Source organism: Cyprinodon tularosa, unplaced genomic scaffold (assembly GCF_016077235.1).
Source record: "Cyprinodon tularosa strain WSP-4 unplaced genomic scaffold, ASM1607723v1 ctg743, whole genome shotgun sequence".
Taxonomy (NCBI): domain Eukaryota; kingdom Metazoa; phylum Chordata; class Actinopteri; order Cyprinodontiformes; family Cyprinodontidae; genus Cyprinodon; species Cyprinodon tularosa.
The window spans coordinates 54,860-115,742 of record NW_024039500.1 but is presented as its reverse complement, the minus strand read 5'-3'; the positions used below and the strand labels follow the sequence as shown (position 1 = coordinate 115,742).

The window sequence follows — 60,883 nt, the reverse complement described above, 5'->3', positions numbered from 1 at the left end:
TCAAGCCAGTGTCTCCACTCTTCCAGAGCCAATTTAATGGCTAGAAGTTTCTCGATCACCCACATCATAATTTCTTTCCACTGGAGTGAGCCTGCGAGAGAAAAAGACACATGGGTGTAGCTTGTTATCAGTACCGGAAACTTGGGAGAGAACAGCTCCAACTCCAGAACCTGAGGCATCCACCTCCACCACAAACTGTTTGAAGAGATCTGGCTGAGTGAGAACTGGAGCATTAGCAAAGAGTCTCTTAAGGTGGGAGAAGGCTACTTCAGCCTCAGGGGACCATACAAAGGGAACCTTGGAGGAAGTCAGAGCAGTCAGAGGAAGAGCTGTTTGACTGTAGTTGCGGATAAACCTTCTGTAGAAGTTGGCGAATCTCTCAGAACATCGTTGACCAAAGCCTGGAAACAGGCGGGAGCATTAGTTAATCCGAAAGGCATTACCAGGTACTCAAAGTGTCCAATGGGAGTTTTGAAGGCGGTTTTCCATTCGTCTCCCTCCCTGACGCGGAGAAGGTGGTAAGCGTAAAGATCCAGCTTAGTGAAAGCCGTAGCTTCTTGGACGGGTTCAAAAACTGAAGACAACAAAGGCAAAGGATACTTGTTTTTTACAGTTATTTGGTTCAAACCTCTGTAATCTATACAGGGTCGCAGGGATCCGTCCTTCTTTCCCACGAAGAGACCTGCTTCGAGGGGAGAAGATGAGGGACGGATTATGCCAGTAGCAAGGGAATCTTTTATGTACTTCTCCATGGCCTCCCTCTCAGGCTTGGAGATGTTCAAAAGGTGGCTGCTGGGCAGAGGAGCTCCAGGAAGTAGATAATAGCACAGTCGTATGGTCTGTGGGGAGGCAGAGAACAGGCTTTGGATTTACTGAATACCTGGGAGAGGTCGTGGTAGTCAGCAGGTATGGAAGAAACATCAATGGTGTCTGACTCAAGGGGTTCCTGAACCAGGAAACCTGGGGGAACAGCAGATCTGAGACAGTGCGAGTGACAATCAACAGACCATGACTCCACATGTCTGTTGGTCTAGTTAATTGAGGGATTGTGAGCCTGGAGCCATTCAAATCCCAAGGTTAAGGCAGAGTTAGCTGTAGGGAACACAAAGAGGGAGATGTTCTCAATGTGGTTACCAGAAACTGTTACCTGCAGAGGTGTTGCCTGATGGGTTATTTGGGGCAGATCTCTGCCTTCCAAGGCAAAAACACGAAGAGGACTCTGTAGAGGAATAAGCTCTATTCCCATCTGTTGAGCGAAAGTTGAGTCAATTGGATTCATCACAGCCAGAATCAATAAAGACCGATAAAGAGACGGATCTATTATTTAGCTGTAATGATGCAGGAAGGAGAAGACGAGGTGAGGAGGGAGAAATCTTCTGGTCCGCCAATAGTCCTCTCTCTACTGGTGGACCCTGGCTTTTCCCAACAGAGGGCAAGAGGCTACGAAATGGCCCGCCTCACCAAAATATAAGCAGAGTTTGGATAGCATTCTGTGTTGCTTCTGCTCAGGGCTTAAACGAAGGCCACCTATCTGCATGGGTTCAGGTGCAGTAGAACTAGCAGGCAGTCTGACAAGAAAATTGTTTACTGGAGACTGGGTAGGAGCCATCTTGCTACTCCTCTCCTTAGCACAGGCTCGAATCGATTATCCAAATGAATAGAGAGATTAATTAAATCCTCGAGAGACTCGGGCTCGTCTAAGAGGGCTAATTCATCCTTGATAGATTCACAAAATGCCTGAGAAAAAAAACCTTTTATGGCTGCTTCATTCCAGCCTGTAGCGGCTGCCATAATTTGGAAATCTAAAGCAAATTCAGAAACTGTTTTCTGTCCTTGTTTAAGCTTCAAAAATTCTCGAGAGATGAGGGTTTTGTCAGTCCCATGGTTGAAAGTTAGCTTAAACTCTTTGAGAAACTGATCAAAAGTGCATTTATGATTGGATGAGGAGGAAAATCTTACCTCAGCCCAATCCAAGGCTCGGTCTGTGAGATGAGAAATAATATATGATATTTTAGATAAATCCTGGAGGAACTTACTTGGACCGTGATTGAATTGGATGGTACATTGCATTAGAAATCCACGAAACTTCTTGGGATCCCCATCGAACCTGGGGGGATTAGCCAGTTGACACTCTGTATGAGGAGGAGGACAAATTAACAACCTGGTTAGCTTGCTGCGGGGCTAGCTCTCTGGCAGGGCCCAAAGCCTGGAGGGAAAAAGGTACAGCCTCAGTTAGCACTGTAACTCGGCGGTTTAAATCAGACTGTTGATTACTCAGATCGAGGAAAAAACTGTGGTGTTTGTCTGAATGGCTTCTGCAGGGTCAGCGGTTTGGCCAGCGTGTTCTGTCATGATTTTTCTAAGGCTCGGACCCACATGCAGTGAAGTCAAACTGAGAGACACAGTAATAAAGTTCAACGGGTTTTATTGAAATAATTTTGAGTTCAGTGCAGAGTTCCTCCAAACTCTGCTCAGCCGGAAACTGGAAGAAGAGGGGAAGACAGACTGTTAGATTGAAGCTCAGTGGGAAAATCGAGTTGTTAATCTTGAAGGAGAGGATTAGTTGCCACTCACGTTTCCAGAGAAGAAGAGACACTTAGACTCCAGTCTGTGTGTTGGTCTTCCAGAGCTTGTTTGATTCGGTGGAGGGCGGAACAGGGTTTACCCAGAACTCGGATGGAGTGGAATGATGCAGCCGCTGGTTGCAACTCAGTTTTCCTGTGGTACTTGAACGGGTCGTGGTGAAGATGATTTCCTTACTCAGAGAGTTATTTCAGCGTTCTCAATCATGACTGGATCCAAACCTCCTGTTTGGAATCCGTCGCTCAGTATAAGACTCAGTTGATCCCACTTGGGAGAAGGCGTTCCGGAAAGGTCCAGTTTGCAGGAAGGCTTCCTGCCGAAAGGCAAAAACAAAAACAAAGTTTAGTCTCAAGGAAAAACAAGCGCTCAGTAAAAACTCAATGTGATCTCAGCTTGGCTAGAGAACTATTGCTCTGAATGCAAAAACTCTGATTGACTCAGAATAACAAGGCTTGGCTAGAGTACCCCAAACTGGCAAACACTCTGGCATCGAAGTAGTGGCAACAAGCAGCTTAAGAGCAGTCTGGTGATGAAGCAACAGCTTGCAGGTGTGTGAGGAGGAGAACCGGAGCCAGGCGCCTCCTGGTGGTGGAAGGGAGAAACACAAAAGACAAGACAAACAGACGAACACAAAAACTGGGATCCTGCCAATTACGTCATGACGCCCAAGCCTTATAGGACTAGATAAAAAAAAAATATAAAAAATTAAACATGGTAGAAAAAATGAAAAAGATAAACAGTTTTTGTGGATAACTTTAGTGCAGATAAAAAAACAAACAAATTTGGTGTTTATAAAAAAATTTAATCATAGCATCATTTTTGACTAAAGCAAAGTTGGACTTTTTTCATCAGCTTTCAGAGAAGTCACAAAAACAGTTGATCAGTGCTTTATCAGTTAAACATAAATTCATAAACACAGCCTGAAACTTCTCTACATATTTCATTTCACACATTAAGTCAAAGCACAGCTTTAAAAGCTGACACATGTTGATGAAAGAGCATCAGCTTCTCGTTCGTTGGCTTGGCACACTGCTTTGGTCTTAATTTATGATAAAACCTTAGGTTGGCAGAAGCACATGTGTTAAAAACCATAAAGGACACCAAATTGTAAACATATAAAGATGTGAAAAGCTGCAAAAGCTGGTGTCAGAAGAAATTTTGACTATGAATTGTGATCCCGGCCACGAATAAGCTCAGTAAGTTCCTATTTGTTGAATCCAAAGTAGCTATAGATGATGATAGTATGTGATGAATCTCAGGTGTTTCTTTATTCAGCTTCAATGTAAAGCAATAAATGTATCTACTGTCCTCTGTGTTCAGTTTAAACAGATTCGCCTTAATTTTATTTAACACTTGAATGAGAAACTGTCCATATGTATTTAAATGGATGAAATGATAAAAAGAGTAAAATAGATTATATGTTAACATTACAAGCTGATGCCTGTTTGCTTGTTTCAATGAAAAACTGTTATTTCTGTCCTTACCAAACCTACTTATAGTTAATTCATTGCTACTGTTTATTGTCAAAGCTTTAGTCCAATAAATCATTACTTGATTTATTACTTTTTTTTTTTGTTCTGTTTTTTTTTTTGTGGTAAACAGGAAGCTTTAAATCTCATAGCTTTGTCATCAGGGATGTGAGACAATGTAAACCATCATGGGGCAAAAAAAACCCTTCTTGTTGAAGTTACTTATCTATCCAAATTATTATGAAAACATCCGTTTTACTAAAGTGTTCTTTGAAAAACGTTTTGCTGTCTTTATAAGGATTATTAGTAGATTCAGTTTAGTTGGTAATATTGTATAAATATATCACAGAGTAAATGTCAGAGACTTAGAAGCCACTCTGCCATCTACAGTATTGTAAAGTGTTAAAACACAACTGCTAGGAGTTGAACCTGCAACCATTTTTCCTGAAAAGTCGAAGTGTAGCAAATGATGGTTAAATGTTGGTTTGGAGATGCAGCATTTTTAGTAGCATGAAATTCTTTAAACAGGCATTTGACAAACCAGCATAATTTTCTGTTTATGTAGACCAGGGGTAACCAATTAAAAATCAGTGGGGTCCCAATAAATAAAATGAACAATAATTAAAGGTCCGGAGACATTTTTAATTATAATCTGTTACTTTAAACAGAATTTAACCCTGAAATAAAACGCAGGTGTTGTTGCATCCATGTTATACATTGCATTTTTAAATAAATATAATTAGTAAAATGTTTTTCCATTTTAAAATCTAATTTGTTTTGTAAGTAGAGAACAAAAATCTTTAAGTTTGGTATATAGACAATTTCCTGACTCACTTTTTTATTAAACACCTGAACAGACTGTTTTGTTTTTCTTTTTTATGGCTTAGTGAGAGCAGTGGGCTTTATGCTGCCCTTCAAGGCTTTAAACCTGGATTTGAAAGCCATTCTCAAGCACCTATCTAGGTGCTCTTTTTGAGCTGGATCGATATTTATTTTTTAAAATGTTCATGGTGTCACTGCTCAATAGGTAGCACTGCTGCCTTGCAGCAACAATGCTTTGGGTTTGATTCCTGGCCCAGGGTCTTTCTGCATGAAGTTTGCATGTTCTCCCTGAGCATGTGTTGATTCTCTCAGGGTACTCCAGCTTCCTCCCACAGTCCAAAAAACATCACTGTTAGGTTAATTGGGTCCTCTAAATTCTCCTTAGGTGTGAGTGTGTGCATGAATGGTTGTATGTCTATTTTTGTCTCTGTGTCGCTGTGGGAGCCATTTGTCCTTTCCTGTGTTTACCAGGGGGCGTATTTCATATTTTGAGTTCTGATTGTCTGATGTGGGATGGGGTTATTTAAGATCAACCATGATTCTGTTCTGGTGTTGTTAACGAGAAAAGGCAACAATGTTCTACTGTGTTCGAATGTATGTATTTATGGAAAGGCAATTAGTAAAACTATGGACATTGTTTTGATAATAAATTACTTTATCATAAGTCAAAGTAAAGATCGACATGATAATTTAAATTGAGCGCACGTAAAACCAACGCCAAAATAGCAACCAGTAGCCTAAAATATAGGATTTTTGTCTCGATAGTTGGCCTGCGATGGACTGGCGACCTGTCCAGGGTGTACCCCCGTGTCGCCCGTAGACAGCTGGAAAAACACACCAGCACCCCTCCCGACCCCGCTTGGGATAAGTCCACACTTTCTCTGCTCTCTTTTTCTCATTGTCTTCTCCCTCTTTCCCATCGCCCGGCTTGCCACAGGTTTGCCAGCTGTGTCTAAAAGTAGCTAGCAGCAGCAACCCAGACTGACAGCTCATTGGCTAATTTGGATCACGTGCAGCCTGGTGTCGGACACTCCAGAGGCCTTTACCATATAAACAGGAGAAGCGGCACAAGTGAAGTTAGACACTGCCGTCGGACAACATGCAGTAATTTATAAATCAGGTTGGGTCCAGATTAGCCAGCAGTTAGGTCCGGATCCGGACCTAATCTGTGAACTCTAGTGTAGACTGTAGCCCAATAGGATGACCATGATGGCGCAATTGACCATGTAAAACAACATGTTTGGATGTATCCGAAGAGTCAGAAGTTCTGGTTAGGGCTGAAACTATTTAATCATGATTAAATTGTTTTAGTAAACAGATTGTAAACAGACAAACTCAAGCTTCTTTAGAGTTAAGAGGTTTATTAAACAAAGTTTTGAAAAATCTTTGATGCATTGAGTTTGCCCTCTGTGTCTGATTGCACAGATAAAATGATTTGTTTAAGCTTTAGATGTTTCTGTGTTATTGAGGATGATGACGTCTGTCCCATTCTTCTTGTACTTGGCTGATCCACTCATTGTAGTTGGACACCTTGGTGTAGATGCCCAACTTATCTACCATGCCACAGCCCTCGCCCCATGACACCAGGCCAATCAGGAACCAGGTGTCCCGGTACAGAGTGACCATCGGCCCACCACTGTCTCCCTCGCAAGCATCAATTCTCTCACCCAGAATTCCGGCGCAAAGGACATTGTTGGTGAGGTCATGGGGAAACATCTGCTGCCTGCAGAAGCTGTGATTAACCAGTGGGACTTTTATGAAGTTCAGTGCTGAGCTAAGCTTCCCGGTGTCATCTTTGCCCCAGCCTGTAACCACAGTGGTGGTGCCATTAAGGTGCAGCACCTTCTCCGCCAAGGAGCGTCCTGGTAAGCAGATCGGGACAATGTATTTAGAAAGAGGAGCAGGGGACTGCAGACGCAGCAGGGCGATGTCGTTGTCCTCCGTCATGCTGTTGTATTTAGGGTGTTTGAAGGTCTTGGTGACTCTAAGAAGCACCTCTGTGCCTTCATTCCTGAATCTTTCATAGTCACCTGGGAAAAATAAAATTTGATGATCAATAAAGGGACCAGTTACAAACATTCTTGTCACATTGTAACATTTCTTTTTTAATGGCTATTAAAACATAAATCCTTAGAAAAAACAATACTATGCCTACTTAAACCTGGTAGCTACAGATTCCTGGACATGCGTAAAAATCCTCTCCCACCGTGTTTACTACGCCTTGCTGCATTAGAATAAACACAACTCAAGTGATGCTGCAATGACCAGTGGCAATTAGACCAGTGGCATCAATGAATTTGGTTTACAGTTATCTGCCCACCGAATGCACTTAATGCATCAACACCTTTGTTTTTAGATGTTTGAGATTGGCCTGTTTTTCAGTGTAGTCCTGTTTCTCTGACTATTACTGGCTGGATGTGCTCTCTTCATACCCCGACATGGTAGCTGGCACGGAGCTCGTATGCCTGGCTGTGTGTTTCCTCGATGGGGCCACCTTTACAGTTGCCTGTTGTATCTTTGCTTCTGTCTCCTTGAACCCAAGTCGACCTCGGCAGATGGCCGCTCACTCTGAGCTTGGTTCTGCTGGAGGTTTCTTCCTGTTAAAAGGAAGTTTTTCTTCTCCACTGTCGCTACAAGCATGCTTAGTGTGAGGGGATGCCTTCGAGTGAATGAGTCAATGCAATCAACTGGTTTTCCTTAGATAGAAAACTTTTAATCAATTTGACTGTATAATCTGGTGAACTGTAAAGTGCCTTGAGATTGCATGTTGGATATTGGCGCTATATAAATAAACTAAATTGAACTGAATTGAATAGCAAATCTTTGAAATGCTACATGACATAGCAGAACCATTTGCATGAGTGCATAAAGATGCATGTTTACTTTAAGAACTTTTTCTTACTTTGAAAAATATCCTTCCCAAGATAGCAAAATGTGTTACTGCAGCTTAAAGGGATAGTTCGGTATTTTTGACATGAATCTGTATGGCATCCCCATCACCAGCGGCATGCAATCACACTGACTTACCCCTGGCAGCGTCCTGTGAGCAGAGTTATCGTCCAGTTTTGGTCAAGCCGAAAGTAGTCCTGCAGGTTTTTAGGAACAGCGAAATAAAACTTTTCTCTTCCCAAAACATTATGTGTTCAAAAGAGTGATATTTTCGCATCCCAAAAACATTGTAGTGGAAAAAGTCACACGTCGTTATCAATTGGTCCTATTTTCTCTCTGTTCGTATCAGTGCGCGCCGTCATTCAGACAGCGAGCCCAACAACAGCCATGTCTCCCTCCGCCGCGGAGGGAGACATGGGATGGGATGCGAAAATATCACTCTTTTGAACACATAATGTTTTGGGAAGAGAAAAGTTTTATTTCGCTGTTCCTAAAAACCTGCAGGACTACTTTCGGCTTGACCAAAACTGGACGATAACTCTGCTCACAGGACGCTGCCAGGGGTAAGTCAGTGTGATTGCATGCCGCTGGTGATGGGGATGCCATACAGATTCATGTCAAAAATACCGAACTATCCCTTTAATATTTTCAGGGTATGTTGCATGACTCTCCAAAGCTGATGTAAGGATGAGCATGAAAGATGCAGCGATAAAATAGAAAACCTAATGGACTGTTCATCATGATGGATTTTTAAAAGCTGTTTTGTTTCCTGCTTGTTTCTCTGTCATTATTTCATTTCTGGTCTGTAAATGGATGAGACTGATGAGTTTTTAGTTTCCTATATGCTTGCAGCTGAAGAACTCACCAAGCCGTACGCTGAACTTGAAGGTGTTTTGAAGGCAGTGGGCAGCCGTCAGCACCCAATTTTCATCAATTAGGACTCCTCCACAGTGAAAAATCCCTTTCTCGTTCAATAGAAGCACCTAAATGATTGAATATTAAGAAAGCCTGCCTGAAAACAAACTGCTAAGATTTTACTCACATATTCAGTTCACATTTCTGAGATTTAGTGTTTCTTTTGAACAAAATTTTAACCTTAATGATTCATTTCAGTTGGGCATATTTTTTTTTTCAATGGTGATTAACTTTAGGTGATGCACTACATGCCTCCAGTATCTCTTTATAACCACAATATATCCTATTGGTTGTTTTTCCTTAGCTTGTCTACATTTTTTTCCTAATAATTTACTAAACTGTATCATAGGTTTATCTGATTCAGGTTCATCATGCAGCTCTGTCTCTATTGGCGTCTTCAAGTGCAAGAAAACTTTACTCAGCCAAACGCTTGTACTCTAACTCTGTCCTAGTGATGGTTAAATCGTTCTATATTTAAAACTTTAGCTTTAGACATTTAACAAATGAGAAGGGAGAAGCTCAGTCACAAGATTCTTTGGAATCTTGTTGGAAAAGATAAGGAAACTTTACCAAACCATAAAAACCTGAGGCAGAGCTGTCAAATCGTTTAATTTTCATAAAGAGTTAAATAGTTAAATGTATTTGTCTGATAGGTTAGCTACCTGCCAAGGGCTCTCCCCTTTTTTGCCCACTTCCCCTCCGAGCGTCCATGGCAGCAGACCCTCCACAGGCTCACTGTACTCCGACCTGTGGATCAGAATCTGACCACAAGATGAAGTACCTGCAGGATTAAACGTTTTAACAGATATTTAGGTTGGTTACTTCCAGCGGTGTCAAGTAAGGAAGTACAAATACTCTGTACTCTACTTAAGTACACTTTTTAGGTATCTATACTTTACTCCATTACTTATTTTTCTTCCTACTTCTGACTTCTACTCATTACATTTTCATTTAAGTATCTGTACTTTCTATTCCTTACATTTTTAAAACAAACGCTACTCGTTACTATTTGGTTTAATGTTTATAAATATTTATTTCACCTCTTTCTGTTGGGATCCTGAGGCTTGCCCACCAGAGGGCGCCGAGGAGCCTCTTCTGTTATATGTTTTCTGTTAGGGACTGGGGTTACTGTTGGGATCTGGAGATCTACCATCTGTCTCCAGCAGAGAGCGCTGTGGGTCTCCTGGGCTGGAGCCTCTAGCACACCTGAAGCTCATCAACCCATCAGGAGACCTTTCTACATAAGCAGTAGTCAGACCTTCCTTCGACGGTCTGACTGCAGTGTTGACCAAGTTTGGTTAGCAAACCTGAGCTTCTGTTAATTTTAGAGAATCTTAGTTGGCTCTAGAGAGAAACTAGATTCTAACCTGCCTCTGTCTTCTTTGCTCACAGAAAACCCGACTGAAGTCTGAAGCTCTGGATGAGCTTTGCCTGGAAGCCTGCCTGCGTGCCCAAGGGAGCCAAACCTGAAGATATCAGTCTGGATTCCTCCAACAGCTCTGAAGGAAGAGCTAGGAAACCAAGTCAAGGTCAGAAACTCGCAAGTCAGAAGCTAGACGCTGCTGCTGCTGAGCTCCCTGCTGAATTTACAGTCTCTGGACCCAACCGGTCCCCCCCCCCCCCCACTCAAAGGATCTGTCAGAACCTCTTCAAGATATCAGTGATGGTCAGAAACTCACAAGTCTGAAGCTAGACTCTGCTGCTGCTGAGCTCCCTGCTGAATCTACAGTCTCTGGACCCAACCGGTTCCCCACCTCTCAAAGGACCTGTCAAAACCTCTTCAAGGTATATTCTGAATTAACACATTCGACAAGCAATCTAAACTGCCTGGCTAATCAAACTATCCTTCTCTGCAGAAATCAGTGATTCCAGTCCCGGACCTGTACCAGAACCAGTTCATTATTACTCTGTGTGTTCCTCAATAAACTCTGTTAAACTTTTACTCAGCTTCCTCTGGTGTTCTGCAATTGGGTTAAGTCTCTTAAGCCAATCATGACACTTGTGAGCCATCCAATGCAGATCATTGGCACCATCCACATCTAGTGAAAATTAGTGGAATTGGATGGGTCATTTAATGCAAACACTCATTGGTTAGCTATTCGTCAAATTTGTGCTGACGCCAAAGGAAATCATCAGAAGCAAGCAGGTGTTCTTCAACCTGCATTTATTATCTATGCCATGCTACAATGTCGGATTCAGAAAAAAATGTCTGAATGTCTGAAAGTTCGGACACAGGCGAGAACGTATCTTGAGATGGAGACCAACAAGACCTCCCTCATCCTTTACCAGAGTGTTTTTAAACTGCAGTATCTATACTTCTACTTAAATAACAAATGTGTGTACTTTTGACACCACTGGTTACTTCCTCTTTAAAAAAAGGAAACACCAGTTGATTAAACCTGTATTCTAAAAGCTCTAACGATTAGATTTGTTCAACAAGATCTCCATTAAAGTCCCTCATTCCAGTTGTAGTTAAAGTTGGAATTTTCAAAATTTCTAGTTGACAAAAATCTACTTTAATTCCCCTAAAATTACAATTCTGACTAAAAAAAATATTTTTCACCAACCCTGACCTTTTTTATTTCCACTTCTGTCCGCCTGGAACACCCTAAATTATCCAAACTCATGTTATTGTTTACCATCTATGCACTAACAGGGTAACCTGATAAAAGCCAGATGCGTGTCTAGCTCTGCCTAGCTCCACTCACATACGTCTGGGACACCGCGTTAGGAATTGCCTTTACTGAAGGCTGGGCCTTATCAAAACTCCTTGCATATGATTGGATAAGCCAGTTGTCCGTCATCTTTATCGCCATGCTATTTCAACCACTCACACCGAAGCTAACCCGTGACGCTTCACCTTCAAAGCCGTTCTCTGATGTTCTTTTAATGAAACAATATCAGATAGATTGGAAAACACAGAAATAGCAGCATCAATGCTTACGCTTGCTTCCTCGATGTGAGCCGCCATTGTTGTTGGAATCTCACGGTCGCTTCTCCACTACGTCACATCCAGGAAACACCCGCCCTGCGTCCTGATTGGCCAGACCATAAATTTGGTTGGGGAAATCGCTTTCAATGAGCGGTGTCCCAGATGTATGTGAGTGGAGCTAGGCGGAGCTAGACATGCATCTGGCTGTTGTCAGGTTACTAACAGGGTGCTCCAGTATATAAACTATATATATATATATCATCTCATATCTTTGAGTATTAGGCAGATCCCACTGGTTCCCCAGTTTGTCATTAAAAAAAGGTTATGATGGGTGTGACATTATAGTGACTTAATATTCTTAACTTCAAAGTCAAAATCACAACAATAACAGCTAAGTTTAGCCTAGCACTGCTTAAGCCATGCTGAGGATATTTCTTTTTGCCAATGTCAGTGTTTCTCTACCTACTGCTACAGATGATTTATAGCAGCATTTTTAAATTAGACACCAGGGACTTTGAAGGACATGACAGTTTTCTAAATTCTTGGATAGACAGACAAGCATTGGTTTAAAAATTTTTGGGGAAAAGCGTTCTCTAAATGTTGCATTAAGGAATCATCAGAGCCATCTTATTTTTGTCAGTTAATTTGATGTAGAAATCTGGTTGTTTTTTTTTGCATTCTTACTTTTCGGGCTACACTTTCTGGAGTCGTTCTCCAGATTGTATCCTTTCAAACAGCTGCAGCTCCTCCCCTGGCCGTCCTCGTTTTCCATGCATTCATGGTCACAGTCACCATTATCCACGGTGCAGTTTGTGGCTGTTATATCTGAATGCCAAAAAAATATGGATCTTACAGAAGTTTTCAGTGAGAGTGTAAATAAATTAAAACAATAAATAACAGATAGTGGGGAAAAAAAAGAATATAGTGTTTAAAAATATGAAATTAACACTTTTAATTAGTGCTTTTCATTTTTAGCTTACATAGAGTAATTTTTAGGGCCTAGTTTCTGGTAAATTTGACAGATTCTGTTATTCAGTCGGCAGATGGTGCTACACACCAACCTGGTGTAAACACAGTGGTGGCTAAATAAAATATTACTTTAGAAAAACAGCTTCTTTTTCAGGTAACATGACAGAAACGAAGACCAGAGGGCCTGAAGGTTTTCTTTAAAAAATGTGGAACTTACTTTAGGTGATATGTTATTAAGCAACGTTCACTTTTAGATAGCTTTTCCCGAAACATTTGGCCAACTGTAAATAATAATTGGTGAAATTTCAGCAGATCAGAAGCGTTTTTACTTCAGGCAGCTGAACATGATAAATCACATGCCACTCTGTTTTATTTATGGAATCTGCAAATGTGCAGTTTATTTTATAGGGACTTTATACTAAATTGAAACAAAATTTCTGTAGATTTTGTGCATTTATGTTCACTGTTAGACAAAATGAATTTTGTTCCTTATAAAGGGACTAAAAAATATCCTTTATTCATCAGGGAGAAAATTCCCTTATACCAGTGACACGCAAACACGAAGTAGAAAGATTTAGACAAAGCTAAGAAGAGAAAACATTACAACATAAAAAGACAAAAATACTGTACACAGTTATATAAGATTAAATATACAGCTCAGGAAATATTTTGTCTGTTTTTGTTTTCCAAGGCTTGTTTCTCCAAGAAAATCTAAAGAAAAAGAGTTTTTGGAGGTTTTCCTCCAGTACCAAAGTTCCTTTTGTCTCCTTAAACCCCAGTCGGCCTCTGCAGATGGCCACTCACACTGAGCCTGGTTTTGCTGGAGGTTCCTTCCTCTTAAAAGGGATTTTTCCCTCTCCAATGTCGCTACAAGCATGCTTAATCTAGTGTGAGGGAATGCCTTCGAGTCAATGAGTTGATGCAATCAAGTGGTTTTTCTTAGAAAACTTTAAATCAATTTGACTGTATGATCTGGTTAACTGTGAAGATGATGTACTGTGAATTGGTGCTATATAAATTAACTGAATTGAATTGACTTTTACGTATGTTCTCTTTATGCAGTACTTTTGTTACAGGTGAGGATAGGCCTTAAATTACACTGTCAACACCTCTCATCCAGCCTGATTCTAACTATGAAGTCTAAAACCAGATCTGAACTCCTGAAGTCTTACATCTTGTGCAACAGGTAGAAAGTCAGACTCACTGTATTCGCAGTATTTGCCCTCGTATCCTGGGTAACAGATGCACTTGTAGGTCTGATAAAGATCCATACAAGCACCATGATCACACTTGTGGGACTGACACTGGTTCCCATCTGAAACACAAATCACAGCAGCACAAATCAGGGCTATTATTTACAGCAGCTTTATTACAAAATTTGGTTCAGTAATTAAAATTGTTATTATTTTAAAACAGTTACATTTTTTGGTTTCTAAGGTCAATCAATAATTTGCAGTAAGAGTTTTCTAATCAGAATTGCTCATTGTTATGTAGGTGGGATGAGCTGCAGGGATGCTGCATTAGTGAAAGACTAGGGCAGAAAAAACAGGTTTGGTTTCACTTTGATGCAAAAGCCAAATGTTGGGAACTTTATCAGATCAGCTCAGACTCCAGTCTTTATAGAATAAATCAATGAGCCACAGGATTCTCCAGATACTCAGTTAGCAACCTGTCCTGGAGTTTAAATATACATGAGCAGTCAAAGGATTACTTGTGTGTTGTTTTGTCCACCATTATAAAGTCTGACTTACATATTTTCTTACATATCTTTAAACCTAATTGAAAATGTTAAGACTGATGTTGAAACAACTTACCAGTGTAGACAGTCCAGAACTCCAGCTGGAAAAAAATCAAAACATCACAAATAAAATCCAAATTTGTAAATATTAAACATGTTTGGGCTTGAAGGGCAGGAAAAAGTTCTTGAATTTGTCTGCAACAGTTTGTTTTTTAGTATTATTTTCTAAACAAAAAATTCAAAAATAATCATACTAAATGATAATTTAGTATAATAAATTATTTATTATTACTTTTTTGATTCTTTTGTTATTTGAGTTACTAGTGTGAATTTATAATATTATTTAATGTTACTGTAGGGTATGTAAACTTTAAAGCTCAACTATGTATATGAATGTAATTTTTTAATCATATTTTGTTGCAAATGGTATTGAATCATCAACTTACTGTAGCCTCCCGGGTCTGGAAAATCTCTCTGGCTTCTTCAAAGTCACACTTCTCCTCCACACATTCGCGCTCCATGGAGGGGGGTTTGATCTCCTCCAGGAAGCTATTGGCCCGGCGGGACCGGAGCAGCATATGAGCCTTTGGGGCGTCTGAGAACACTGGACAGACAGCGAGGATCAGACTGTAGATATAAGTCACTTGCTTTATCTCATTGCCTTTTTGTTCTGAGCTTAATTAAACCTGGAAATGTTTTATCTTGATCCTTCAGCTGGATTTGTCTTCTTTTGCCAAATCTGAGGGAAGCTAATTAGACTGGATCCTAAATCCAGTGTTAAACTTCACATTGTCACATCTAAACTTTTATAGGAATGTTATTTATAATATGTCTTCATTAAAAAAATTGAAAGCTTTGTGAAACTGATAGCAGGGCTGCCAACCTTTCACCAAACCTTGGGGGGAGATTTTGAAATAGTTTGGACAGGAAACCCTGTCAGGGTTAGATGAGGATAGCTATAGGTAGGAGGTTTTCGGAGGATTTAACTGAAACAAAGTGGCAAAATGAGGAATTTTGATAGCACAGGAAATGGTACTGAGTAACAATAAGTGGTCTATAGTAAGGTGGGACATTTTTCTCACAACATACATAGTTTTCTATATTCTGGGGTTTTTTAGAGAATTGATACTTGCATCTTAAATATACTTTAAATATACTTGCAACTTAAATAAACTAAGAATTTCACAACTTTGATCTGTAATTATTCTCTGCGGTTCAAGTAAATTAAACAATCGGGAACTAATAAATTATTACTAGATTACTGGCACTGATAGGAACCAGTGCAATCGAAACCTATGCAAACTACACTGTGTATGAATATTTGGGTACTTGGGTCGCTGATCTTTTGAAAAATAAAATACAATGGTTCTTTTTCTTTTTGTGGATCTCCTATAGGTTTGAGAGAAAAACCTGGAAGCTTTAAGAATTAAAATATTTGTGTTGGTGTAATTACTGAGCAATAATTATTTAACTTGTGCAAAAAATTGACTAAAACTGGGACTAAAAAAAGCACCCGGTAAAGAGAAAACAAACCATTGGATGTGATCCTTTTTAGTGTGAGAAATTGGGAATATGGAGTGAGAGTGTTTGAAGACACTGAAATGGATGAGTCTCACTTCCAATGGGTGAGAGTTGACAGCCCTGTAATAGTGTGTCTAAACTCAGTGTGTCCTCTAATCCACCAGTTTAGGACTTCCTGCGGCAGAGGTTTTCTTACTGATCCTTTCAAATCACTGTGGCATAATTTTCATTCATTCTTCTCTTTTAGCTGTTAATTCAAATCTAATCTGCCATAATCTGACTGTATAAAAATGTGGTATACAGAGAAATCAATGGTTGACTGCTGAGGCCCCATGCATCCCAGATAATCATGCTTCCACCACTGAGCACAATGGTTGGTGGTTGGAGTTATATCCAAACAATTCAATTGCCCTGTTTGCTTTAGAGAAGATGTGTTTTTCTTCAACCCATCCAAACAAATAATGCTTCTTTGATCTTTTTCTTTACAATCCTTTATTATCTTTATATTTAAACAGAGCTTCACACTCTGACTGTCGCAGTCTTGGTTCTGCTATGTTTTCTTTTGAGTATTTTGCTGTGGTCCATGTTTTCTGTTTTTATTGGTTTAATTCCAATCTTTTTTTTTTTTTTTGATATATTTGATTTCTTAGGTTTTTATTTTTTGCCCTCTGTTACCTTACCCTCCAGTGTTGGTCTCCTGTTCCCTAGCTCCTTTCTAGAATCCTCTGTTCAGACCTGTTCCCATTCAGCTCGTTAGTCCCCTTTTTGTTCAGTCTCGCATAAATACTCTCCTTGTGCAGTTCCTCAGTACTGGTTTCTTGTCTTAGCTCCTCTCTCCTCGCCTTTCCCTGATCTCTGCATGGTTCTGGTTAAGTTTTACATTTTAAGTTGGATTTTGGATTCCTGCCTCTGTTACCTGTGTTGATTCATTAAAAACTTCAAGAACTCATCTCTGCCTCTCAGCCTCTGCATTTTGGTCCTCGTTTGAGGACCAAAATGCCTTACCAAATCCTGACACTTACATTGGGGAAAATCTGATGGGATTCTAATTTGGTATGGTATGGCTAATTTGGACTGGTAGCTGTGTGAGATGTTTTCCATTTGGGAATAATCTTTCCATCTGTAGAACATTGGGGCTCAGACGGTTTAGGAGTGACCCAATATCACACCCAGATGAATGGATGGAAACAGTTGTTTCTCTAAGATTATTGTTGATGTCCTTCCTACTTAACATTGCTTGGTTCTGTCCACTGAATTTCTAGAACTCCTGCTTTGATCAGGGTTTACGTGGGTTATTAAAAATCATTAAGTCATTAAATTCTTATTTTTTTGTTAGTATTCCTGTTTGTGTGGGTTGTTTTATGTGTTTTCCTCTCTCCACCACCAGGTGGTGCACTGTCCTCGTTGGGCCTCCCTGCACACCTGCGGCTCGTTGGGTCATTACCAGAGGAGCAGTGGGCTGTCTAGCCAAACTGAGATTAGCAGAGTCTAACCTTAGCATTGTTTCTCTGAGTCTTAACTTGTTTTTTGTCTTTGTTCTTCAGCAGGAAGACTTCCTGTGTTACTGGATAAGCCTGGACCTTCTACCCCTGGGAGGATTTACTGAGTCTCACTGAGCAAGGGGAAAACCTCCACATGATCCTTTCAATTCCACTCCTGGAAAACCAAGTGCAGTCCGCTCCTTTACTCCTCTGGGTCCAACGTATGTCTGCCTGTCCGCTCTCCAACGAGTTCCCTCTTCTCTGGATTAAACCCCCACAAACTGGATCCAAGGATAAACCAAGAGCCCCCCAAAGGTGAGTGCCTCTCCAGCAATAATCAAGTCTCAGTCTCTTTTCCCACTGTCCCTGAACTGATCACTGTGATCTCCACGTCAGAGTTTCCAGTTCCGGTTCACCAGTCCGCTGAGTTCCAGCATTGTTTCCCCACAGAGTTCAATCTCCATCAGTGTTTGCTAACCTACAATAAACCTGTAAAACTTTTACCTTTGGTCTCTGAATTCTGAATGCAGGGCTCTTTAACATTTTCCAGGCCAAGGACCCCTATACTGATGCCGAGATGGAGAGGAGACTCCCTAATAATATATTGTATTAAACTGCATTATATCAAACTGGTCCCATAGTCACTCTATTACATATGGAGTCATGTAACGAAAGTAATTTCTCCCTGGGATTATTATTATTAAATTCCTGGTACCTCAACCAGGAATCAGAATGGGTGATTCTGATTCTGATTCCTTTTACTAGTAACTAGTTACTTTTACTGTGGATTAACTCAGTAACTCAGTTACTTTTTGTGAGAAGTAACTATAACTTATTACTTTTTAAAAGTAACGTTCCCAACACTGTATGTTCCCGTTTAAACCCTGTTTGATCGCAACGGTCAGCCTTTTTATGATGATAAATACCAAGCCGCAGTAGATCTGAGTTGTTTTATACAGTTTTAGCTTGCTGTAATGAATTGAATGCTTAAAAAGAATGTTTCAATGTTTCTTTCAATATTTACTTTACAGTTCCTTCTGTCTCCAACTCTGAAGTTTTATTTTTGTTTAAAATATTGATAAAAAACCCACCTGAGAGACTAATGACTGATGCTGACCACAGAGCGATGCAGACCAGCAGATAGAACACAGGGCGAAACATGGCCTCAGATGAAACAGGGTCTTCACCGACACAAAGCAAAGTCGAACACAGTCTGCTGATGGGATGTATGTATCAAAGATGGCTAATAGTGAGGCTCAAAAGGGTACAAAAAGCAAACCACCCATCACTAAGAGTAAATATTCTTCCTGTTGCTTAAAACAATCAAACAGCTGCAGGGGAATATTCCTGCAGTATTGATCTATTTTAGCTGGAAACTCAAAGGCCTATGAATACAATTACAACACGGCCTGTAGTTTCCTGTCTGGAGAACTCCAGGCCAGCTGAGCTTAACAACAACATTTCATCATCACACAGAGATAGAAAGGAAGCTGCTTCCAGAGACACCATATTGTTTTTACTTACAGATGAAGAGTTAAGGCTGTAGGCAGAGACGCTGGTTCTGACTGCTTCGATTGTGTTAATAACTAACTACCTATGTTTGCAGAGGGTCCACAGTCTGCAGCTGAGTTCTGCCAACACTGTCAATACACACACAGCCGCCCCCTTTAACCTCCACCCACTCATCTCTGTGATAGATTGGCATCGTTTGTCCTAAAGCTAATCTAGATCCTTTAAAGATAGTTGGTTTAGCTCAGGAAAAAAAATAGAATTGGATCAGAACTGCAGAACCCCTGATAATCACATAGAAATGTGTAAATTTCAAAATAAATAACTGCATATATAAGTGAATAAATAGAAAATATGTATTTTATTATGAAACAGTCTTATTCTTTTCTGTTTTTTCTTTTATCTCTATTCATTTATGAACATATTTGTTCATTTTCTCCTTTTTGTGGTTATATCTACTTTCATTTATATATTAATTTATTTCTAGTTATTTCTTACCAAAACTGTTTCTGTATTTCTGCATTTGCTCACGTATTTATTTCTGCATTCTTTTCTCTGTATAAAAATGAGGTGGATGCTTTTAACTTTTGTCTCACAATTTGAATCTATGTTTACTGTAAAAAGCAACATTTAGCTCATCAGCTCTGTTGAAGTCCTTGTTTTATGAGCTGAATAAACGACTAACAACTGAAATGAACAAAAAAAGAAACAGAATAGGTCTTTCCTCTTTTCCCAAGAATTTTTCCCTCCACTGTCTCCTTTGCTTGGTCAAAATAAGAGCTTTGCTGAGGTCAACATCTGAAAAAGTCTGCTGGTTTCCCTAAAAGGACAACAGTTTTACTAGTTGACTAACTAATTTATTTTCTCTTAGTTGATAACCTCCATGTGGTGCAAATCAAGCCAATCCACCAGTCAGTCAGTTAGAGGCTGTGATGGAAGTTCACTTTTCAGCCAAATAGCCCAAACTACAACTGAAAGGTTTAGGTGAAACTCATGTTCAAATGGCAAGCCCTAAAAATGTATTTTCCTCATCCAACCCTATTAACACATATGTTCGTTACTATAACTTTCGAGAAAGTAAAAACATCATTGATGGTTGATGGTTTTGTAAGCTCTGAATACTTCTGTTATGTACTGTCTGTTCTCATTTATTGTCCCAAAATTGGGAAATTCACTCTCTGCATTTTTCTCGGGGAGAGCGGGCTGACATTGTGTCAATCCCAGAGTGGCAGTCTGTGGGAATGAGTGAGACTCATCTATAAATTATCAGTCAGATCTCCCTCCCAGGAATGTCCGTCTTCTTGTTCAGTGCAGCAAACGCCTAGATACGATAGAAATGAGGACACCTGGCCTCAGTGGGTAGGTACCACCCACTGTGGAAACCAGGACAATTATCAGGGTTAACTATTCTTCCACTTGTCTTCTTTTATTTTCTCCCAGCTTGGTTTTCAATGGACTTTTAAAGATAAAAGCTGACTCAGGTTAACAAGGAAACGTCTCTAGTTTCCTTGTAAACCTCCTCCTGTCCTTCACTCCTCCTTTCAGAAAACCTGACAGGAGAAGTGGCCTTCCGAGGTCTGACGGTTTCTGGTCAGAAATCAGCTCCCTGCTTGCTGATGTCTGCTCAGAATGATCTCATCTGTTCTCTGTTTAGGAACTCGCATTTTTCCAGCAAGAGATCAGTCTGAAAGGTAAACATTAGTGTTTTATCCTGAAAGGGCTGATTGGATCCACTCTGAATCAGATGGACTGCTGACCTGTCCACAGAGTAACCTGCATCCTTCCTGTTGATCACTGGAGACAAGCATAGGTCAACACATTAGTCAACTCAGGTACATCATCCTATGGCAACTTTTATCTGTATCTATCATCACACATTGACATCAGGATCCAGAGCATAGCCATATGAGAGGGATAAATGTTCTGAGGGGAATTTCATTAGAAGTTTTACATTCAGGGTTAAAAAAAAAACTATAAGAACATAGTTAAAATCATGTCTACCATTCATCACACATGTACAGTATGTTAATGGGTATCATGTGTCCTGCTGGTCCTTGGAGATGTTTTGTCCTCCTTAGTAAAATCTAGGCCTACCGATAAGAAAAGCAGGCTGCACATTGTGAAGCAGCCAGCTTTCAGCTTCTTACATTACTGCATTGTTGAGCCCGGCCCAAAAACACCTTTGTATCTTGTAACGTTTTGTTGTTCTAATGAAAGCGCTGATGTTTTCATAAAGAGTTGGTGTGGTATGTACAAATAGGTCAATTATGTGACTAAATCAGATGCATACCAGAACGCCACATCATAAACATCCAATCGGTAAAAAAGTTTCTCCTTTTGAGTCGTTCAATCCTACTGTTTGTTATTTTGGGGATTTTTTTCACCTAAAAGAAATTGGAAAGACTGCAGATAAGAAAGCTATAGATGCTATTTATCTGAGTAAGCACTGGATCATCCTTCACTTCAGGCACTGTTTCCTTCTCAATTTATCTATAAGGTGGAGAAATAACTGAACAGAAACTAAACCCTAAGGCAGCCAAAAACTAAATATTAATTAATTTACAGTACCCTCTCATGGACCTTTGTCATACCCAGAAAGTCTGGCTCTGTGGAGGACAAAAGGTGAAGTTAGAATATAGCAGATAGAGAAAAAAACAAACCTAGCAGTCATGAATTTATTAACACTAGAAAAAAATCAAAATCTAGATAAGTCATTTTTTTTTCTTAAAATAAATGCATTTGTTCTTGGATTGAGGAGGTAAAAGATACATTTGCCAATGGAGCAAGAAAATTTACATTTAAAATAAGAAAACACAATTGGTTTGTCGTATTTAAAGTGCATGTTATCTAATTATCTTATTTCCACTGGCAAACTATCTCATTTACCTACTTAAATTAATGATAAATTCACTTAATTTAAGACATTTTTACACATTTCTAGATCGGTTTTCCAGTGAATTTATGTGGTTCTTCAGTCTCTGTTCTAATTTAACCAGAATAAGAAAAAAAAACTTAAATGTTGGACTATTTTATTTCTAACTTACAACTGAAGACAGGAACCTGCAAAATAAGCAGGGAAAAATAGACAATGAATTGAGGTCACTCGTGTAACCTGAATGTTACTCATTTAGGGTTTTTGGTTGCTATGTCCAAAACATCTTACTGTAAAACTTTGGTCACTTTTGCTTGTAAGTTTAAAGGAAATAAAAAAGGACAAAAAAAACAACAACTTATAACTGAACACCTGAGGTACCAGGAAATAATATGCAGGATTTCTAGCGAAATGTTGGTGAACGCTTATTTAACAGAACATTCCAGCATCTGAAGGTAAACAAAGGGGATCCATGGTAACACAGACTTGTTTTGTAAAGATGTGAGTATGAAAAAAAGGGTGGAGAGAGATGATGGGGTGATAAATCAAGCAGCGTCTCTTCTTTCGTTTCTGAATATGTTTTTTGCTGTTCCATATTGAAGGAGGACAAACTGCAGGCAGAGAGCCAAGTTCTTCCTCTTCAGGTGGACAATGAAGACACCCCCCCCCCCCCCCCCCCCAACCCCCCCCCCCCCCCATTTGTCCTCACCTTTTTGTCAGTGGGTCTGCCCGGTGAGACAGAACCTGAAAGCGGTTTTGTTCTGGACGACGCCTATAAATGCATCAAAGCCGGGTCGGTCCAGCTCATCTTCCTAAAAACCCTGCAGGTGAAGATGCTGCCCAACTCAGAGAGAAAGGTGAGTTCTTCTCCTCCTAAAACTTGTCAAAGATTTTTATTGTCACACCTGGGGGCAATTGCGACGAGTAGTGACTAATTATTAAATAATATTTCTAATAATTGCTTTTTGGAAATAATAAATGAAAAAAAAAAAACATTTCACGTTAGCTGTCTCATCATCCGCCATCATTAAACCTCCTCTTCCTCCAGATGTTGTCCAGCATGCTGGGAGTCCTTGTCTTGTCCTCCACCTGTTCAGCCATGCTGCTCCGAAACCTGACCAGAAACATGATGCCACCTGAGGAAGGCTCCGGGTTCGACCCCAACACTTTACGCTGGCCTGAAGAGGGAGAGGATTCACCTTCAGTTCCAGCTCCCCAATGGTCAGCTAACGCTCAGCATGTACGCATGCCGTTTTTGCCCTCCGACAACAATATGACCAACAACGGCCTACGGATGTCAGCCACCAACTCACCTCTGATGCCAGAGCCAGATACTTCAATCTGTGACATCATTTTCAGCCAGCCGGTACCGCCCTCCATCGACCAGATCCCATTCTTCTGCATCTGCTCCTACTGCAAAGGAACCATGGGGCCCAAAGGAGACCGTGGGGACCGGGGCCTTCCAGGTATGCAGACTACTTTAATCATATAAATGAAAATCATCAGATTAGGTCTTTTGTGTCTCTTTATACCAGCATATCAGAAGCTGTACACAATTGAGAGAAGTAGTAAATTATGATGATATTAGTCGAGTAGAAACGAAAAAGTAGGGTACAGTAAAACCACTCCTGGAAATAAGGTACTCAAGTCAGTGTAACTGAGTAAATGTAACTAATTTGTAAACGCCCTTGACTGGTAGGAAAAGGATTATTTTATATCTATGCTTTTGCTCGACAGAAATAACAATTGGGGATTTCTTCAAACTTTTGCAATGATATATTTCTATTTTTATATCATTATAAACAGATTAATTTACTATTATTTTTTTGTTGGAATGCAGTACTGCTAATAATCAGAGGGTTGATTCTGAACCATAGAGTTGATCAGAATATCATCATTGTGTTGATATTGATTAACTATCAGATGCACACAACAGATGGTTAAACATCCCTGCAGTCCTTGATCGTTGCAGCAAAGTTTACATTCAGGAATTGAAGAGAAACAGCTTTATTCTCAAAGCTCAGAGCAACAACATACTTATCGGCTAAATAGCGTCACACATGAAAACACAAACAAAGAGTTTCAACAGACATCTGACTAAGGATAGGAACTATTTGGCGTCAAGTTTCAAAGCATGCATTCAGAGCTGGATCTTCTCTGGAGTCTTTATTGTTTTCAGCTCGTTGAGCTGTTCATACCAAAGAATTTTTTTTCTTTCTTATTATTGTCCAATAAAGGAAACTGTTTTTTTGAAAGTTAACTTGACCACCACTTTGATCAGGTCAACCTGGAAGTCCTGGAATGAGAGGAATGACAGGATTCAAGGGTTACCGAGGATTCACGGGCCCCCAGGGAATTAAAGGTAAGTAACATCCATATAGCTTCAGTTACCTTCAAAGGACCTTTATGCTGAAGCATTTAACTTAGTAAAGTAAGATTGAATTGCTTCAGTTTTCTACAGGCAAAACTGCTTTCCTAGAGCTTGTGTTGTATTTTTTACTTCTGTTCCAGGGATCGTTGGAACCCTCTTAGTTGGAGTATTTTAGTTTCTTAACACACTTTTTCAGTCACAGAGGAAGTTAATCATTGAAAATTAGTGCTCTGAATTCTCCCTGTAAGAACCATAACTTACGCAAAAGGTATAAAACCAGAGAAGCACATCCACACCATGCCACTGTCACCACCATACTTCAATCAGAGCCGATATATATTAAAAGTCTTTGGATGTGTTTTATGTTCTAGCTTACCTGAAAACTCCAAACTAAATTGTCCTTTAGCAGATATATAAGGCTGAAAGGGGGATTCCTCATGAACAAAGCCTGTGCAAATTCTCACTCATCTAGGTCATGACAACATGCAGGCAACCAAGACTAATCAAACTGTCTTCAGAGATACTGTGCAAAATTGTAGTTACCTCTGATTTAAGCCTGTTTTATGGTTCATTAATAATGAGGAGCATTACGGAAAACCCTTAACATCCTCTTCATCATACAACAGTTTCTTCATTCAGAGGCTTCAGAGCCGCTTTAATACTGACCTCTACAGGAGATCCTTCTACTTCCTACTAGTATTTACAGCAGCTCATTAAAACTGCTTAATACAAGCTACAGCCACATTTATTGTTCCTTTAGAGAGGAATAACTTGGGCATTGTTAAATTAAATGAATGTTGTGACTATAAAAATTAGTTAAATGGCACTTATTTACACAGTGCTACTGTTCAGATGGAAATTGCTGCAACAACAGCAAATCCTGATGGACATGAGCATTACTTTATTTAATTGTATTATTTTTTTATGTAATTGTATTAATTTTGCATAATGCATAATGGATTAATTGCATTACCATTTACCTTTATATCCATCTGCAGGTCAAAAGGGAGACTTGGGAGAGAAAGGGCAGACTGGTCCATCTGGGTTCACTGGAACGAAAGGCGAGCGGGGATACAAAGGTGTGCTGACAAATGAGTACAAATGATCCATCAGAGTTTCTTACAGACAAAAATGTTTTATTTTGCAACACTGCACGGCCTAGTCACTCACTTTGATTAAATTGTATTGAATTGAATGGCTTTAATGCCACCATTTTCCCATTCCCTCTATTAGGAAGTATCTGGGATCCTAAGATGTAAAAATGTAATTCAGACCAAATGAGTGCTCCATTTTTGTGTTTACAGGTGAGAAAGGTGACCAAGGACTGGCGGGACCTCCAGGCCTTCAAGGTCCCCAAGGAGAAATGGGCACATGTCCTGCCTCTTGCGAGAGTGTCCCAGGTGCACCAGGTCTGCAGGGGCCACCAGGACCAGCTGGGGCCCGGGGCCTGCCTGGGGTCCAGGGAGTTATAGGACCTAAAGGTGGGAAGGGTGATAAAGGGGATACTGGAGTGCCTGGCAATCCTGGAGTGAATGGTCAGAAAGGTGACCAGGGTGAGCAGGGGATCTGTGAATGCACAGATGGAACTGATGGTGCTAATGGGGCGCCAGGAGATAAGGGAAGTAAAGGGGAAAAAGGTGACCTTGGTCCACAAGGTATACAGGGTCCTGTGGGTCTGAAAGGAGATCAGGGTGGTATGGGTCTCATGGGGCCACCTGGTCCCTGCTCCCCCGCCATCCAATCAGCATTCTCAGCATGCATCGACCAATCATTCCCTCCTGCAAACTGGCCAGTACCCTTCCCTGAAGTCATAACAAATGTGCAGAGGCACTTTGACCCAGCCATGGGAATGTACACAGCTCCGGTAAATGGCACTTATGTTTTCTCTTTCCACCTGGCAACCAAGGAGAAGCCACTGAAAGTTGGCCTGTTCCGAAATTTCTTTCCTGTGGTGAGAGTAACAGAAGCATCGAGCCAAGCTACCACCAGCAATACGGTTGTTCTCCATCTGAACATTGGTGATAGGTTATGGCTGCAGGTAAAGGACACCCTTACCAACGGCATGCACACCGACAGTGAAACCAAAAGCACATTCTCTGGCTACCTGCTGCACCCAGATTCCTGCGATGCAGCCTTTGGTAGAGGCTTTTTCCCAGCACTCCCTGCCCCCACAAGTGGCTTTAGCTGGGATGGCCCTGGTGGTCCTGCCACTCCTTAAGCCAAGTAGGCTCCTTCCCCGTCACAGATATTCAGATGCAGTGTCAACAGACAGCCAATCAAATCCTCTGTGTAATCATTGCTGCATGTTTTAAAGGAGGGGTGTTTGCAGAATGTGATGGTTAAAAAAAATACTTCATGCTTATTTCTTTTATTTAAAATTAATAATTTAGAGTTTTGCCGACCTTATCAAGCCTGGTCGATCATATCCTGATTGCTATTGCAAAGTTATCCATAGCTGCAAGTTTAGCCTGTGGCAGGATTTTCTATCGTGTGACTCTTTCATTTGGCACACATTTTTTACATTTTACACCGTAAGTTAAGCCGAATAACATCTACATCTTCTTCTTAGAGTGCATAATTTTAATGTTTTGAATTCAATAAAGAATCAGTGTTTAATCATTTTAGATACAGGAAGATATTTAGCATAAGGTGTAGTGACAGCAGCTAGCAGCTAGGCAGCAACATAGAGAGGTAGACAGCTTTCTGTCCTTTATTGAATACTTTTAAAAAAATAGTAGGGATGCTGGGATCTGATGAATATGAACTTCAGCTATTTAGTAAATCAAACTGACTGAACAGTTCAGAAAAATTATGAATAGTAAACTTCGACAGTCAAATTTGAATGAATATTGAAATTATCCGACTTTAAAGCGGTTCATTCTCAGAGACCTTTTAAAAAACATGAAGAGTTAGTAAAACTGTATGAAGAGGAAACTAACATGACAAGAAGAAACAGGTTTGAAACTCTCCTCCTTTCAAACGTCTAGATGAACTCACTTCTGATTCAACACTGCGTCTAATGTAGGCATTCAGTCGGCCCCTAAATAAAGGCGTAGATTATCCAGCTGGCTGAAATGTTTATTATTTTTGAGGTTCAGTTTTGTTCCATCATAAAACACTTTCAAAGCACTTTGCCCATGTAGAGTTGATTTGCAATTATTTGTTAAAATCAGCCTCATTTTTTAGCTTTATTATCATTTTCTTTTGAGACAACAAATGAATAAAAACTGAGCAAAAGCTTCAATGTTGTTTTTAGACATTACCTAAAGTGTAAATTTGTTCTGTGACTGCTTTAAAAAAAAAAGATTTATGTAACTGACTAAAGCACCTGATTCAAAGGGAAGCGCCTTCAAATATGGAGCTGAGTGTGAAACTGACTGAAAGAGAGGATCATTTGAGACAAACTCACTGATCATAAGTGAGAGACTCCTGTTCTTTTTGGTTTGTTGTAGCACTTCATTCTTCAGGTAATTCATCTGAGGGTGTGAAAAGGCAAAATGTTTGGATCACCAAAGTAAAAGGAACACTAAAACAAGAGATGCTGCATTTTTGTGTCTTTATTCAAATACAAACCAAGTCTATGGGTCCCCTGCTGAGTTTTTGAGGTAATTTCCCAAACAAAGTTTCCTTCATTTGGCTGCTTCACGCTAACCTGTTCCAAAGAATCCAATTGGAACATTTTACAAAGCAGAAATCCTAAAGAAATGAAGTATTCTTTTATGAACATAATTGAAGTCATGTTCAATTTGTGCGTTTTTAATCCAAAAGATTTCAGATTAGAAAACAGAAGCACCCTGAAATGTGATAAGAAACTCCAGTTTTAACCATAAATGTAGAAAATCCAGAGGGAAAAATATTAGATTTCTCAAATCAGCAGAGTGTTAAAGAGGTGAAAATAAAAGCAACAACAGGAAAGAGTCCAACAGCTTTTATTGTTCAATCACAGGACAAGGCGTCTTAGCCTTATGAAGCTGCAGCTCTCAACACCAACGTTTCTATGGCTACTAAAAACTGAGCTGCAGGAAGAACATGCAGGTGAGCTTTAAAAGATCGCCTAAATGAAAAAAAAAAAAAAAAAGACTGTAGCTGTTTGAATCACATTAAATCCTGACTGCTGATGAATCAAATTGCTAATGGTAGCAAAAACACTAAAAATACTTTGGAACACACAGATAGGAAATTGAAGTTAGAGTAGAGAGAGTTAAAGAACAATTTAGCTTTGGTGTGCATTAAAAAGAAGGACTTCAGGTGGGAGCTCTCTGTATTTTTACCCATGTTGGGGTTCCACTTTGGATAAAATTAGTCAAACCCCATCGATGTTTGCTTGAGTGGACAATCTATTGGCTATCCATCCATCCATCCATTTTCTGTCACACTCTTTGTTTACTGGCATATATTGACATCCCAAGCGGGTTGCGAGTATTGCTGGTGCCTCTCCAGCTGTCTACGGGTAAGAAGCGGGGTACACCCTTCACAGGTCGCCAGGCAATCTACTGGCTAGAATACAAACAAATGTAACCACCCAGGACGAAGCGCCAGTGCAAAGTCACCACTACAGTCAGGCGGCACCAGAGCATCAGACAATTTGTGTAAACAGAGGAGTCTTAGGAGAAACATCAGACAGCATTATCAGGTTCTCCAATAGGCTGGGTGGATTTGTCGTAACATGCCTTTAAATCAACATCTCCAGTCAGGATGTTGACCGAAGTTTCCAAATGTTGGGGAATTCATCTTTACCTGTGGGCTGTTTTTTTCAGAATTGAACTTAAATGGGTAGATTTATTGTTTAAAGATAAAATGCAAAATGTTTGGGGTTCTTTTCTTCTCAACTTCCACCTATCCTCTAACAATTCACCACAAAGATGATTGTTTTTGTGTCTTGCATGAATATGTGCTTGACATTAAGTTCCTCAAAGTTTTTTTCATTTAAGTAGGGCGACAGTGGCGTTGGATGTAGGAGTTTGCCCTGAAAATGAAGGCCAAGCCCTGGCTCTGACTGTCATTGTTGTTGTGTCCTTGGGCAAGACACTTCACCTGCAGTGTCTACTGATGGTGGTCAGAGGGGCCGGTGACGCCAGTGTACGGCAGCCCCGCTTCTGTCAGTGAGCCCCAGGGCAGTTGTGGCTACAATGTAGCTTGCCATCATCAGTGTGTGAGTGAATGGGTGAATGAATGTAGTGTAAAGCGCTTTGGTCAAGTCTCCTGACTTGAAAAAGGCGCTATGTAAGTACATGCCATTTACCATATAATCTTTGGCAGAGTTAATTTTTTGTTACACCTATAAAATTTGCAGAACTGAGACATGGTTTTAATAAAAGTGTGTTTATGCTCTTCTGTAATAAAACCTTTAGGAACTGAAGTACTTTTCACTCAACAAATAACATCTAAACAGCCCTTCATTAAAGGACCTTTTCTAGAACCACCCCTCTGCCATCTGTCCTCTACTTCTCTTTTGGCCCCATGTCATCCCCGCCCGACACGTTGCCTTCCTCATCATCATCATCACCAGCTCCAATGATCCCCTTCAGGTAGGAGCGCTTGAATTCCTGGAACACAAGCTCGTCCTCCATCTCACTGGGAAAAGAAGGAACATCTCGGTAACAGCTTCACAGAGAGACAAACTCAGATAAAATGGAGCCGTCTTTATATATTAACTATCGGACATGTTTCAGGTGTGAAGTCAGAAAACTTTGAGGAAAAATAGAAACACAAAGAATCACAAAGTTTCTGTGAATTAAAGAAGAATCAATTTGGACCCAACAGCAACTGTCAAGGCAATTATATTTATTTATGCCTTCAAGCCCATTCCATTAAAAATGTGTTCCCAATCTGTCGTTATCTCCTCATAGATGACCCTGCCAATAGTTGGTTTCTAAATTATTCATCATTCTCTAAAGTTCAAAGGTCGACACTGCAGGCTGTACAGACCAGTATTATTAACAGTCTTGTTCCACATTGTGCCTCTGAACAAGACTTTATTTAGTCTCTGCCCTTAAATGTCTCTGTACTTCTTGGTCTCGGTTGATGCCTTCACTAAAACACTAATCCCCTCACACAGGAACCACAGCCCTGGATTCAAACCCAAAACACCTAAAACTTTTTTTTTTATATTTTCAAAGTAAATTGATTTGTAGGTCTTCACAATTTTTGTTTACTGGCATATATTGACATTTGAAAAGGAAAAAAAAAAAAGCCAAATGAGATGACATTTAAATGAAATTAAATAACAAATATCATGGCTTAATTTTTGGCCTAATTTTCTGAATAAAAAAAACCCCAAATATCAGACATCATTTAGACCTTGGTTTTTAGGCTAAATCTGGTCGGTCCATCTAGTCTTGATTTAGTCCAGAAATAGTCGTTGAAAACTGGGCTGTGTTTGGTCTGTGTGAAAACCCAGTTTTTTTTATGTCTTTTCAGTTATTTGAGAAGTACGGCTTTCCAGCTTTCAGTTTTCTAACAAATCTAGAAGTCATTTAGAAGTAAATTGTGTTGTCTTTTCAATGTCTTTTCAACCATATATAGACGTTTTTTGGACATGAGCATGAGTAGCAGTGAAAGAATGCTGCTAAAAAGACAGGAGATGATGAGACCCAATCCTATCTGTGATCATCTGAATTAAAGCCACCAGTTGAACAGAAATGTTCTCCTCAGCTGTTCAATTAGACTGAATACTCTCATAGTTACCTCTCCTTGACTGTCGGCAGCAAGAAAGAACAAACAAAGGGTTACCAGTGAATGACATTGGATGTACAGATGATTTTTACATAACATTATTTGAGAAGAAAGTTCTACCTGCGTCTGGTTTGGGATGCATCAGTCTAAAGGGAACCTCCAGGCCGACCTCACTGCAACGAGAAAAAAAATCTTGATTTCTGTTTAAATGACAGTAGTTATAAAAATGAGTCAGAGTTTTCCTCTAGCTTAAATATACTGTATTATATTTAATAAGACATTCTCAGAGAGGATAACTCTGCTGAACTCACCTAGATCCCATCATCCTGTCAGCATGTTGGAGATAAACATAAAAAATAGATTACAGAACAAAGCCTTCAGAAAAAATGAAAACCCCAAAACAAGACCAAGAGCAACCACAGAGCTCCATAATGTGATTTAACCAGGTGTGAAATAATCAAACACTTATTTTCCTTTGTCTTTTTTGTTCTGAGCACCAAGCCATTGCTCCACGTCCTCTGATAGATAAAATGCTGCAGCGGCTGTCTAAGGTCGACTAGAACTCAACACCTAACAACACTATTATGACCCCAGTCCAAAAGGTTGGGTGGTCAGATCTTCAGGAGCTTTTTTCTAATTCTCTCTCATTGTGGATAATTTATTTCTAAGGAAACTCAAAAAGGGAAGACTATAATTATTTCCTAGTTGAAAAATAACTTTAGTTTATTTAACTTTTCTTCTTCTTCTCTCTGTAGATAACTTTGGTTCACCTGAGCCAATAATAGTAGGACTATAAGCCCACATATGTCAGGGAGGCTTAATATTGCTTATTCCTTTTGATCCTGCAGCTTGATTCAGAGAAGTTATGCGACTGACTGGTAAAAAAAGGCTAACCGATTGGCTTCAAAAAATTAATCTGATCCTATGCAGTTAAACTCTGAGGCATCATAGGGATGGATTTATATCCTGAAATGTTCCTGTACGTTTTATTAACTTTTAGTTTCCTCAGACGGACAAATTTCCCTTAGCTTCTGAGAACTTTGTATTTGTTTATTTTGTCTGTTTGCTTAAAAAAAACACTCACATTTTAGATTAAATACAGAAAAAAAATAAAATACTGACCCTCCAACGATGAGCTTCACCATAACTTTGTATGACACCATGATTCCAAGAACTTCCTTCTGAAGTCCTTCCTTAATGCTGTAAATCAACACAAACAGTTGAAATCCTGCAGACAGAGAGGTAGAGGCTTGCTGCAGAGAGGTGACGTCCTGCTCACATGCTGGATGAGGCCAGGTTGGTATCTTCATGCTTCAGTTTGCCATCCAGAGCAATGCCCCTCCTCTCCCTGTTGTTGGCCAGCAGCGGCAGCAACTTGTAGACTTTCTGCAGCGTCGCTCCGGCGGACACAGAATCTCTGAGATAGAACCAAAATAGGGCAGAGTTAGACAAAGACCAGGGAGAGCAGCAGTTTCTAAACACACAGAGAAATAAGCAAAGACACAAAGATTCAGATGTTTTTAAATTATTTATTTAAACAAAATAGAAAATTGAATATCTGTTTTTTTTAATAAGAAATTACCATTCAGAGGGTTAATGGTTTAACTGAATTTATGGAACTAAAACTCAGCTATAAAGGGAAATAGGGTTTCTATTTCTATTTTTAGGTTTCCCGGGTTTGTTTTTGTTTTCTTTTTGAGGACACTTGCCTTGAAAAAGCTTTCCCCAGATTCCCCTATAAAAATAAATGGCTTTGAGAACATTTTCCTCTGAGAAAATGTCGATAAGATATGAGGTGAAATGATAGAATGACTCACAGCTTCTGACTTTAAGGAGTTAGATATTTTTACAAAAACACAAGATGGCAGCATTTTAAAGTGATGTTTAAAAGTGTCTCCTCATGGCTAACAAGCTGTGTCCTGAGCCCCCTGCTGTTCACCTTGAGGACACACGACTGCGTACCCAGGTTCAGCACCAGTCACATTGAGAAGTTTCAGGGGCGGATCTAGAAAAATATTTATGGGGTGGCCAGAGGGGGGCAGGAATTTTTGAAGGGGTGGCAACATATGGCATTTGTTTACACTGAATTTAATCACAGTTATCACAGTTTGGTGAGAATAGTATGTACAGTAAATGTTTCATGTGAAACAGTTCTTATTAGAAATACATCATACAATGTGATCTCACCTAATAGGAGATAGAAGAGTGATAACACTACTTCTAGAGGGGTATTATCACAGGAAAGGTATTAAGGTAAGACACAGGTGCTGAGTCGCAGATGTTTGAAATTAACTGTCAGAGATGCAGCTTTACAGCATTTGCACAAGAAGAAACTATAGAAAGACAAACTTACCCAGCAGAGATCTATGGACTGAGCTGTACTAAAGTGAGCATAACTACACAGTAGAACTAAATGGGTCAAGGCACCCAAACAAGGTACCGGACATTTATGTATTGTTTACTCTGAACACACATTTTTTCCTGAGTAACTTGACATACAGCAGTTAAGGCAACATGAAAGGGACATTTCATGCATGTAAATATGCTGTAGATAGAGCTGCTGTATCAACAAATCAACAAAAAGGCAGGTACTGTATGTTACATCAAAATCTCCACAAATCTGAAAAGAAGAAACATAAAAATACATTTTGCTTCCAGTATGAAAAAGTACAAAACATTTTGTGAGTAGGTTCATACAGGTCATTTCTTGGATAGTTTCATACTATATATACAAAAAAAGAAACAATAACACTGCTTCATATTAAGCAGGATTTACACAAGTATCACATTTTTAACTTTACTTTACGCTTTTAACAAACATCCATCCATCCATCCATCTTCCTCCGCTTATCCGGGGTCGGGTCGCGGGGGCAGCAGCTTGAGAAGGGAGGCCCAGACTTCCATCTCCCCAGCCACTTCTTCCAGCTCTTCAGGAGGAACCCCAAGGCGTTCCCAGGCCAGCCGAGAAACATAGTCTCTCCAGCGTGTCCTGGGTCTTCCCCGGGGCCTCCCCCGGTGGGACGTGCCCGGAACACCTCACCAGGGAGGCGTCCAGGAGGCATCCTAAACAGATGCCCAAGCCACCTCAACTGGCTCCCCTCGACGTGGAGGAGCAGCGGCTCTACTCCGAGTCCCTCCCGGATGACCGAGCTTCTCACCCTATCTCTAAGGGAGAGCCCAGCCACCCTACGGAGGAAACCCATTTCGGCCGCTTGTATCCGCGATCTCGTTCTTTCGGTCATGACCCAGAGTTCATGACCATAGATGAGGGTAGGAACGTAGATCGACCGGTAAATCGAGAGCTTCGCTTTTTGACTCAGCTCTCTCTTCACCACGACGGACCGGTACAGCGCCCGCTTCACGGCAGACGCTGCACCAATCCGCCTGTCGATCTCCCGCTCCCTTCTTCCCTCATTCGTGAACAAGATCCCAAGATACTTAAACTCCTCCACTTGGGGCAGGACACCCCCCCTGACCCGGAGAAGGCACTCTACCCTTTTCCGGCTCAAGACCATGGCCTCGGATTTGGAGGCACTGATCCCCATCCCGGCCGCTTCACACTCGGCTGCGAACCGATCCAGCGAGAGCTGCAGATCACGAACTGATGAAGCCAATAGGACCACATCATCTGCAAAAAGCAGAGACGCAATCCTAAGGCCACCAAAACGGATCCCCTCAACACCTTGGCTGCGCCTAGAAATTCTGTCCATGAAGGTAATGAACAGAATCGGTGACAAAGGGCAGCCCTGGCGGAGTCCAACTCTCACCGGAAATGAGCCCGACTTACTGCCGGCAATGCGGACCAGACTCTGACACCGGTTATACAGGGACCTGACAGCCCGTATCAAAGGGCCCGGCACCCCGTATTCCCGGAGAACCCCCCACAGGGCCCCCCGAGGGACACGGTCGAACGCCTTCTCCAAGTCCACAAAGCACATGTAGACTGGTTGGGCGAACTCCCATGCACCCTCCAGGACCCTGCTGAGGGTGTAGAGCTGGTCCAGCGTTCCACGACCAGGACGGAAACCACACTGCTCTTCCTGAATCCGAGGTTCGACTATCCGACGGACCCTCCTCTCCAGCACCCCCGAATAGACCTTGCCGGGGAGGCTTAAGAGTGTGACTCCCCTGTAATTGGAGCACACCCTCCGGTCCCCCTTTTTGAACAGGGGGACCACCACCCCAGTCTGCCATTCCAGGGGGACTGCCCCCGATGTCCATGCAACGTTGAAGAGTCGTGTCAGCCAACACAACCCCACAACATCCAGGACCTTGAGGAACTCCGGGCGGATCTCATCCACCCCCGGGGCCCTGCCACCGAGGAGCTTTTTAACCACCTCGGCGACCTCGCCCACAGAGATTGGAGAGCCCAGTCCAGAGTCCCCAGGCCCAGCTTCCTCAATGGAAGACATGTTGGTGGGATTTTAACAAACATCCAAAACAAAATGTAACAGCTCTGTAAAGGCTCACCATAGAGCATAACATAAAGTTGACATGACTATAACACCTGAATGTTGTGATTTCCATGTTACTCAGCAAAACGCTTCACAAATTTATTTAGATCCAATGCCTTTGTGCGTTTTGATTCAATGCTGAGTACAGCCAAACTTGATAGTTTCTTTTCTGTCATAGTTGACCGAAAAAATTTCTTTATGAGCCTGAGACATCAGGCCTAATTAACATCATAGTTAGAGAAATAACGTTCTGCAACCTGATTTTTATCATCTCAAAATCTTCATTGTAGTTATGCTAGAAACATTGTGCTTTCATTGTGCTTTAATTTCTCGATAAATAGTTAATCAGCTTTTACTTGTTTCATTCCGTGTCTCCTCTCCCCATCACCCCCTGGCTCCCTCGCTTTGCCTCACTCAGTTTTCAAAAACAAATCAGTCTCAGTCGCTCTTGCGTCATCTCGTGCTGCATTCACTACAGTCAGTGACATTGGAAATTAGCGGTCGTAATTCTCAAATTATCCATAATTCATAAGCCTCGCTACCTCTACCGCCAACTGGGGTGGCAGCAGGGGTGGCAAGGCTGTCATTTAGGTTGGCATTTGCCACCCTATGCCACCCCAGTAGATCCGCCTATGAGAAGTTTGCAGACGACACCTCGGTGGTGTGCCTCATCAGAGACGACAACAACCTGGACTATAAAGAGGATGTCAGACATCCTCACCACCTTCTACAGAGGCACCAAAGAGAGCGTTCTGACCAGCTGTCTGACTGTGTGGTGTGGAGGCTGCAGCATCGCAGACTGGAAGAAGGTGCAAAGAGTAGTGATTTGTTCCCCCTGCTGCCCCCTGGGAATAGGCTATGCAGCATTTAATACAGGTCCAGCAGGTTCCGAAGCAGCTTCTTCCCCACCGCCATCAGACAGCTGAAAGTTGAAAAAACTCAAAAATCATGTCACAGACTCATTTTTTTGCACAATGTTTTTTCTCCCACAATGTAAACATTTGATCACTGAAGCACTTTTAAAAAATGGAAATGTCATGAGATCTGTACCAAACGAAATTTTATTTTGTATGCACTCTGTGTATACAAGATGACAATAAATGTTGTCTACTGTAAGTCTAAGTACAATTGTTAGTAGTAATTTTGCAATACCTGATAAGGGCACTAGATGGAGCTATTTACTTTTCTCAAGCACTAAAGAAGCTTAACCCCTTGCTCACACTGGCTCCGGTTACCGAGCCGACTGAGACCGCAACTCTCGCACACCCCCTCTCACACCGCCCTTTTGACTATGGTGCGGTGTGGCTCTGCGGCTCCGGCAACAGGTCCGGAGATTTAACTAGCGAGAACAGAAGTTCACTTGAGTTCACGTAACTTCACGCGATAACACGACCCAAATAAGGATCTTGTTGCGGAGGGCTCCGGCACGCCGCAAGGATAGCTTTCTTGCAGAATTTTCTGCAACGCCGGAGTGTCTCGATTAACCGCAGCCGGGCAGCTCAGCAGCCGGTGAGAGAGGTTTACGTCTTTTTAATGACTTAGAATCACTGCGGCGCCGCACCCACCGCACCGCAACGGTAAGTCGGTGTGAGCCTGGGGTAAATCTGTGCTTCTCTGACCTACTTCTTGACAACAATATAAACATATTTAACGCTGATCTTTCTGGCTGCTGGTGGGTGAAAAGGCCAAATCTAGCAGGTTTAAAATGCAAACTGTAAACAGCCTTTAACTATGTATTAAAGTGTAATGACAGAAAAAACATTTTATTACATTTTGATTAAGCTTAAATACTTTTTAAAAGATATTTCCAAATCCCTTTCTTTGATTTCATGGGCCCACAGAGGAGACATGGCCCAAACTGTGGGAGCCAATGACATGCAGTCAAGAGCAAGTCTTGTCTCCATTGACACATTCCTGAGTTCAACTCTTAGCAGGAAGCAGCGCTTAAAACATGTCAACGTCATTTGACCCCATTTTATTTTCCAGCAGGTGTAACATATGGCTCACATTCTATAGCTATTCATGGCTTCCCTGCTAATAAACTGAGATCAGCTTTATAATAAGATTATATTAGAAGGTATTATTTGCTGCTTTTGGTGGTAAAAAAGCCAACAAACCCAATTAACTAAACAGTAACTAAAACACAATACAAGTAAAGGATAAAATGCCAATTAAAACTTAAGTAAAATGTTTATTAGCAGCCACTTATATGTTTAGTTTATAAGCAACAAGTGCCCAACAGAATATTTTATTATTAGTTAACACTTAATTAACAATTAGTTCATAATTTCCTCCTCAGTTTCTATGTTTTTATAAACAAACTCTGAGTATATTTTAAATGATATTTAAAGTTTATCATAAATGAATCATAACATTTAACTGTACACAACATTAAAGTTAAACTAAGTGTTAATAAATCACAAATTGACTGTCAAAGAACAGCTCCTAAATGAACTGTTCTCATTAACAACTAGTAAATGATAGAAAATCAACTAAAATTCATTATTAGTAAATTCTAATGTCCAACTGGTCTATGATTTGTTTTTTCTTTTGTTCTATAGCTAAGGAATATTTACGTCATTCAAGCTTCTCCATTTTACAGTTCATCACAGACGGCATGTCATTTAAAAACCTGCTGAGCTTTAATCAATTTTGCAGTAGATTGCATCAATGATTTTAAAGCCTTTTACTCCTTTGGTACCAAACAGGACACAGCTGGGTAGTCATTAGGGTTTTTTAAATCATGGATCGTTTTACAGAAACATTTATCACATAATTCATTCACTGGATGATTTGATTTTGTGTGAAGGTAAAACTCTAAATGCATTGGCAGCTTACATGACATTTTACCGAAACATAAGGTATTAAATAAAGACACAGAACTGAGTAGATTTTAAGGTTTCAAACTGAAAAGAACCTCATCTAGTCTTCAAATAGATGTTCTTGTGTGGAACGGTCTTGATTATAACTTAGAAGGGTTTTGTGTACACTTATCTCCGTGGGTAAGATCCTTAGAGGGAGTTCAACTCCAGTCCAGAAATAAGGGAAAACTCTGTGTGTGAAGGGGTGTGTGAAGGTGTGGACGTGTGTGTTAGCCTCGGAATTAAAGAAGGACAGTTTCTTTCTGTCCAGGTCCAGCTCCACCCTGATCTTCTTCAGGTTTTTCACTCCGAGCAGCGGACAGATTTGAGGTGGAGACATGGCTGTGAGTTTGTTGTCACACAGCTGGATTCTCCACAATCCTGACCATAAGCCTCCGTTCCTCTGTACAGAATCTTGCAACACGCCCAGTTCCCATCTGGGCTGGTTTTCCACATCCACCTTCCAGCTGCGAGTTCCCGAGCTGAATCCCTCGGATCCCAAGACAGCACAGAAACCTTTGATCCTCTCTGGGTTTTCAGGCAGCTGCCGTTTCCCCCGACACCTCACAGTGGTCAGTTCCTTAGACAGGATTAATTCTGGGTTTGCCATGTTTGGGTCCAGAATGATTGGAGTGTAGGAGACTGTGTCTTTCATGTTCTTCCAGATGTTAAATCCTAGGTTACCCAGATGTTTGGCAACATCAACGAGAGCCCCAGAGGCCAGCTGGGGGTCGTCCAGCTGGGGGCAAAGCTGCACTCTGTCCATTCTCATCTTGAAGTTTAGAAGGAGTGAAACATCTGAAGCCCTCAGCTCCTCCTCTGTGGCTCTGATCGCTTCCAAAAGAGCCGACATCTCTCTCCTCAGTGTTTCAATCTTCTCCTTTATCATCTGACTCTTCTGCTTCTCCTCCTTCTTCAGAGCACACACCTTGACTTCTTCCTCCAAAAACTTGTGCAGCTTCTGAAACTGCAGTTTGATTTGCGTCTCTGAGTTCCGGGCCTGGACCTTGATGTGCTCCGCAGTTTGACTGAAATGGACTTTTACTTGATCAAAAACCTTCATTTTTTCTTCATTTTTTCCTTTATGCTCTCCTGAAGCTCCTTTCTGTCCTGTTGAGCAGCTTCATCGATGGGTCTGAACCTGTGACTGCTGTGTTTTTCAGAATCTCTGCAGACAACACAGGCCAGTTCCTGATGGTCCAAACAGAACATTTTGAGTTTCTCTCCATGAAGGCTGCAGAGATCCTCGCAAATCTTCTGGATTTTCCTCAGAGAGAAACTCTCACAGAGGTTCTTTAACACCAAGTTGCAGAGGGCTTCCCTCTCCTCTGAGATGGTTTTACACAGAGGACACTCCCGGATCGTCTTCTCAGTCCACCAGTTCAGCAGACAGGCTTTACAGAAGCTGTGGCTGCACCGCAGGATGACCGGATCTCTGAAGGTCTCAAGACAGACGGGACAGCGGAGATCTTCCTGTACTTGGCTTGCCATTCTGTCTATAAGGAGAGCTGAGAAAAATGCAGCTCATGTGGAAAACTAGAATAAATCAACCCGAAACTTCAGATGTCTCCTTTCCATCTGAAAACATCCAACTGCAGATCTGTTGAAACTTGCAGGCTGATAGTAGCCGAGGTTTTAAACACGTCTCACTGGATCGCGGTTTAGTCTCAGCAGAGGCGGAGAATTTTTCAGCTAAACTGGTTGATCTTCCATTTCATTCTATAGTTTCTGAACATGTAAACTCCGTTACAAAACAACCCTTTGAAATATTACTTTTATCCTTTTTTAGACACACTCACACTTTAAGCAACAGTTTTTAGAAAAACTAACAAACAATCGAATCCAATTAAAGAGTTTGGCCCTAAGTAACATGATCGGTACTGTCAGTGAAGGATGCCCAAATGTTACAGAACCTGCAAATCCACCGCATGAATGTTACCAGCTGGCCCTAAAAACGCCTGATAAACATCTGATAATCTGTTTTCAACTGATTTTATCTGTCCAGTTATAAAAGTAGGAACAACAACAAAAAACTTTGTTTACTGAGACTTTTAACTCTTTAAATTGTCACCTGAAAAGCAGACCCTTATAAAAAATTTTAAATATTTTTTTTCCAGTGACTTATCTATAAAAAAAACATTTTCACAAAGTTTTACAAATAATCTAAAAATGAAGTTCTAGCATCAACACATACAATTAATCCATCCATCCATTATCTGACATGCTTGTCCCAAGTGGGGTGCTGGTGCCTATCTCTAGCTGTCTACGGGCGAGAGGCGGGGTACACCCTGGAGAGGTTGCCAGTCCAGGTTGTCAAAAACACTCAGTGGATTGAGGTGCCCTCAGGTGTCAGGGAGGGCATTCCACAGATGTGGACCATGGATGTATTCATGTGTGAGAAGGGAATTTTTCAATCAGTCCTGGTGGAGGTGGGATGCCAGTGTATTGAATGGAGAAAGGGGGTAATGTTCTTATGTTTCCACACTCTCATCAGGATCCTGGCTGCAGAGTTTTGAATATACATGTACTGAAGCCTCTGCAGACTCTTTCTAAGGATCCCAATGAGAAGTGCGTTGCAATAGTCCAGTCTGGAGGAGACAAAGTATGAACCACCTTTCTGTTTCTGGGAAGGAGAGGATGGGACGGAGTTTGGAAATGTTAAGGAGATGGTAGAAAGAGGTCTATATGTGCTTCAAAAGTGAGTTGGGAGTCCATTTTTTTACACCTTTACTAACTGTTGATGAGAGTGGGATATCAGTACCAGAAAAGTTGCTGCTGGTTATGGATAATGATTTGTTTGGTGAGAAGTTCCAAACAGGATGGCTTCAGTTTTGGAGCTTATTGAGTTAAAAAAAAAGTTTTCTAATCTACAAATACAACAAATGGATTTATAAACAGGAAAGCAGATAATAAATAATCTAACAATTTGCTTTGTGATGGGAAATCTGTTTATACTAAATGATAAACATGAAAAATGAAATGTGATGTTACCATCTATCGTGACATGTAAATGCGACCATAGAGGTGCTCATCATTCGGACTTCACACACCTTTGCTTATAGTTTATTATATTTAGAGAATAACTTATGAGGTTAAAAGTCCAGAATTTTGATGTTTAACTTGTTCAAATCTATGGAGGACCAAGAAAGTGACTAAAAAAATAAAACTATTTCAGATTAAACTTTAAATCATGCATTAGAAACCAAACTTAAAAGGGTTTTTAAGTACAAATTTTAAACTGATTTATGAAAGACGAAATAACAATACACTGAGTGACTGGAAGATTAAACATAAATGTATAAATCTTAGATCTAACTACTCAGTGTACAAAGAAATTTTTTTTCTTTTCTTTTCTAAGCAGTAAGAGTAAATTTCCTTTTGTCAGAGTTTTTGTTTTTAAAATGAAGTAAAATCTGGGTGGCACTTTTAAAGGTTTTTTATATTAGAGCAATATTTTGTGTAAAATATCATTTTAACTGTTGTAGAAAAATTAACAGTGAAGGGTTAGAAAAAAGACCCTGAATTCAAAACAAAATTTATAAAGTCAGTTGATGAATAAAGGAAATAGAGCATAAAGATTGTCTTTATATACTTAACCCCCCACCCCCTTACCAGATTGGCCAAGCTTGTCTGGTAGGGTGCATGACTGTAAAACACACTTGGATGAATCACATTACGGAGGGTGGGCCCAAAATGTAAAAATGCTCTTTGTAACAATAACAGTCTGCAACGGAGCAATATTTCAAAGATGCCCTTTATCATGTCCCAAAGGGGCTTTTTATATCCTTAAGATGTCAACAAGTTGGCCACTTCCATGAAAGAAAATCAAAAAAAGTTTTAGTGTCATATCCAGAATGATCTGATTAGTTATAACCTGTTTCCACCGACTCTGTTAGTCTCACCATTGAAATAGGTCTCTACAGTACCAGCTCCTTTCCAGACTAATGTTCATGACGCAACTAAGTCTGGCTGGCTAGGCTACATATTATCTAAAAGAACAAAGTGTCTGTTTAGCAGGTTTGGATATGTTGTGTTGGGATCTGGAGGTCTGTTCACCTTTCTCCAGCAGAGGGTGTCCTAGGTCTCCTGGAGCCGAAGCTGACTTCTACACCTGCGGCTCGTTAACTCATCAGGAGACCAGCATATAAGCAGTGGCAGCGCAACACTCCAGTGCCAGAGTGTTAAGCCAGTTACGGTTAGCAAGCCTGAGCCAACCAACCTGTCTGATTCTCTGACTCCCTTGATACCTGAACTTGAACCTAACCAGTTTTGTCCTCTCTGCTTCTTAGAAAGAGCCAAACTGAATCCTGAAACTCTGGAAGAGTTTCTCATCAGAACTACCTGTCTGATCTCTGGAGATCCTTGGATGTTTAAACTGTCTGAACCTGCCTGCCCGCTCTCAAGAAGAGAACTGGAGATAACCTCTGATCTGAACACCGAGAAGTCTGAAGTCAAGCCCTGCCACTGCCAAGCCCTCTGCTCACCATCTGCCTCTGGACCCTCCTGGTTCCCTGCCTCTACCGCTCAGTCAACAACTGAACAGGTACAGACCTGCATTATCCTTCAAACAACAAAACCTGAGACTCAGCTAACCGAGCTGTCCCTCTCTGCAGAGAACCCTGTTCTGACCAGTCCTGGACCAGTCCCTAAATCAGTCTTTATTATTCATTGTGTTTTCAATAAACTGTTAAACTTTTCCTCCATGTCTGAGCGTGTTCTGCATGTGGGTTAGATCCCTTAATCCCAACATCACATGTTGCTTTTTATGCAAAAACAAAATGCTTTGTTGAGTGTGCTAATTGTTACCCAGAATCCTCAATGTCCACACATTTGATGTAGCTGTCATTGGAGAACAACACCACTGTGGCAACCTGGTCAACTGGAAAAAAGAGAAAAGAGATTTAGCTGGGTTGATTTTTACAGTCCAGGAAGTAGGTGTAGTCCAGGTCCTTCAGCAACACTAAGAAGGAGTCATTAGGAGTTTTTACCTGAAAGAATGACGTTCTTGATGGTTTTGTTAGAGTTGTTTGTGATGTTGACGTCAACATGGATTGTCTCACCATGATAGTAAAGCTAATTAGGGATTCAAGGGCAAGGAAAATTAGGGTAACAACGTCAGGAAAATTAGATGATAAAGAGAAAATAAAAACAGAGAAGTTATAGTAAATAAATTTATTAGGTGCTTATCAGAAAGTAAAACTTTTCAGAGTCATACTGCTTATATTTGTCTGGTCTAGACATATTATTTCTGGTTTAATTTAGTGTGTAGATTTATAACATGAAACAACAAACCTCTTTATCCAGTGTGGCCTTAACATGCAGCGGTTTGTCAGACATGACAAAGTCCTTGGTGGTTTCAACTGTAGGTGGGACTCCCTGTGAGTCTGGAGCGTACTGTACCTTCCTGAGCATTAGCTTTACTGTGCTCCTGTTGAACAAACAGATGCGGAGGTTTAACAGTTTCCTACTGACAACTCTGTCTGACATCAGGACAGCTGAGACTCACCGTTTGCGCACTTTTGCATCCTGGCTCTCAGCACTGAATGCCTTAATCTCGAACTCCACTGCACATTGCTGCAACGGAGGAAGGAAGGGACATTTACCGTCCAATTACCTGTATTAATGCATCGCCTCTACTCTGATCCCTGAAGTTAACATTATCAGGAACCACAAAAAATAAAAATCTTACAGGAACATTTTTTGGAAGAAGTTGAAAGGAGTTGAAACAGTAACCAGTAACTAACGGTCCTAGTTTTAGCTTTTGAACAAAGAGGGCCACCATAAAGTGAACTTAGTGATTGGGATGGATTGATGGATGGATGGATGGATGGATGGATGGATGGATGGATGGATGGATGGATGGATGGATGGATGGATGGATGGATGGATGGATGGATGGATGGGACATCTATACCGTAAACCCTCTAATATAGAATATTTCACTCAGGTACATCTTGGTCCCGGCCATTATTGGAAGGAGGCCAGAATTAGAGGCAGGCCTCTATTTCTATTTGATCAAAACAGACTATGGGTGGAATGAATAAAAACAAGATTTTGTGTCTCTCATTTATCGAAAAAGTACAGTTACCATAACGGTATACAGAACATTATTCAGACATCTTCCAGCAGCTGCAATTTTTCTGCATGGCAATACGAAAAAAAAAAAGACACAGAATGAATTCTTGGCCAGACAAAGTTTTAGAAAAAATCAAGGGAAACTGTTCTACCATCACATCGAAATTTTGTTTGAGGAAGGCTAAGTGGAAGTAGGCTACCAGTATCATATATTTCAAGGGAAATTTAGAACAATGAAGGCCAACGGAATTCTATCATTTTAACGCTGCCTGGTTACCACCAGACCTACTGGTAATCACATTTGTCTTTCAGATCAGAACGATTGTGTAAGGCCACTACGATCTTTGTGTAAGGATGGGAATTCCAATGCTAATGGCTTGGATTCGTTAGCAAACATTGCCCCTCTGTGGTACTTGTATGTTACTATCACAAGTTGTTGAGGACCGCCCAGGGAGTCTTGATAGTATTTACCTCCGCTGACAGCGAAACGGGTCATTATTAGAGGCCTGCCGCTATTGGAATACAGGCCAATATTAGAGGATTTACGGTATTTTAGCCCTTCTTCCTGCTCTTGCCATATCAGCCATCTCCCGTAAATTTTCTGCACTGTAATGTCTGCGTTAGATAGAAGCTCACCTTCCCAACATCATGGGGTGCTGGTTGGAGAGCCACTGAGCAAGGCAGATTGTCCGGAAACTGAAAAGTAATAAACAGATTACTCTCAATTTCAAAAGGAGATATAATTTAGCTGCAAAGGCTGGTTCTGATTGGCTGTTCTGTCCTGGATCACCTCGAAGAAGAATGGGTAGGCATTGCTTCCTAGTTTGCGCAGAAGCTTTGCCTGCACCCTGGTGTGGATTCCCTTCTCACGGTCCTGCAGGGGTGGATATACTTGGCTGGTGGACAGGAACAGCTCCCTGCGGAAGGCTATTCCCATCACATCCATGTCATCTCGGCCGTAGCGAAAGATGCAAGACAGGGTGACAAACACTGTAGGGCAGAGCATACAGGCAGTTTAACTCCAGCAGACACGCCTAAAGTAAATATGCTTTCTGTCCACGAGAGTCTGGCTGATGAATTATAATTCAGGGGAATAACTTTGTCAGGCTGGGTTACATCGATGCCTAACAATGGAAACATGAACAGCATGTTTTGGTACCAACCTTTCCTCCCAGCCAGAGCCTCAGGATCAATGAGGACAACGCCATCTGTTGGTAAACAAAGAAAGAGCAAATATTCATGTTAAACATTGAGCAATAGTGAGCAATCAGAAGGTCTTTGACACTTCATGTGAACCTCTAAAACCAAGAGTTAATCTCAAAATTATTTTTTTTTGTGCTTCAGTAGAAAGACTCTCAGGTTGTAGTTTATATTTTCCCTACTGATAGCAGATAGAAACAGCTAAAGTTTGTTTTATTATAGAATTATATTTCTTTGCAACTAATGTTTCTGCAAAAAATGTTTTTGAGATTGTCCATGTTAAAGTCAGTTGGATTCAGCCAGGGACTTTTGAGGTGTTATTAAAAAAAAAACTACAACGTTGGAGAACTAGATAAAAACAAAGAGATATCAACATGACACCACTGTTCTAATTTTCTATAAACCGCCCTATTAATCAAAATAACTTAAATTACAGTGATGATGAATGCATTGTGTGTTGAATAAATCCCCCAATTTATCCAAGAGAAAATAAACTAGTCTCTGTTTCATGATTTCCTTTAACCTTCTTGGGATATGTGCTGAATTCTCCATCATTGAGACTCACCCACTGGATCCACAGAATCGACGCGGTCCACAAAGTCTCTCTTCCCCATGAACACTCCCACCTGAAGCAAACAAAGGCCTTATTTTTTAAAGGGGCTGTTTGTATTTTGGCTTCATGGAAAAAATATGTAAAAAGCAAAAACCACAAATAATGAAGGAGAGTTATTCTTTCCATAGAAAGATTATTTCTATTAATAATTTCAGACAATAAAAAGTGCTCTGACTGTCTTTTTTTTTCTCTGAAGATCAAGCGTTTGATTAATTTCCTATTGAAGTCGTTCTTTTCTACAATATCCACAAGACATCAACCGAATGGCAAATAAGGTTTTGTCTGTTTTTTTTTTTTGTTTTTTTCCTGGATGATAAAAACAGCTTCAATACATCACCACAGCTGAGAACCACTGCCTGGTAGGTCTACAGTAGTAGCAATTCAAAATTTCCCCACTTTTCTTGATTGGCCCTTAACTGGTCCCCTACAATTCTTTTTTTAATCATCAATCTTCTCACTAAAATATTCTTTGTGTCATGATTTCTGAACATTAAGATCTAAAGAGAATTCAGTGAAAGGTCGGAGTCAGAGTAAAAAAAAAAAAAATACATGCCCAGAAGAAGGAGGGGGTCACTCCAGTGGCTGGGAGTTGGCTCTGCATGCTCATGATTTAAAAATACACTAATGATGATAAACTAGTTAAAAAAATTGAAAAACAATTCACTTTCCAACTTGGAAACCAAGTCCAGTGGATTGTTTTTAATGTTTTGGGAATAACTTTGACCTGGATGACTGAGAACCTTCACCAGATGATAAACTAAATAGATGGTAAATTAAAATATTTTTTTGTTTCAGGTTGCTGTCAGACTTTATTCTCTGTTTGTTTATTGTCCTCTGTTTCCAGGAAGAAAACAGGAAGAAAACTGTTCGGTCTACTTGAGAAATCCTGCAGTACAGTCATTGGAAAAGAACGTGTTCAGCCTTGCTCCCTGTTAGCGCCCACACCTCTTCTCAGAAAGAAGGTTTCTGAGCATTAAGGTTTGATCAGCTGAGACCAACAGGAACAGGCTTCTCTTCAGAGATTCCTCTGGAAGGAACTTTACCAACCAAAGACAAAATATCTTCACTGCTCAACATTTTATTTCTATTTATTGTTGATATGAGATAAAGTTCAGTCATCTGAAAAGTTAACTTCTGTACCCATATATCAAGTACAGCAAATTTTTACATGGGTATTCTTACTTGTTTAAAAACATATTCTTAAACAAAATACTCAAAAGCAAAATGGCTTCTTAAGTGCTCATAGCAGCTCAATTACTGATTAAAATGATGTGATCATACAGAAAGGCACTGTATGAGCAAATGCTGGTAATTCACATAATAAGTAAGTAAATAAAAAATACAAATATAATTACAAAATAAGAAATATCTCATAGCTTAGATTCCTTATTATTCAAGTATTTCTCATTATTATTCAAGTTGAATATGAAAAGCACAGTACATTTCTAAAATTTTAAAATTAAATGTGACCTGGTTCTGTCTCTGCAAAACAGATTTGGTCTGAGAGAGAAAAAGTGACGGTTTAGTTGATCCAGTCCTGTAATTATATTTCACTCACCGACTTGTCTTTGCAAGTCTTCTTAAAAATTATGTTTCTTGGACTCATGATGGTGAAGATGAATAAGCTGCTGCTAGAGGCCTGGGAAAAAAGACCAGACAGGAAGCCATTTTTATCTTTCAGACAGTCAGTTCTCTGAATCACCATCACATTCAAATATAACCATTGTACTGAATGAAGAAACCAAAGAAAACAAACAGTGGGTTCAGAGGTTCAAGCTAAACAGATTTTCAATGGCAGTGCTTATACATTCATAGTGGACTAAAGCTTTGGAAAAGCTCTTGTTTCGGCTTAAACTGGCTCCTAAAGGTGAACCATTGACCATTATGTTGTAACAAATTTGTAATAAACCTCCATTTTTTTTCTGATAATAATTGAAATAAGATAGAAAATGTTTTATTTTACTGATTCCAGAAAAGGGAGTTACTGTATTTGAAATTTTTTTGCAATTTCGTATACCTTTCAACAGGTAATTTTTACTGTTACTTTTATAGCTAATTTATTGTAATTTTATTAACAATTCTCTTTTTAGTCCCAATTCTGTTTGGTACATATTTCTTATCTTTGATGCAGTAACTGCTGCAAAGCACTTTGGTCAGCTTAGGTTGTTTTTTCATATTCTATAAATGTACAATTTAGATTTAAATTTGAGTCCCTGGGATTTTCTGCTTGCACAGTTTTCCTCCACATGACGGCAGCAGATCCGGTCTTCGATTATACCATTGATTAGTGTATTTTAGAAACTCTCATCCAGTCAGTTTATTTTCTCATGGAAGGTTCTGTTGGGTCAACTAAGAGTGTCATACACATGGTGCTCTCACAATAATGGTAATCACAGCCTGTTTCAAAGGGAGGCCATGTTAGAATCCATTTCTTCTTGATGTTGAGTTTTTCCAATCAGCCGGTTGACCTCATTGATCTTTAGGTTGATAGAATCTTGATTTCAAACCTAAATCAGTCTCTTAGATTGCTTTTTCAGGGCTTCTTTTGAAAATCTTTTAAAGAATAAAAGAACATGTTTTATGAAGCATTTTATTCACCAGAAACTAAAAGCAACAACTAGAAACAATTTTAGAACCTGGTAATTTTAGTGTAAGTTCGCTCTAGTGGCTGAAGGATCCATTGATTTATTTTTTTAAATGGATCAACCTTGTAACTGAATAATGAGAGATCTAAGTTGACATAAAAAAAGAGCTTTTTTAACAGCCACTGCTTCTCTTTGGAGCTTATATGGATTTCTTGATAAAAATAAATAGTTGAGTTAATTGAATTAAATTTGCCTGGAGATGTGAGCAGACTTGAGCCCATGAGCCTCATAATCCTGTTAAATCCCTCTTAGACTGTGTTCACTGATCTAAACCACAACTTTGATTGTTGTTAACACAAAACAATGAACAGCAGTTTCTGTACAGTAGAAAAACAGATCAAACCAAGGCACAGAAATGTTAGCAAATTATAACAGAAAATATGCATAAAGTAAAATGAAACATTAAGAAGACTAAAGTTAAAGAGAAACAAAAAAGAACAGTTAACACTGCTTCAAATGTCACTGAGCTAAACTATGTTATAACAGAGACTTAAAGAAATGCAAGAGAAATAGCCTGTGGAATATTTTATGGCAAGCTGTTCCAGAAATCTGGAGCCCCTCCTAAAAAGAACAGACCTCTTAAAGCTTGGCTTAGTTTTTCCTTTAGGTGTAATCAACAGAGGTGGATCAGATGACCTAAGGTCTCCCAGGGAAACTTAAAACCAAGATAGACAGAGAAGTGTGAAGGAGAAAGATCATAAATGTAAAAGAGGAGGTTTTTAAAATACGCTCTTTGGCAAACTTGCTCCATATGACAGAAGTGGAGAGACAATCAAAATATGAGCACCAGTTCTGATGGAGCCAAAGACATCAAAGAGAAGCCTTATGATAATAATCTAGTGGAGTTGTGCTTAAAAGATTGTGGATTAATGCCCCCAGGTCACCTTCTGACACACACCAGGAAACCTTCTCCTTAAACGCAGCTGACTGAGATTTATACCTGTTGGCTAACAAATTATTACATCAAGATTTTGGAGCAAATTCTGAATTGCTCTAAAGATTGATTCAATAAATAACATTTCAATGACATCAGTGACAAGATTTTAAGAAACTAACTGAGTTTTCCTACAGTTTTATCATGAGTATTATGTTTGAACCATTATTTTATTTGTGAGCCTCTGAAAACATAAAGCCTTGTGCAGAATAAAACATTACAAATATATCTATGATCTGAATCTGTGTCGCTGTGTCAAAGATGGAGATTAGATAATTTCTCCTCCTATGCTTCCCCCTCCCAACCTTCACCTACAGTAAACAGATGAAAGTGTGATACAGTAAAGCTGGAGGTGTTGGTGGGATAGGAGGTACTCACCTGTGCTGTAGAGCTGCTGAATGAGAGGAGGAGACAGGTGCTAGTCCAACCAGCTCTATATGTAAACACCTGCTGTCTTTCATGGCTCCTTCAGCCAATCAGAAAGACTCTGCTGTGAACTTTGTCCTCCTCCTCACAGCTAAACATGCAGGCAGCCAGACTTCCTGTGACTGAGCCCTCTGAGAGGATTGGAGCTGGTTCCACCTCCGTCAGCATAACTGGGACAGATTAGAGAGACATGAGGGGAACGTTGATGTGGAACATCTGACCTAAGCTCTGCCTTTATCCCCCACAGCTCGCTGCTTTCTCTTTATTCATCCTGACACTTCACAGACATGTGGGTCCAACCAGGAACCTCTATGCAACCAAAAAGATGTGTATTTTCTCAACCTTTACCTGGCAGCATACAGTGCTCCATAAAACTATTCGTACCACGTGAACTTTCTACAAATTTTGCATCATGTGCTTAATTTGGGGGCTTTATTGGTTAAATAAAGCCCCCTGATAACGAAAATAAAATTAATACTTATTTAAAAAAAATACTACAGCGTGCGCTGGGACAGAATTGGCTCCTCCAAGTCTGAGGCCATGGTCCTCGACCGGAAAAAGGTGGCTTGTCCCCTTCAGTTTGGAGGAGAGTCCCTGCCTCAAGTGGAGGAGTTCAAGTATCTTGGGGTCCTGTTCACGAGTGAGGGAAGAATGGAGCAGGAGATCGATAGATGGATCGGTGCGGCTGCTGCAATAATGCGGACGCTGCACCGGTCTGTCGTGGTGAAGAGAGAGCTGAGCGAAAAGGCAAAGCTCTCAATTTACCGTTCGGTCTACGTTCCTACCCTCACCTATGGTCATGAAATTTGGATAATGACCGAAAGAACGAGATCCCGGATACAAGCGGCTGAAATGAGCTTCCTCCGCAGGGTGGCTGGGCTCTCCCTTAGAGATAGGGTGAGGAGCTCGGTCATTCGGGAGAGGCTCAGTGTAGAGCCGGTTCTCCTCCACATCGAGAGGAGTCAGTTGAGGTGGCTCGGACATCTTCTTCGGATGCCTCCTGGACGCCTCCCTCGGGAGGTGTTCGAGGCACGTCCTACTGGGAGGAGGCCCAGGGGACGACCCAGGAAACGCTGGAGAGACTACGTCTCTCGGCTGGCCTGGGAGCACCTAGGGCTTCCCCCAGCAGAGCTGGAGGAGGTGTCTGAGGAGAGGGAAGTCTGGGAGTCTCTGCTTAGTCTGCTGCCCCCGCGACCCGGTTCCGGATAAAGCGGGAGACGACGAGTATGAGTACGAGTACTAAAGTTAGGGAAGAAATAAAAAAATATATTATTAAGTCTCTAGAAAAAAATAAAAAATAATTCTGAGCTCTTAACATTCTAAATAATTAAATAAATGAAAATAAACATTAAAAGAGGGAAAGACAAAAAAACAAAACAAAAAATTCAAGCTTAAAATTTATTTTGTAAGGTAAAAAAAAATGTTTTAAAAATAAAATAGAAAATATTTGTGTCAATAAGTGCCACAACTCTGTTGTATTATTTACATATAACAAAATTAAAGAAACATTTATTGAATCCCCTGCATCCTCTATTTTTCCATTGACAATATGATCACATGCACATATGTAGTTGGCATGCTCATACTATTGATATGTGGAGTGAATGTGCAGAAGCAGTTTGAAGGTTGAACAGCAGGTCTGATCCGGTCTGCAGAGCTTTATGTATGAAGTGTGATGCTGCAAGGCTTTAATCCCCCGAGTTGCCTGTCAGCAGGTAGAGAAACAACACGGGTGGATTACAGGCTGCTCTGCATTAGTCATCAATATCACACTGGAAATTACAGCGTACACATGCACACTAAGAGCACACATAGAGTTCACCAGGAGAGCTCATCTGGCAGCAACTCAGAATTTTCTAAAGATCTAAATAATTTCTGTTTTTCGAGGTGTCTTATGGTTTAAACATGATCCAAACAGACACACAGGTGATCTATAGACAGTCCAAAGACACAGCCTGCATTTATGATTGTAGTGCCCTTTTCAGTGGAACTGTACTTTAGATGCAGGATAAAACATTGTTTTCAACATTATAGCTTTGTAAATTAATCTGTAAATTTATTTGCAGAAATAAAAAGTACAGTAAAAGTTTGTTGATAATTTCTAAAATTCTAAAAGTCAGGTGTGAGCTCTCAGATGTTTTTTTTTTTTTTTTTTAACAGTGTCCTGTCTGGCAATATGGCAATAAGAATAGTTGTCTTGATGCCAAAAAAGAGCCCAACAGATTTTGCTATCACCAGTGGAGCAGTATGGCTATTGCCATAGTGTTCCGCTTGATTTATGCATGTATACAGCTTTATTATAATTCATGCAGGGAGTATCATAGATTGTATGGATGTTGCAATGGGAAAGTAGAACATTAAAGGAAAAACTGGAAAAGGGATAAAAGATGAAAGAGAGAGGAGATAAAAGGGAGACAATGATAAAAGGCCCTGGGATGTTAATATAGTTAGCCCTAAACCTAACCACAACCTGCACTCGTCCCTAGAAATGGTTTTTGCTCTCCTTTTCTGCTTTTTTTTTCTCCTCTTAATTGTTTTCTTCTCTTATTTCTTCCTCCTCCTCCCTCTTTTTAGTGGCATTATCCTGTCCCTCTGCATAAATTCCAACACAACAGAGTACGTCGTGATACTCAAACTAAACACAGTGTCCTATCTGGCGATGTGGCAATAAGAATAATTGTCTTGATGCCAAAAAGAGCCCAACAGATTTTACTTTCACACATGGATCAGCATGTGCCATAGTGTTCTGCTTGTTTCCTGCATATAAATTGCTTTATTATAATTATGCAGGGAGTTTTAAAGATTATATGGACACTGCAATGTAAATAGAATAGAAGAGGGAAACCATGAAAAAAATGAGAAAAGAATAAAGAAAGGGGAGATAGAAAGGAGATAATGATCATTTTCAGTCTGCTTCATCACCTGCAAAGAGATGTAAAAAAAAACTGTACAACCAACAGACATGGTACAAGACATACAATAAAGTAACACCTTGAAACTATCGCTGAATGTGTGTGTTTCTCTGGTCAGCTGGTATAGAGTGAAATTAGTTTTATGTGATTAGAAGAAATAACAATTTTTACATTTATTGTGAACATGGCTCATATTATTTGTTTTTATTTTTTTATGTTTATATTTTTATTGTAGATCCCCAGTAGCTGCAGCTTCACATGGCAGCTATTCTTTATGTGGTCCTGATAAGCTACCTTTAACAATCCTGTGGGACCTGAACTCATTCAAAAAACCCAACACACAAAATGCCAAGCCTATGATGGATCATGGAGCCATGCAGGAACCGTTTTGATAACATGCTGTAGCGATAATACTCGGCCCTGTGTTGTACTTTGCCTGGCTGAGTCTAATGCTCCTTCATCACAAGAAAAGTTGGTCCATTTTGTAAACTTAACCACTGGCCTGTTGAGCCCAAACTTCCAATGGCCAGCCAACCTCTGCCCAAAAATAAAAAAATCAAAGAAGACAAAAAGTCTCATTAGTGAGGAAGTGTATATTTTTTTGTTTGAGCATTTATGAATAATTCTGAACTTATGTGGGCAAGAAGAGAATAATAACGAATTCACACATCTGCTCCCAAAGTCCTCTAGTTTTATAATCAGTCCATTCTTGTATGAACCCTGGGGTCCATGATGAGTGGGACCTGAGTTTAAATCCAGTCACAGCTGAGCTGTTTTGTTAACAAACTTTATTGAGATATAATAAAATTACAACGGTTTCATTGAAATAATCAGTAATCAAAAATATTTTCTTAAGCAAAAATATGTAAAACAGTAAAGATTAGTAATTCAGACAAAAGATCGAAGACAGCTACGGTATAATGAGAGTGAACGGTTGGTTCTAAACATCTGAGACTGTGTGTCTCTATAATCCAAGTACATTTATTTTGTCCCCTAAAAACTGTTTATGGAAAAAAAAGCATCATGTTTTTTTTTCTTTACTTTCTTTGTACAGCCTAAAATCTAAACCTTTAGAAACAGACGAGCCAACAGAGTCCTTATAGAAAAGTTTTCAGGTGGGATTAGACATAAGCTCTGCCAGACTCTTGTTCGGACCGTGCCGTAGCAGTGTAGACCTTTCCTGGGTAACCTCTGAAAAAAACAAACAAAGAAAGACTTTATTCATAGGATTCATTTGCACTAAACGAATGCAACTAAAACATTTATGGTGGACGTGGCTGGAGTTACAGTTCTAAGAATCAATACGCCACCAAGATCATCCAAAGCATCATCATATAAATATGAAGTCTGTTAATTATTTACCCTTTCTTGCCAGCAGGTGATGCTCTCTTACAGGCGCTGCAGAGGAGACCTCCACCCAGGATGCATAGGGAGCCTCCCCCCCACCCGATGTAGAGGCCTGAACCCAACTCAAACCTGAAGACAAACACAAAGTTTACATCAAATCCTGTGTGTGAATCCAGAACTACTTCCTGCCTGAGAAGGAGAAAAAACTCACCTTACTCCTCCATATAAAGGGTTGTTGAAGTCCTGAACCACCTGGACTCCGTACCAGGAGCAGGCTATGATGCAGCATAGACCTGCAAAACACAGAAATACAAACATGATTCCTATAGGAAAGTGGCTTTACTTCTGTCAGTTATTTTTGAAGTACTTCATATTTTATCCAATTTAAGTTTTTAATCAGTTTGCATTTCATGCCTGTATGTTTCACACACGCTTTATAAACCAACAGACTTTGTGTCGTTTTGTGATCATTGTTGATTGTTTCTATTGCAGTTTAATTGCTCTGTTTATAAGGATCCTCAACTGTTGTGTTCAGGGTCCGTTTTTCAGTTAAACATATCTTTCACAAATAGGAAATATATGAAAAAAACAATCTAAATGAAAATGCTGTTTTATTGCCATTTATAGCTGTTAAGAAGTGTTATTGGGCTCATCTGTGTGTTTGTGCTGTGTCATTGTGCAGCTATCTGGTTGGTTCATTTCTGCACATCCTGCACCTTCCTGCATGTTTCAGATGGTTTCCTCTTAAAAAAAACAAAAAACTAAACTCTAACAATGACGACTAAAACTCCCACACAGTAGCTGATATTCAGAATGGTTCATCTTAGCAGAAGTTTCTGAGTTTGCATGTAAATATGAGGATAAGGCAGTCAGTTTATGAAACTCTCTGTCACTCATAGTTCCCTTGGTTTAAGCCATTGAATACAATGATTAGGGTTCCCTAAAGAAGTGAAGAATGTAGGCTAATGCACGACTATGGTTCAACTTAACAGCAAAAGTTCAACATGTTAATAATAATATTTATAATAATATTAATAATAATAATAATAATAATAATAATAATAATAATAATAATAATAATAATAATAATAATAATAATAATAATAATAATAATAATAATAATAATTATTATTATTGTTATTATTATTTAACTTTATTGACCTCACATTGGAGAAATTTGCCTCTGTATTTAACTCATCACCTTGGGGACCAGTGGGCTGCCATTGTTGGGCACCCAAGGAGCAGTGTAGGGTAAAGGGTCTTGCTCAGAGACCCATAATGGCAGTCTGTGGGAGTGGGGCTCGAACGTAGAACTTCAGGATTCCAAGCTCTATGCCCTAACCACTTGGCCACTATGACAACATATTATATATTTTGCTAGGTAAATGTTAACTGGGATTTCAGTAGATTCACCATTAAATGGTTATTCTGAGCTCTGTAATCTAGCAAGAAATCTGAAAAAACATTCAAACTATTTATCTTCACAAAAACACGGACTTCCTCAGCACTAAACTCTTGCCTAAAAACTTCCTATCATTCTGTAAGCTACATAGTGTGTTTTGGAGAACAACTGTAAGTAGAACCGATTAGGATTTCTTCATAGGGCGTTAAGTTGAAAGGAAAAATAAAAATACATGCAGTAAAACATGATCTGAGTTATGGGGCTTAGTTCTCTGGAAGGTGAGGTCTAATTTGGAAATTTTTGAAGCAGGTCGGGCAGTGATGGCAGTTCTGAAATCCATGCATAATGCTCCACAGGGGGCCCTGATAACCGATTGAGCAGTAATGGTATTTAGTAAAGAATTTACTGTAAAATATAGATTAAATATGTTGCATAAACACTTCCCGTCTGAATCCCGTAAAAAGCTTAGAATTTTATATTACATTTATATTCATCTATGTTGAAATAATCCCAATCAGATTTATGCTGGTAACATTTCCCATGCAGCTGACTTTACTTGTTTCTTAGAGGACTTTTTTTAGATGTTAAAAGTAATGTGAACTGCAGTGCAATGAAACTCCTGTAGAAGGAAAACTAGTTATGCTGTAGAGGAAAGCGTGATGGTGTATATTGGTCTAAATCTCCTCGGTATGTTAACTGCTCGATGTACCTCCCAGGATGCCCAGGATGCCTCCAGCAGCGGCCATCTTGCCCTTGGACTCATCTGTGGCCGACCCAATCTTGATGCACTTGAGTCCGAGCAGAGAGACGATCATGCAGCAGAGGCCGAGCAGCAAAGAGATGATCATCAAAGCACGACATGCTTGAATATGACCTGCAGAAACAGAAAGATGCTGAAAATGCTCTTTTAAACTGTAAGCTAATTATGTGAAAGTTTAAAGACATCAGAACTTAATGAAATATAAATATACATTTTTTTTAAGATAACACACTGGTGCCAAAGCTGAAACAACATCACCTTCAGGGTCCATTATTAAATTTGTTGCAGTCCAATATGTTGTTTTTGTGTCAGATTAATAAAAAGTAACATTTAATCATTGTTATAAATCATTTAGTTTAATATTTTCCGTGTTTATATAAGTTGAGGAGGTTAAAAGGGATTCAGGCTAAATATTGGAAAGCTCCAACATGTTGTTTTCATCCAGATTGAAGGGGATTGTTCCTCATAATACTAAGTTTTTAGTATTATGAGGAACAAAGAGTAAGAACTATTCAGTGGGATGTTGTTGCTTTACAGCTGGAGGTGTTAATTATTGACTGAATGATTCCCTGATCATAAAATCCACCGCACCTTTTTATGACTGACAGTTTCAGTTGTAACGAGCAGAGAAAAAAAAAACTCACTAACCAACCATGATGATGGTTTTAGGGAAATATTTCTAATACTTTAGAATAAAGCAATACTTAAAACATATCTAACATGTCTTCCTAAAACTGAAACAATTTTGAAACTAAAAAAAGGAAAGCTGTTACGGATTTAATTCAAAGGAAAAACAAATACCCCAGGATGTGTCTTTTAATAAAAATTAAATTTTATCCAATTTGATGCATAGTTTTGTACCTAAACCATTTGAATACCTAATTCTACTGCGGAAGAAAAATGACCTTTCTAGTTACTTCTATCTTTTCCTCCATTTTACAACCTGTAAAGAAAAACCTTCAAAATGGCCGCCAAAAGTAACCTATCCCGCTCTCCTATAAAGCAATGAAAAATGAAAAATATGCATATTTTTCACGTCTTAGAAATGTACTTTTTCTTAATCACATGTAGGGGTTCTAACAAAAAACAAAATGCTTTTCTGGTGACTGATGTTTTTTCTGCTTTTTGGCGGGAAATTTAAGATTTGGAAATCCCCAAACCTTTGGACCATTTGGACATGGTGTACTGACCTATGATAAAAACATTTGATAAAAACATTTCTTTTCAGCTTTTACGTATTTCAGACTATAAATCCCTGTGTAAACTGAGCACATTATAAAATCAAGCACAGATTTACTTATTTGATGTTTCCAAATGGAATCACTTCTCATTAAGTCTCCTCCTCAATTCATGTCACTAGATGAGTTTTAAAATTAAGAAATAACAGACCCAAAGATATTTAATATAATTTGCCTTTTAAAGGAACTAATTTTTCAGAATATTTAATTAAAAGGTTATTAACTAACAAAAGAATTACTCACCACTTTTAAAATCTATACAAAAGTCTAATTACAACTTATGTCATGTTTTTTACCGAGATACATTAAAATTTGTGACTAAAGAATACTGAAAAGGTTAGCATGTTTTGTTTTATTATAGCTGTTAGGATCACATTTGGTCCAGGCCCTGATCTCGGCTTACCAGGCAGGGCCAGCATAGATTCAAAATCCCGACACTCGGCGATGCCGCCACTGTTCTCGGCACAGGCGTGCCATAAATTCTCAAACTGCCTCTGAGAGATGATGACGCTGCCCGACACCGTGGAGATCTTCCAGTAGTCGTTAGCCAGCGATGCCCCGGTGAGCAGAAACCCAATGATGCTCATGATGAACCCTACTCCCTCCATTGCTGTCGACATGGCTGCAAAGGTTTCAGATAATTTCTAAAAAAAAACAAAAAACAAAAAAAAACAAACTTGAAGCGTTAGAGTTGACCTGAAAGTGAAGGAGCCTCCACTGGAAGCCTTAAGGCAGAAAATGTTAGTAACAAGTCCTCAGAGGGGAAACTGTGGCAAGTAAGATTAGAATAGCTTTGTTGGAAGTACTGATGTCCCTCCTTCAGTTAAAGGTTGTTAATATGTTGTCTGTGGCTCTATCAGCTGGACTTTACACTCTACCAGGGGCCATAAACTGCAGGACCACGCCCTGTTGTTCCCCTTAATTTCCTACACAAATGTACTCATAGTGATGATGATAATGACGGAGAGTCTTCAGCCACTCTTCAGGTCAGCAGCTAACAGAGACAAACATATGAGGCTATTCACTCTGAAAACAAACAGCAAATTAAGCATGACTGGAGGAGGGTGACAGGAAACCCAGTATCTGCTCTGGTTCATCAGCAAGTGGTTTCTGCTGACAGTTAAAGCAGTGAAGGGAAAGGGAAGAATTATATATGTTTCAAGTCTCTCATTTCTATTTCTATTTCTAGGTGTATTTCATAGATCAAAAGTAATCAGTAAAACCATTTTAAAACAGCCTTAACTAACAAAAACCAGGCAAAGCAACAAAGTGTCCGATCTCCTTTTGACGCGGTTTCCAGGACAAAAAAAAAACAAGTGATACTATTTTAATAGGATTTAATGGTCATTTAATTTTTAAAACTGTCTAAACTATGTGTAAAAACTTAAACCTAAAAAAAAAAAAAAAAAAATGAAAATGGCACAGCCAGAAAGTTTTATTTTTATTCAATGGAGTCACATTCCCTTGGCCATAAACGACTAAGACAACCAAGCTTAAGATTATTGGCCACTCCAAAAAAAGTTAAAAACAATCCACTGCACTTTGTTTTCAAGTTTGAAGACATTTCTCTTGCAGGAAGCTTTTTCAATTCAAAATGTCAGGAATAGCATTGAGTTCGAGGTTTTATAGTTTTCCATGTTTTATAGAGTAGCCCACCAAAACCTTGGTTCTGTTTTGAAAACTTACAAATTGAAACAAACGAAGGGGTCCAACCCTTTGGAATGGGGGTCGTTTGGCTTCTTTTAATAGCCAGCAATGCCCCATACCTGGCTAAGTCTTTGAATGGAGGTTGTTAAAGGGAATTGTTGCCCTGGCTGAATAAGCAATGTCTTCTGTTGACTTGTAAAGGGGTTGGGGTTGTGATAATAGCGTAAAGGGATCAACTCAATCGCTGCATTGTAGAGTTTTGAAAACGGATATCTGAGTCTACCCCTCTGTTTAAGGTTGGTTTTTCTTTCTTAACATAGATGGCTTCCTTCACACCCCTCTCAAACCACCTACCTTCTTTGTCTAAATGTGAACATTTTGGTCCTCAAAAGAATGTCCTTTGTCCATAAGGTGTAGATGTACCAAGAGTTTTGTCCGGACGAGGTCCCTCTTCTGTGTTGGGTAATTTGTTTGTGGAAAGGTTGTTTGGTTTCTCCACTGTAAAGATCAGAGCATTCCTCACTGCATGGAACTGCATATACTGTACCACTCTGCTCATATTAGGTCTGGGGGTTTTGTCCTTTGGATGTACAAACCAACAAAAAGGCCAACAATTGCAGGATAACAAAAAAAGCCAAACAACCACCATTTCAAAGGGGTGGACCTCTTTGTTTAAATTTGTATGTTTTCAAAATAAAACCAAGGTTTTGTTGGGCTTCTGTATAAAACCTGGAAAACTTGGAAACAAAGTCAAATAGATTGTTTTTAACTTTTTATTGGAATGACTATGACCTGGATGACTGAGAATCATCATCAGCATTATAGGCCAAATTCATTAATCTTCCAAGTTCTTCTAAGTATTCCTGTTTTTATTTTTTACATTTTTGCTGTGGTTAGTCTGAAGAATGTTATACTGGTACTGCATAGAGAAAAACCGACCGACCGACCGACCGACCGACCGACCGACCGACCGACCGACCGACCGACCGACCGACCGACCGACCGACAGGTCTGGACACTGGACACTACAGAAAATGGGCTAAAAGTGTTAAAAACCGAACTTCTCCTTTAAATGCCTTTAAAGTCCCCTAATAGGTGCAGAAAGTTCCCCTGTGTTTTCTTTAATCTGAGTTTAACTGCAGCTGTTCACACTTCAGAAGTTCTTTAGAAAACATTAGAGAATGAGCAGCATCTTAAAGACCAAACAGCCTAACAGAGAGGTCACCAGAGAAAGTTGTAGAGGGTTAGGTCCTAGAAAACAAAATCTGTTCCTAGAATCTAACAGAGATCTAGATAATTATACTTATTATTTTGGTTTTAAACAAAAAGTGCAATGCATTAAATGCATTTACTTTACTGCATTACACTGAGGACCAGTGTAATGCAGTAAAGTAAATGGAGTCCTTTAAAATGAGGACATGTCAACAGTTTATGAAGGTCCTGTTTATAAAGGCCATTAACCTACATGTTCTCCAGCCAGCCTTGATCAGTACTTCTGCCTTCCAGATCCTACACTTACACTTCAGGGAATATGCTTTATAAATCATTGGGTTTTTCAAATAGATATTGTGAGCGACATTTATAAAATGATTTGTCTTTTTTCCCATTTGCAGGAGTTGTAAT

The 60,883-nt window shown here is 39.9% G+C and overlaps 5 protein-coding genes and 1 long non-coding RNA gene across 9 annotated transcripts; 2 read left to right on the top strand and 4 right to left on the bottom strand.

Moving 5' to 3' along the window:
* Nucleotides 1–6,215: 6,215 nt before the first annotated feature.
* proca (protein C (inactivator of coagulation factors Va and VIIIa), a) lies at nt 6,216–18,984 on the bottom strand. Of its 4 annotated transcripts, none has more exons than XM_038269934.1 (9): nt 18,844–18,984; nt 18,411–18,532; nt 14,764–14,921; nt 14,394–14,418; nt 13,784–13,894; nt 12,295–12,435; nt 9,341–9,459; nt 8,629–8,746; nt 6,216–6,904 (listed from the first exon to the last, which is right to left on the bottom strand). In XM_038269934.1, exons 2-9 carry the CDS (start codon nt 18,478–18,480, stop codon nt 6,336–6,338), a joined length of 1,311 nt encoding a protein of 436 aa, XP_038125862.1. In that variant the 5' UTR covers nt 18,481–18,532; nt 18,844–18,984; the 3' UTR covers nt 6,216–6,335. The 4 variants fall into 4 exon arrangements, with proteins under 4 accessions (XP_038125862.1, XP_038125863.1, XP_038125864.1 ...); XM_038269935.1 differs by having other exon boundaries at nt 18,411–18,535; nt 18,844–18,972; XM_038269936.1 differs by having other exon boundaries at nt 18,411–18,574; nt 18,844–18,962.
* Nucleotides 8,409–18,047, top strand: LOC119773116. The gene is made up of 3 exons (XR_005279341.1): nt 8,409–10,463; nt 17,383–17,634; nt 17,716–18,047. It is a non-coding gene; the product is annotated as an uncharacterized LOC119773116 (long non-coding RNA).
* Nucleotides 18,985–22,111: 3,127 nt separating the features above from the next.
* Nucleotides 22,112–27,608, top strand: LOC119773106 (inner ear-specific collagen-like). Its single transcript, XM_038269925.1, has 6 exons — nt 22,112–22,117; nt 22,303–22,557; nt 22,749–23,166; nt 23,982–24,062; nt 25,070–25,150; nt 25,376–27,608. The coding sequence occupies exons 1-6, from the start codon at nt 22,112–22,114 to the stop codon at nt 26,287–26,289; spliced, it is 1,755 nt and encodes a 584-aa protein (XP_038125853.1). The 3' UTR covers nt 26,290–27,608.
* Nucleotides 27,609–27,984: 376 nt separating this feature from the next.
* saga (S-antigen; retina and pineal gland (arrestin) a) lies at nt 27,985–50,046 on the bottom strand. Its single transcript, XM_038269939.1, has 16 exons — nt 49,907–50,046; nt 47,508–47,588; nt 45,902–45,962; nt 45,300–45,344; nt 44,927–45,126; nt 44,773–44,832; nt 43,568–43,635; nt 43,354–43,489; nt 43,050–43,134; nt 42,868–42,940; nt 32,026–32,163; nt 31,869–31,946; nt 31,058–31,072; nt 30,867–30,919; nt 30,759–30,768; nt 27,985–29,645 (listed from the first exon to the last, which is right to left on the bottom strand). The coding sequence occupies exons 2-16, from the start codon at nt 47,553–47,555 to the stop codon at nt 29,513–29,515; spliced, it is 1,203 nt and encodes a 400-aa protein (XP_038125867.1). The 5' UTR covers nt 47,556–47,588; nt 49,907–50,046; the 3' UTR covers nt 27,985–29,512.
* LOC119773115 (tripartite motif-containing protein 35-like) lies at nt 37,764–39,637 on the bottom strand. Its single transcript, XM_038269940.1, has one exon. The coding sequence runs from the start codon at nt 39,122–39,124 to the stop codon at nt 38,123–38,125; it is 1,002 nt and encodes a 333-aa protein (XP_038125868.1). The 5' UTR covers nt 39,125–39,637; the 3' UTR covers nt 37,764–38,122.
* A 3,591-nt stretch (nt 50,047–53,637) lies between the features above and the next one.
* cldn15la (claudin 15-like a) lies at nt 53,638–58,455 on the bottom strand. Its single transcript, XM_038269920.1, has 5 exons — nt 58,017–58,455; nt 56,325–56,489; nt 54,425–54,506; nt 54,229–54,342; nt 53,638–54,057 (listed from the first exon to the last, which is right to left on the bottom strand). Exons 1-5 carry the CDS (start codon nt 58,231–58,233, stop codon nt 53,988–53,990), a joined length of 648 nt encoding a protein of 215 aa, XP_038125848.1. The 5' UTR covers nt 58,234–58,455; the 3' UTR covers nt 53,638–53,987.
* Nucleotides 58,456–60,883: the final 2,428 nt, after the last annotated feature.

Coding starts and splice junctions, on each gene's coding strand:
- proca (XM_038269934.1), bottom strand. CDS start 18,480: ATGTTTCGCCCTGTGTTCTATCTGCTGGTCTGCATCGCTCTGTGGTCA. Junction 14,922..18,410: donor ATCAGTCATTAGTCTCTCAG/GTGGGTTTTTTA, acceptor CTGTCTGTCCAG/TGTTCTCAGACGCCCCAAAG. Junction 14,419..14,763: donor TCCAGACCCGGGAGGCTACA/GTAAGTTGATGA, acceptor ATTTTTTTCCAG/CTGGAGTTCTGGACTGTCTA.
- LOC119773106 (XM_038269925.1), top strand. Junction 22,558..22,748: donor TGCCCAACTCAGAGAGAAAG/GTGAGTTCTTCT, acceptor CTCTTCCTCCAG/ATGTTGTCCAGCATGCTGGG. Junction 25,151..25,375: donor AGGCGAGCGGGGATACAAAG/GTGTGCTGACAA, acceptor TTGTGTTTACAG/GTGAGAAAGGTGACCAAGGA.
- LOC119773115 (XM_038269940.1), bottom strand. CDS start 39,124: ATGAAGGTTTTTGATCAAGTAAAAGTCCATTTCAGTCAAACTGCGGAG.
- saga (XM_038269939.1), bottom strand. CDS start 47,555: ATGAGTCCAAGAAACATAATTTTTAAGAAGACTTGCAAAGACAAGTCG. Junction 44,833..44,926: donor CCTACCCATTCTTCTTCGAG/GTGATCCAGGAC, acceptor ATTACTTTTCAG/TTTCCGGACAATCTGCCTTG. Junction 31,947..32,025: donor AACCTGGCCTCATCCAGCAT/GTGAGCAGGACG, acceptor GTTGATTTACAG/CATTAAGGAAGGACTTCAGA.
- cldn15la (XM_038269920.1), bottom strand. CDS start 58,233: ATGTCGACAGCAATGGAGGGAGTAGGGTTCATCATGAGCATCATTGGG. Junction 56,490..58,016: donor ATCTATGCTGGCCCTGCCTG/GTAAGCCGAGAT, acceptor CTGTTTCTGCAG/GTCATATTCAAGCATGTCGT. Junction 54,343..54,424: donor CCTTTATATGGAGGAGTAAG/GTGAGTTTTTTC, acceptor GTTTGTCTTCAG/GTTTGAGTTGGGTTCAGGCC.